At 45.4% G+C, this 72,089-nt stretch overlaps 1 protein-coding gene and 1 pseudogene across 1 annotated transcript; both read right to left on the bottom strand.

Annotated features, from left to right (window-relative positions):
* Positions 1-36,402: 36,402 nt before the first annotated feature.
* On the bottom strand, positions 36,403-40,355 carry LOC123168208 (lysosomal Pro-X carboxypeptidase-like; annotated as a pseudogene).
* Positions 40,356-43,758: 3,403 nt separating this feature from the next.
* LOC123163952 (lysosomal Pro-X carboxypeptidase) lies at positions 43,759-59,279 on the bottom strand. Its single transcript, XM_044581359.1, has 11 exons — positions 58,760-59,279; positions 51,395-51,947; positions 48,880-49,060; positions 46,869-47,002; positions 45,692-45,804; positions 45,177-45,300; positions 44,857-45,012; positions 44,596-44,748; positions 44,412-44,491; positions 44,245-44,294; positions 43,759-44,167 (listed from the first exon to the last, which is right to left on the bottom strand). Exons 2-11 carry the CDS (start codon positions 51,824-51,826, stop codon positions 44,037-44,039), a joined length of 1,554 nt encoding a protein of 517 aa, XP_044437294.1. The 5' UTR covers positions 51,827-51,947; positions 58,760-59,279; the 3' UTR covers positions 43,759-44,036.
* Positions 59,280-72,089: the final 12,810 nt, after the last annotated feature.

Raw genomic sequence — 72,089 nt, 5'->3', positions numbered from 1 at the left:
CCCGACCACTGCAAAAGATAGAGAGAAGATGAAAGATGTTCCCTATGCTTCAGCCATAGGCTCTATCATGTATGCAATGCTGTGTACCAGACCTGATGTGTGCCTTGCTATAAGTTTAGCAGGGAGGTACCAAAGTAATCCAGGAGTGGATCACTGGACAGCGGTCAAGAACATCCTGAAATACCTAAAAAGGACTAAGGATATGTTTCTCGTTTATGGAGGTGACAAAGAGCTCATCGTAAATGGTTACGTTGATGCAAGCTTTGACACTGATCCGGACGATTCTAAATCGCAAACCAGATACGTGTTTACATTGAACGGTGGAGCTGTCAGTTGGTGCAGTTCTAAACAAAGCGTCGTGGCGGGATCTACGTGTGAAGTGGAGTACATAGCTGCTTCAGAAGCAGCAAATGAAGGAGTCTAGATGAAGGAGTTCATATCCGATCTAGGTGTCATACCTAGTGCATCGGGTCCAATGAAAATCTTTTGTCACAATACTGGTGCAATTGCCTTGGCGAAGGGATCCAGATTTCACAAGAGAACCAAGCACATCAAGAGACGCTTCAATTCCATCCGGGATCTAGTCCAGGTGGGAGACATAGAAATTTGCAAGATACATACGGATCTGAATGTTGCAGACCCGTTGACTAAGCCTCTTCCACGAGCAAAACATGATCAACACCAAGACTCCATGGGTTTTAGAATCATTACTGTGTAATCTAGATTATTGACTCTAGTGCAAGTGGGATACTGAAGGAAATATGCCCTACAGGCAATAATAAAGTTATTATTTATTTCCTTATATCATGATAAATATTTATTGTTCATGCTAGAATTGTATTAACCGGAAACATAATACTTGTGTGAATACATAGACAAACAGAGTGTCACTAGTATGCCTCTACTTGACTAGCTCGTTGATCAAAGATGGTTATGTTTCCTAACCATTGACATGAGTTGTCATCTGATTAACGGGATCACATCATTAGGAGAATGATGTGATTGACTTGACCCATTCCGTTAGCTTAGCACACGATCGTTTAGTATTCTGCTATTGCTTTCTTCATGACTTATACATGTTCCTATGACTATGATATTATGCAACTCCCATTTACCGGAGGAACACTTTGTGTGCTACCAAACGTCACAACGTAACTGGGTGATTATAAAGGTGCTCTACATGTATCTCCGAAGGTACTTGTTGGGTTGGCGTATTTCGATATTAGGATTTGTCACTCCGATTGTCGGAGAGGTATCTCTGGGCCCACTCGGTAATGCACATCACTTAAGCCTTGCAAGCATTGCAACTAATGAGTTAGTTGCGGGATGATGTATTACAGAATGAGTAAAGAGACTTGCCGGTAACGAGATTGAACTAGGTATTGAGATACCGACGATCGAATCTCGGGCAAGTAACATACCGATGACAAAGGGAACAACGTATGTTGTTATGCGGTCTCACCGATAATGATCTTCGTAGAATATGTGAGAGCCAATATGAGCATCCAGGTTCCGCTACTGGTTATTGACCGGAGACGTGTCTCGGTCATGTCTATATAGTTCTCAAATCCGTAGGGTCCGCATGCTTAAAGTTTCGATGACAGTTATATTATGAGTTTATATGTTTTGATGTACCTAAGGTTGTTCGGAGTCCCGGATGTGATCACGGACATGACGAGGAGTCTCGAAATGGTCGAGACATGAAGATTGATATATTGAACGACTATATTCGGACACCGGAATGGTTCCGGGGATTATCGGATATATACCGGAGTACAGGGGGTTACCGGAACCCCCCCCCCCCCCGGGGGATTAATGGGCCTACATGGGCCTTAGTGGAGAAGAGGAGGGGCGGCCAGGTCAGGCCGCGCGCCCCCTCCCCCTCAGTCCGAATTGGACAAGGAGGGGGGCGGCGCCCCCCTTTCCTTCTTCTCCTCCTCCTCTTTCCCCCTTCTCCTAATCCAACAAGGAAGGGAGGGAGTCCTACTCCCGGTGGCACCCTCTCCTCTTCTGGCCGGCCTCCTCTCCCCCCTTGCTCCTTTATATACGGGGGCAGGGGGCACCCCATAGACACAACAATTGATCATTGATCTTTTAGCCGTGTGCGGTGCCCCCCTCCACCATAGTCCACCTCGATAATATCGTAGCGGTGCTTAGGCGAAGCCCTGCGTCGGTAGAACATCATCATCGTCACGACGCCATCGTGCTAACGAAACTCTCCCTCAACACTCGGCTGGATCGGAGTTCGAGGGACGTCATCGGGCTGAACGTGTGCTGAACTCGGAGGTGTCGTGCATTCGGTACTTGATCGGTCGGATCGTGAAGACGTACGACTACATCAACCGCGTTGTGCTAACGCTTCCGCTTTCGGTCTACGAGGGTACGTGGACACACTCTCCCCTCTCGTTGCTATGCATCACCATGATCTTGCGTGTGCGTAGGAAATTTTTTGAAATTACTATGTTCCCCAACAGTGTTTCCATTGACTGTTATGACACCGCGTGGTCCGGGCATCTTGAGTTTGAGATAAGCATAGTGTGGCACCACATTGAGTCGAGCAAATGCAGTTCGTCCGAGCAGTGCGTGATAGCCACTGCGGAAGGGGACGATATTGAAGATCAAGTCTTCGCTTTGGAAGTTGTCCGGGGATCCGAAGAAGACTTCCAATGTGATTGAGCCCGTGCAGCGGGCCTCTACACCTGGTATAACTCCTTTAAAGGTAGTTTTTGTGGGCTTGATCCTTGATGGATCGATGCCCATCTTGCGGATTGTAACCTGATAGAGCAGGTTGAGGCTGCTGCCACCATCCATGAGGACTCGCGTGAGGTGGAATCCATCAATGATTGGGTCGAGGACCAGTGCGGCTGAACCGCCATGACGGATACTGGTCGGATGGTCCCTGCGATTGAAGGTGATCGGGCAGGACGACCAAGGGTTAAATTTTGGGGCGTCTGGCTCTATCGCGTAGACGTCCCTAAGCGCGCGTTTGCGCTCCCTCTTGGGTATATGGGTAACGTATATCATGCTCACCGTTTTAACCTCGGGGGAAACTTCTTCTGTCCTCCTGTGTTCGGCGGACGGGGCTCTTCGTCATCGTCCTCACTTTGCGACCCCTTCTCCTTGTTCTCAGTATTTAACTTGCCGGCCTGTTTAAAGACCCAATAGCTTCTGTTGGTATGATTGGCTGGTTTGTCGGGGGTGTCGTGGATCTGACATGGGCGATCGAGTATGCGGTCCAAACTGGATGGGCCCAGATTGTTTCTTTTAAATGGCTTCTTCCGCTGGCCGGACTTGGAGCCACTGCATCCGGCGTTGACCGCCATGTCATCGGTATTGTCACCGTTGCTTCGACGCTTGTGCCTGTTGCGTCTGGGCTTGCCGTTCCTATTTCTGGCTTCAGAGGTGCCAGGTTCGCTTGCATTATTATTGCTACCGGCTAGCCAGCTATCTTCGCCCGCGCAAAAGCAGGTTATAAGTGCCGTAAGGGCTGCGATGGACTTCAGATTTTCTTGGCCGAGGTGTCGGACGAGCCATTCGTCGCGGATGCTATGCTTAAAGGCCACTAGGGCTTCGGCATCCGGACAGTCGGCGATCTGGTTCTTTTTAGTTAGGAACCTAGTCCAGAATTTCTTGGCTGACTCTTCGGGCTGTTGAACTATGTGACTTAAGTCATCGGCATTCGGAGGTCGGACGTATGTACCTTGGAAGTTGTCGCGGAAGGCGCCTTCCAAGTCCTCCCAGCTGCCAATAGAGTTTTCTGGCAGGCTGTTTAACCAGTGACGAGCTGGTCCCTTGACTTTTAGCGGGAGGTATTTGATGGCATGAAGATCATCGCCGCGGGCCATATGAATATGGAGAAGAAAGTCCTCAATCCATACCGCGGGATCTGTTGTTCCATCCTATGATTCGATATTCACGGGTTTAAACCCTTCTGGGAATTCGTGCTCCATTACTTCATTAGTGAACTAGAGGGGGTGTGCGGCGCCTCTATATCGGGCCAGGTCGCGTCGTAGCTCGAATGGAGTCCGTCTGCGGTTTTCGGCCCGGACGTGGTTATACTTCTCACGTCCGGCTAGATATCCGTCGTTGCACGTCAGGGCACACCCCCGCGATCCGTAGATCGATCTGGTCTGACCTGCTCTATTTTCCAGGTCCTGCCGTAGGTCATATGTATATCCCCGAGTTGTTATGTCTCTACCTTTACGGCGAGGTGGCATGGGCTGGTGTTCGGCTTGAGTTGTCGTTTTATCCCGGCCACGTGGTGGCCGGTTAGCCACGTTACGCACTGATGGTACGGCCTCCATTGCCTCGTCATCGAATTGAGGTAGCAGTTTACGCTTCGGGTAACTTTTGGTTGGGCGCTCGAGGCCCTATTCCTCGGCTGCCAGAACATTAGTCCACCTGTCGTTGAGTAGATCTTGATCAGCTTGAAGTTGCTACTACTTCTTTTTCAGGCTCCTTGCAGTGGCTATTAGGCGGCGCTTAAAGCGCTCCTGCTCGAGAGGTTCCTCAGGCACGATAAAGTCTTCGTCGCCGAGGCTCACCTCATCCTCGGAGAGTGGAAGATAATTGCTGTCCTCTGAGTCTTCGTTTACGGCCTGTTCATCATGGCTAACCTACCCATCTTCCCGATCGTCCTGTTTGGAGGTTGGCTCGACGGGTTCTTCTTGGTCTTCGGCATCGTCCGGAGTATTGTTGTCTCTCGTGCCGGTATTGCTGTCTTTTCCACGGCGTGATTTAGAGCGGCGCCGCTGACGTCGGCGCTTTGGTTGTATTTCAGGAGGTTTATCCTCGACTGCATTCTTCTCGTTATCGCTGTTACCCTCTTTGGGTGTATCCACCATGTACACGTCATACGAAGAGGTGGCCGTCCAGCGTCCGGTAAACGGCGGGTTTTGGGCCTGCTCTTCTCCGGCATCGTCGTCCATACTGTCGATGTCTTCGGAGCCGTAATCGAGCATGTCAGTTAAGTCCTCGACAGTGGCTATGAAGTGGGTGGTGGGTGGGACGTAAAATTCCCTGCTCTCAGCCCCTAGTCCGGGCTGGGCGTAGTTCGGACGTTGCTCCTCTGTAATGACGAGGGATCGCATCAAGTCCAGAGCCTCGCTTAAAGGCGAGGTTTGGCCAGGGAGAAGAGAGTCCGTGGAGTACGGCGGGAAGGAGACTTCTTGGCCGAGCTCACACGATGCTGACTCCGAGGGTTCGGAGCCAGTGTCCAGAGAAGAGTCCGGCTTCCTGATGGTGCCAGCGACACTACTTCCTCCGGCTCTCCCGTACTGGGCCTAGTGGCCGCAGATAGTCCGGCGGGCTCAGGAATCCCGTCTTCGGACCTGGCAATGCGCTCCGGATCTAAGGCCAGAGCGGAGTTTGGGATCGTGGACCCTTGGAAGATCAAGTCTCCTCGGATATCAGCGACATAGTCCAGATTTCCAAAACTAATCTGGTGACCTGGGGCGTAGCTGTCGATCTGCTCTAGATGGCCAAGAGAGTTGGCCCGCAGTGCGAAGCCGCCGAATACGAAGATCTGGCCGGGGAGAAAAACCTCCCTTAGGGCAGCATCATTGTAGATGATTTACGAAGCCATCGAACCTTCTGATGACGACACAGCGGAACTCTCAATGAAAGCACCAATGTCCGTGTCAAAACCGGCGGATCTCGGGTAGGGGGTCCCAAACTATGCGTCTAAGGTCGATGGTAACATGAGACGGGGGACACGATGTTTACCCAGGTTCGGGCCCTCTTGATGGAGGTAATACCCTACTTCCTGCTTGATTGATCTTGATGAATATGAGGATTACAAGAGTTGATCTACCACGAGATCATAATGGCTAAACCCTAGAAGTCTAGCCTGTATGATTATGATTGCCTCTACGAACTAAAACCTCCGGTTTATATAGACACTGGAGGGGCCTAGGGTTGTACAGAGTCGGTTTACAGAGGAAGGAATCTTCATATCCGAACGCCAAGCTTGCCATCCACGCAAAGGAGAGTCCCATCCGTACACGGGAGGAAGTCTTCTATCTTGTATCTTCATGGCCCATCAGTCCGGCCCACGTCACATAGCCCGGACGTCCGAGGACCCCTTAATCCAGGACTCCCTCAGCGGGCGGCAGCGCATGGTTGATTTCCGACAACAGAGAGCCGGCGCCGGTGGCCGGTGGGGTGAGGGAAGGGCCCGAGCTATCCATTCCGGCTAGAGGGATGGTCATCGGTGGCGGCGACCAGGGGGTGGGGGTGGTGGCTGTGGCGGCGGGAGACAGGGCGGCGCGGGCGTGGGAGAAAGAGATGCGTCAGTTTTACTCGGCCGCGGCGGGAGTGAGCATATTTAGAGAGATTTAGCTAGATATTGGGGTGTGGAGGATAATTCTTACTCTCCATTGCACCGGATAGGGGTGCGCCGTAAGGGAGGATAACCAAATTTATCCTCCCTTACGGCCTTATTTGGGAACTGTTAGAAGTGCCCTTACGTAACTCAACGTGAAGGATTGTGATTGGGGTTAGAGGGAGGAACAGGCCCACCCCACTGAAATTCAAGGGACGGGTGAATTAGTTGAAAGTGTGTGGCTAAATCTCAGTCGATTGAGACTTAACCAAATCTCAATCAAGTCACCGAACATATAAAAAAGAAGAAAGACCAAGTTTAAAAGAAAATTTTGTATGGATCTTCACATAAAATCTCACGAATAAAGCATCGACTGAGACTTGGTTAAGTCTCAGTTGACTGAGATTTAGCAAATCCCAACGTTACGTAGTAGGCGTAGAATTGATTTACATAGGAGTATATCCAATGGACGGACCTAGATGATTTTGGAAAACATTTATTTTAAGTTGGATGAAAACAGCCAAGCGCAAGCCGCCTCCCTCGCACGACACGTGTCCGGCCCACCCACCACTTCCTTCCCTTATCACTAGTAGAAAACTGGGCTTTGGTCACAGGGCAATATTCACATTAGTCCCGGTTCAATCCAGAACCGGGACTAATGTGAGCACTGGTCCCGGTTTGTGAGTCCAGGGGCCTGCCGGGCCTCGTGGGGGCATTGGTCCCGGTTCCTCTGGCCCCTTTGGTCCCGGTTGGTGGGACGAACCGGGACCAATGGCCTCGCTCCTGGCCCACCACCATTGGTCCCGGTTGGTGGCTTGAACCGGGACCAGAGGCTCACCCTTTAGTCCCGGTTCATACCACAAACCGGGACTAAAGGGTTGGTCCTAGTAGCGGTCAGAGTTTAGTCCCACCTCGCCAACCAAAGGGCGCTCACACCGGTTTATAAGCCCGTCCCTCTCTGCCTTGTTGAGCTCCTCTCAAAGTGAAAATAGATGCCCTTATACAGGGAATTTGACCTAAATTCAGAGTAAATTTCTTTGAATTTCATAGAAATTTATTATGAATTTAGGTTGAATTTCCTCTATAGGCGCATCTATGTTCATTTTTTATAGTAAATAAAATAAATAAACCTTAATAAAATAAATAAAAATAAATAAACCTTAATAATATAAAATAAAATAAACTATAGTAAATAAAATAAATAAAATAAATAAACCTTAATAAAATAAATAAAAATAGCAGCAGTAAAATAAATAAAGTAAAATACATAAGTAATTAGAAACAAAATGGAATAAAATAAATAAGTTTTTTGTTGTAAGTAGAAACAAAACAAAATAAATAAAGCAAAAGAGAAAACAAAAAACAGGGAAAAAATTATGCCACCTACTGGGCCAACACGGCCTGAATACGACTTGAAACCCATCCATGGGCCAGGATTCAGGCCCGCAGAAGGCCCAGTAGGCCCCACAGGCAAAGAGAACGGTTAGGCCCGAAAGCCTGCAGTTGAGAGGAGCTCGAGAGGGTGGGCGCAGCAGCGCTTATAAACCACTCTCGAGCTCTCTCAACTAGCGAGGTGGGACTAAACTTTTGACGCAGGGTAGCACAAGGCCTTTGGTCCCGGTTGGTGCCACCAACCGGGACTAAAGGGGGCATTGGTCCCGGTTCGTGGCACCAACCGGGACCAAAGGCCTTGAGTCCCGGTTGGTGCCACGAACCGGGACCAATGAGTTGCCTATATATACCCCATTGCCACAACAAAGCACTCCACAGTGCTCTGTTTTTTCTGGCCGGCGAGGGGAGGGCATTTGGGTGCTCTAGCTCACCTCCTATGCACATGAGGTGTTCGATGAAATGTCTGAGCCACACTAGTTAATCTTTCTCCTCTCGAAACTCGACCTCCGAGCTCCATTTTCCCCGAGATTTGTCTAGGTTTAGCGGTCCGTCACGTCCCGTCCCCGTCTTCACCACCGTCGATCGCCCGCGCCGATCTCGTCGCCAGCACCACCGTGGTAAACCTCTTGTTCTTATCTTCTTTCTGAAAGAAAAAAATTCTTACTTTAGATAGATACTTGTCTAATTTTGTTACTTTTATTATTCCTTCTTATTACATAGTGCGATGGTTTTGGTATCCGCCCCCGTCGGCCCTCGTCCTGTCTATGATTCGGATGTGGTATATATTATCTTTTTATACCTATTTGGTTCATTTATTGTTTATGACAAATATGCCGACCAACGTGACATAGATTTTATTTATCTAGGAGGTGGTTGAACCGGAAATTCCAACCGACCCTATTGTCGAGAGGTTAAAATTTAGTTGAAGAAGAAAACAATTACTTGAAGGAAAAAATAAAAAATTGAGGAGGAGAAGATGATATTGGAGTTGCATGTTGTGGATGTCGTCGATGATCACAAGATCAAGATGGATGCAATGCGCTTGAAGATTAGAAAGATTAGAAAATATGCCATTCATACCGAGGCTTGGTATCATTATGCCGTTGGATCAATTGTTACCTTGGTTGCGATTATGATCGCATTTCTTTTCGCATTGAAATGTTTTACATAGTTTCAATGTATGGTTTAATTAATTAGATGCTCTGGAGAGCTATATATATGTTGTTAGATGAGAACTATGTATGTACTTTGGTTTTAATGTGATGATGAACTTCTATTAATTTGGTCACTTAATTATCTATTCATGATGTTCTGTAATGGTTTTTGACACACTTAATTATATATAATGCACGCAGATGAACCGGCAATGGATGTACGGTGGCAGACACACCTCCGAGTACATTAAGGGTGTGCATGATTTTCTCGAAGTGGCTGAGGCAAACAAGCAGAATGGTTTTATGTGTTGTCCATGCCCTACATGTGGGAATACAAAGTCTTACTCTGACCGGAAAATCCTTCACACCCACCTGCTTTACAAGGGTTTCATGCCACACTATAATGTTTGGACGAGGCACAGAGAAATAGGGGTTATGATGGAAGACGGCGAAGAAGAAGAGGACGATGACAACTATGTGCCCCCTGAATACGGTGATGCTGCAACGGGGGAAGCTGCTGAAGATCAAGAGGAACCAGACGATGTGCCCAATGATGCTGCAAGGGGGGAAGCTGCTGAAGATCAAGAGGAACCAGTACCCGATGATGATGATCTCCGTCGGGTCATTGTCGATGCAAGGACGCAATGCGAAAGTCAAAAGGAGAAGTTGAAGTTCGATCGCATGTTAGAGGATCACAAAAAAGGGTTGTACCCCAATTGCGAAGATGGCAACACAAAGCTCGGTAGCGTACTGGAATTGCTGCAGTGGAAGGCAGAGAATGCTGTGCCTGACAAAGGATTTGAGAAGCTATTGAAAATATTGAAGAAGAAGCTTCCAAAGGATAACGAATTGCCCGACAGTACATACGCAGCAAAGAAAGTCGTATGCCCTCTAGGATTGGAGGTGCAGAAGGTACATGCATGCCCTAATGACTGCATCCTCTACCGCGGTGCGTACAAGGATCTGAACGCATGCCCGGTATGCGGTGCATTGCGGTATAAGATCAGACAAGATGACCCTGGTGATGTTGACGGCGAGCCCCCCAGGAAGAGGGTTCCTGCGAAGGTGATGTGGTATGCTCCTATAATACCACGGTTGAAACGTCTGTTCAGAAACGAAGAGCATGCCAAGTTGATGCGATGGCACAGTGAGGACCGTAAGAAAGATGGGGAAGTTGAGAGCACCCGCTGACGGGTCGCAGTGGAGAAAAATCGAGAGAAAGTACTGGGCTGCGTTTGTAGCTGACCCAAGGAACGTATGGTTTGGTTTAAGCGCGGATGGCACTAATCCTTCCGGGGAGCAGAGCAGCAATCACAGCACCTGGCCCGTGACTCTATGTATGTATAACCATCCTCCTTGGATGTGCATGAAGCGAAAGTTCATTATGATGCCAGTTCTCATCCAAGGCCCTAAGCAACCCGGCAACGACATTGATGTGTACCTAAGGCCATTAGTTGAAGAACTTTTACAGCTGTGGAATGGAAACGGTGTACGTACGTGGGATGAGCACAAACAGGAGGAATTTAACCTGCACGCGTTGCTGTTTGTAACCATCAATGATTGGCCCGCTCTCAGTAACCTTTCAGGACAGACAAACAAGGGATACCACTCATGCACGCACTGTTTAGATGACACTGAAAGTATATACCTGGATAAATGCAGGAAGAATGTGTACCTGGGCCATCGTCGATTTCTTCCGAACAACCATCAATGTCGAAAGAAAGGCAAGCATTTCAAAGGCGAGGCAGATCACCAGAAGAAGCCCGCCATGCGTACCGGTGATCACGTACTTGCTATGGTCAATGATTTACACGTAATCTTTGGAAAGGGTCCCGGCGGACTAGCTGTTCCGAATGACGCTGAGGGACACGCACCCATGTGGAAGAAGAAATCTATATTTTGGGACCTACCCTACTGGAAAGAGCTAGAGGTCCGCTCTTCAATCGACGTGATGCACGTGACGAAGAACCTTTGCATGAACCTGCTAGGCTTCTTGGGCGTGTATGGGAAGACAAAAGATACACCTGAGGCACGGGAGGACCTGCAACGTTTGCACGAAAAAGACGGCATGCCTCCGAAGCAGTATGAAGGTCCTGCCAGCTACGCTCTTACGAAAGAAGAGAAAGAAATCTTCTTTGAATGCCTGCTCAGTATGAAGGTCCCGACTGGCTTCTCGTCGAATATAAAGGGAATAATAAATATGCCAGAGAAAAAGTTCCAGAACCTAAAGTCTCATGACTGCCACGTGATTATGACGCAACTGCTTCCGGTTGCATTGAGGGGGCTTCTACCGGAAAACGTCCGATTAGCCATTGTGAAGCTATGTGCATTCCTCAATGCAATCTCTTAGAAGGTGATCGATCCAGAAATCATACCAAGGCTAAGGAGTGATGTGGCGCAATGTCTTGTCAGTTTCGAGCTGGTGTTCCCACCATCCTTCTTCAATATCATGACGCACATCCTAGTTCATCTAGTCGACGAGATTATCATTCTGGGCCCGTATTTCTACACAATATGTTCCCCTTTGAGAGGTTCATGGGAGTCCTAAAGAAATATGTCCGTAACTGCGCTAGGCCAGAAGGAAGCATCTCCATGGGCCATCAAACAGAGGATGTCATTGGGTTTTGTGTTGACTTCATTCCTGGCCTTAAGAAGATAGGTCTCCCTAAATCGCGGTATGAGGGGAGACTGACTGGAAAAGGCACGCTTGGAGGGGACTCAATAATATGCAGGGACGGATATTCTTGGTCTCAAGCACACTACACAGTTCTACAGAACTCTACCTTGGTGACCTCGTATGTCGATGAACACAAGAACAGTCTGCGCTCCAAACACCCGGAGCAGTGTGACGACTGGATTACATGTGAACACATCAGGACTTTCAGCAGTTGGTTGGAAACACGTCTCAGAGGTGACACCACTGTTTGTGATGAGTTGTACTCGTTGTCCAGGGGACCATCTTCGACTGTATTGACTTACAAAGGATACGAGATAAATGGGAATACATTTTACACGATCGCCCAAGATCAAAAGAGCACCAACCAAAACAGCGGTGTCCGCTTTCATGCAGCAACCGAGAGGGGAAAGGACACATATTATGGTTACATAATGGACATATGGGAACTTGACTACGGACATGATTTTAAGGTCCCTTTGTTTAAGTGCAAATGGGTCAATCTGTCAGGAGGCGGGGTACAGGTAGACCCACAGTATGGAATGACAACAGTGGATCTGAACAATCTTGGGTAAACTAACGAACCGTTCGTCCTAGCCAATGATGTGGCATAGGTTATCTATGTGAAGGACATGTCTACCAAACCAAGAAAAAGAAAAGATAAGGAAGCGAATACATCATACGATGAGCCAAAGCGCCACATAGTTCTTTCAGGAAAAAGGGACATTGTGGGAGTGGAGGGCAAGACAGACATGTCTGAAGATTATGAAAAGTTTCATGAAATTCCTCCCTTCAAAGTCAAGGCTGACCCAAGCATCCTGATAAACGATGAAGATTATCCATGGTTACGGCGCAATAAGCAAATGACACAAGCGAAGAAAAAGTGAAGACTTTCTCCCGCAACTATTATGATGATACCATGCCAACTTTATAACAGACGAGTCTGATACCATTGTCCGTTTTGTACACGAAGTGCATCTAGTTTTTGCCGTAACCCTCTCAACTTTCTTGCACATGCTATGTGGATGAAATGATGATAACATGCCAACTTTCAACCTTTTCAGAGTTCATTTGAAATGCTTTTCAATTTTAGGGTCTTATAGCTCAAAATAATTAGTAAATGCCTGAAAAATAACAAATGAAGTCAGAAAGGGTTGAAAATTGATGATGTGGCTTTGAATGGTGCATTTTGAACACATAAAAAGTCAGGAGTTCAAATAAGTTTTAAAAAATGAAATCCCTTTGTAACAGACGAGTTTCCGTATGAAATCCTGATACTTCGAAAGAGATTGTCCGTTTTGTACACATCCAGTTTTTGCCGTAACCCTCTCAACTTTCTTGCACATGCTATGTGGATGAAATGATGATACCATGCCAACTTTCAACCTTTTCAGAGTTCATTTGAAATGCTTTTCAATTTTAGGGTCTTATAGTTCAAAATAATCAGTAAATGCATGAAAAATAACAAATAAAATAAATAACTAATTAGAAACAAAATAATATAAACTTTAATAAAATATATAAGTAGAAACAAAATAAAATAAACTTTAATAACATAAATAAAATTTATGAAACTAAAATTATCAAAGTATTTTCTGTTCAAAACATTATAAGCAACCTCTAGTATTATTGAAACTAAAATTATATAAAATTGATGCAACTAAAATTATCGAAGTATTTTCTGTTCAAAATCGTTGAAAGCAAAAATAATTTTCATAAAGAACTTTTTTGTTAGAAACTTTAATAGCAAAAAGAATTATCATAAAGTAAAATAAATAAGTAATTAGAAACAAAATAAAATAAAATAAATAAGTTTTTTGTTGTAAGCAGAAACAACACAAAATAAATAAAGCAAAAAAGAAAACAAAAAAGGCAAAAAATAAAAATTATGCCACCTACTGGGCCACCACGGCCTGAATACGACTAGAAACCCATCCATGGGCCAGGATTCAGGCCCGCAGAAGGCCCAGTAGGCCCACAGGCATGTACAGAGAGGTTAGGCCCGTAAGCCTGCTTTAGAGAGGAGCTCGACAGCTCAGGCGCACTGCACCTTATAAACAGGTGCGGCTCTCTCACAGCTAGCGAGGTGGGACTAAACTCCCACCACCACGCCGCTGTGCAAGGCCATTGGTCCCGGTTGGTGGCACGAACCGGGACCAATGCCACCCTTTGGTCCCGGTTCGTGGCACCAACCGGTACCAATGCCCCCCCTTTAGTCCCGGTTGGTGCCACCAACCGGGACCAAAGGCCGCCGCTTCCCGCCCTTTGGGCTGCTGAAAAGAGGCCATTGGTCCCGGTTGGTGGCACCAACCGGGACTAAAGGGGGCATTGGTCCCGGTTGGTGCCACGAACCGGGACCAATGCTCTCAGTATATAAGAAAGCACTTAGCGTTTTTCAGATTCATCTCTGCATCAGTTCCCCCGCTCCGACGACGCCGCCAGGCTGCCCGAGCTCGCCCCGTCGACGCCGTCGCCGCTCTCTACTGCCTCGTCGACGCGCAGCCGCCCCTTCCCCGAGCACGCCGCCGGCGGCCCGCCCCGACCACGCCGCGCGCCCCTGCCCCGACCACGTCGTCGTCGCCCCAGCTGCCCCGACCACGCCGCCGTTGCCTCTGCCTCGCCCTGCCCCGACCACGCCGCCGTCGCCTCTGCCCCTGCCCCGACCACGCCGACGTCGCCTCTGCCCCTGCCCCGACGCGCCGCCGTCGCCTTGGTCAGGGCCGGCACTGCCCCTTTCCTTCCGTTTTTTTCTCTGTGTATATATGTATGTATGTATGTATATATGTTCTCTGTGTATATATATGTTCATGTATATATGCAAAAGATAGATTTTTAGAAAAGTTAGGATTTTTTTCTGTTCATAGATTTTTTTGTGATATTAATTATTGTAGAATATGCAAATGTTTGTATATTCATATGAACAATGCATTAGGCAAAACCTTTACTTTTTTTTGAAATTTTATATTTGAACATTTTTTTATGAATGAGAGGAAAAAGGAAAATAAGAAGAGGAAGAAAGGAGAAGAAGAGGAGAGGAAGAAGAGGAGAAATAAATAAGAAGAGGAAAATTCTATTTTTTCTTCTTCTCTCCTCTATTCCTTTCTTCTTCTCCTCTTTTTTTCTTTTTTTTCTTCGATCTTCTCCTCTATTCCTTTCTTCTTCTCCTCTTTTTATTTCTTCTTCGTTTTCTTATGTTTTATCGGGTCTGTCGTCGTCGATATACCCCTCTCCCGATAACTTCAACACGAGGGGGGGCCGATATACCCCCTCCCCGATAATATTATTTTCCCATGTACGTATGTCGTCGTTGTCGATATAACCCCCTCCCGATAACTTCAACACGTGGGGGGGTCGATATACCCCCTCCCCGATAACATTATTTTCCCATGTATGTATGTCGTCGTTGTCGATATATATAACTCCCTCCCAGATAACTTCGACATGATGGACGGTCGATATCTATACCCCCTCTCGACCGTGATAACTTATACCACGGGAGCACCCCCCGGCCCTCTCGCTCGGCCAAAACTCTCGAGGACACCCAAACCCTAGAAAAAACGATGTCGGTCTCCTACCCCCTCCCGTCGCGCCCCTACCCTTGAAGCGTTGCCGAGGCCACCCCAAACCCGGAATAAGCTAGGTCTACGTTTACACTAATATATCCACCTGATGTCATGTTTGTGTAATAATTGCCATGTTGTAATATTTGCAGAAACAATGGAGCACGGACGAGACGAGCAAGCAGAAGAGGTGTTGGGGGACATAATCTTAGCCGGAGGTGATATCTTGTCGTATCTTAACGACAATGATGGTCTGGAAGAACAGGGTGAAGAAGCAGGCTACGGTGATCGAAGAGTGGAGGAGGAAAGACATGATTATGATGGCTCCGGTGACCCAATGATGGTGCAAGAAGGAGCCCGTGGTGACGGCTCCGGTGACCGAACAGAGTCCGGCCAGGTAAATATATTAGTTAAGCCTGTGCTGACTAGCTAATTGATGCATTCATTGTTTTGGTATGTACACATATTAATTAACACTCGTCTTTCTTCTTTTTTCTAGCCCTCCGGATCGAGCACAACTTCGGTAAAGAGACGAGGCCCGAAGAGAAAGTTGCGCTCGGATGAAAGGTTTGAGATCACAGCAATCGCGCGCGACGGCCAACCGATTGAACCCATCCGGACAAAGGATGCATTTGCTGCTCAGTGCGGGGTTCTAGTTAGGGACAAGATCCCGATCAGCATCCACCAATGGTATAAGCCTAAGAAGGAAGACCCTGAGGTGTCTTATGTCAATGATATGCAGAAAGATGATCTTTGGACTGAGCTGAAGGCAAATTTCACCCTACCGCCAGAGGAGGATCCGGAGAAGCCAGTTAAAGAGCAATTAATCAAGTCTCATGCTCTTAAGAAGATGGCAGACCTATTCAGGAGGTGGGAAGAATGAGCTGAAAACGGTTTGTCGACAAAGAAGAGACACCAGAATTCATCGGCCGGTATGAGAAGATCAGAGATCACTGGCCCGCATTTGTGGCCCACAAGACTCGGAAAAGAGTAAGAAGATGTCAGCGACAAACAAGAAGAATGCCTGCGAGAAGAAGCTTCACCATCGCATGGGGTCAGGTGGCTACCTCATTCGCTTCCTTAATCTTCTTTCTTTTTCTCGGCTTGGTAGAACAATAATCCTTCACATAGAAAACCTGTCGCCACACATCAATTAGCTTAGGACGAATGGTTCGTCTGCAATACGCAAGATTGTTGAGATCCACTGTTGACCATTTCCCAGTACTGCGGGATCTTACCGTTACCCCCGCCTCGTGTCATATTTGACCCCATTCACTACTGGAATCAGCTAATTTGCCATCTGCCAGCTCTTTGCCGTCTGCTAGCTGACGGCAAAGAAACTCTTTGCCATCAGCTACACATAAGCAGACGGCAAAGAAAAAGCTGACGGCAAAAGAAGCTCTTTGCCATCTGCCAGCTCTTTGCCGTCTGCCAGCAGACGGCAAAGAATCTTTGTCGTCCGCTGGCAGACGGCAAAGAGTGTGGTGGCCCCCATCCCCCGCTCGTTTGAAAAAATCTTAACGGCCCACCTCTGTCGTCCGCTAGCAGACGGCAAAGAGGGCAAAAAAGGCGGACGGCAAAGGCTGGCTGACGGCAAAGAGGGCACTTACCTAACGGCAGGTACCCCCCCCCCCGCCCGTTACTCACTTCGTCCCTCGCCCTTCTCCTCCCACCCCGCCGCCGCCCCGCCGCCCCCGTCGCCCCCGCCGCCCCGTCGCCCCGCCGCCCCACCGCCCCGTCGCCCCCCGCCCCGGCCCCCCGCCGCCCCGCCCCACCGCCGCCCCGGCCACAGCCGCCCCGGCCCCCGCCGCCCCGGCCCCCCGCCGCCCCGCGCCCCCGCCGCCTCCTCCACCGCCCCGCCCCGGCCCCCCGCCGCCCGCCCCCCCGCCGCCCCGCCTCCTCCACCGCCCCGCCCCGGCCCCCCGCCGGCCCCCGCCGGCCGGGCCCCCGCCGCCCCGCCTCCTCCACCGCCCCGCCCCGGCCCCCCGTCGCCGGCCCCTCCCCGACCCGTCGCCGCCCCCCACAGTGAGCCCCTCCCATTTTTTTCTGTTTTTTGTTTTTTTCTGTTTAGATAAGGTTTTTTAGTTTAAGTTTTTTCAGTTTAGAATTAATTAGTTTAGGTTATTTAGTTTAATTAGTTTAGGTTTAATTAGTTTAAATAGTTTAGTTTTAATTAGTTTAGGTTTTTAGTTTAGGTTTAGGTTAAGTAGAAGGGGAAGAAGAAGAAGAAGAAGAAGAGAAGAAGAAGAAGAAGAAGAAGAAGAAGAGAAGAAGAAGAGGAGGAGGAGGAGGAGGAGGAGGAGAAGAAGAAGAAGAAGAAGAAGAAGAGAAGAAGAAGAAGAAGAAGAGAAGAAGAAGAAGAAGAAGAAGAAGAAGAGAGAAGAAGAAGAAGAAGAGAAGAAGAAGAAGAAGAAGAAGAAGAAGAAGAAGAAGAAGAGGAGGAGGAGGAGGAGGAGAGGAGAGGAGGAGAAAAGAAGAAGAAGAGAGAAGAGAAGAAGAGAAGAAGAAGAAGAAGAGGGGGATGAGAAGAAGTAGAAGAATGAGAAGAAGTAGAAGTAGTAGAAGAATGAGAAGACCCCCTGACCCCCCAACCCCGACACCACACCCCGACACCCGACCCCGACTCCACCCCGACACCCGACCCCCTAACCCCCTGACCCCGACACGACACCCCGACCCCCTAACCCCTGACCCCGACACGACACCCGACCCCCCGACCCCGAAACAGCACCCCGACCCCGACACGGCACCCCGACACCGACACGACACCCCGACCCCGACACGACACCCCGACACCCCGACCCCGAGACCCCGACCCCGACCCCGACCCCGACACCCCGACCCCGAGCCTGACCCGACACCCCGACCCCGACCCCGACCCGGCACCCCGACCCGAGACCCCGACCCCGACACGGCACCCCGAGACCGACACGACACCCCGACCCCCGACACCTCCCGAAAAGGTGTTCTTTGGCCTTCCAGAAGCCGACGGGGTCATATATTTGTGAATTATTAGTTAGGTCATATATCTTTCGATTTTGTTATGAAAAACATCATATATAATTGTGTTGATCGGGTAGTTTTAAATGTGCAGTTGTTTCATCGCTGCGAGGTTTGGTGTTCGACGACCTCGCCGTGCGTTTGACGAGCTCTGCCCCTTCGTTCGTGGGTGAGCACAAATGACATGTCCTCCTCCCCCATTAATTATTTGATCTATTCCGATGAAACTTGATAGCTAGATATATATGTGTCTTGAATCATCAGTATGCGTAACCAATATGTGTCTCCCGTTCGAAAGCGTCATAGTTATAAATATGCATGCATTTGCATATTTATAACCTTGATTCTTTCGAATTGTCCAACGCTATCCATGGACAGCCCGAGTATGTTTAGATTGGGTTCGTTTTCCCATATGCTTTGCTCCGGATCCGACGCATAAATTTCGTCAGTGCCTCCCCTGTTGTTCTCCGGGTACACATCCTCTCTGTTTATTGCAGAGACGTGTATCAGGAGAACAGCGGGGAGGTGCTGCCGAAATTTTGCGTAGGATCCGGGGCATAGCATGGGAAAATGAACCCAATCTAAACATACTCGGGTGGGATTAGGACCTATCATTACCTATTAGAGTGTAGGTTGCATGGACGTAATAAAATTGACAAAGTAGATCAACTGATGAATACATACATGGTGAATTATATATATATATATATATTTGTTGTGTGTCTAGTAGCTCTGAAAGTCAAGATGAGTGATCGTGCGTGGATGTACACCGGTCACACTGGTCAGAACAAATGGAGCACTGAATGGTTCACAAAAACCAAGGGGTTTGTGCGAGCCGCATTTGCAAATGGCCAGAGGAAAACCTGGTGCCCCTGTTTACGGTGCGGCAATTGGGAAAAGAGGACAGAGGCTGAAATGGGCAAACACCTGCAGAAGAGTGGTTTTACGCCCGATTATACGGTGTGGACATTTCATGGTGAGTCTGCCCAACGTGACCGAGCTGAGGTGGATCGTCGTCGCACCGACGAGCATGGTACCGGGATGGAAAACATGGTGCAAGACTTTGATGATGCTCGGGATTCGGACGAGGAGATGGAGGAATCTGCAAAGGCCTTCAATGAAATGTTGGAGTCTTCAAAACGTCCGCTCCATGAGCACACTGAGCTTTGTCAGTTGGATGCCATCTCACAAGTAATGGCTCTGAAGGCTCAGTTCAACTTGGGCAGAGAATGCTACGATGCAATGATGACAGTATTTGGACGCTTTCTACCCAAAGGCCATGTAATGCCTGCAAACCTGTACCAGTCGGACAAAATCCTCCGTGCACTGAAGATGCCCTATGATAAGATACATGCCTGTGAGAAAGGATGTGTCTTGTTTAGGCTTGACTATGCGGACTTGAACTATTGTCCCATTTGCAAGTCTTCCAGGTATGTTGTGGTAGACAACGGTATGGGTGAGAAGACACAGACCAAAATCCCCGTTAGTGTTCTTCGGTATATGCCAATCGTACCAAGACTTCAACGTCTTTTCATGGTCGAAGAGACGGCCAGACAGATGACATGGCACAAAACGGGCAAAAGAACCGAACTAGATGCAGATGGGAATCTGATGATTGTACACACATCGGATGGTGTTGCGTGGAAAAAGTTTGATGAATTACATGGTGACAAAGCGGCAGATCCGAGGCATCCTCGAGTCGGCATCAGCACGGATGGGTTCAGTGTGTTTGGTATGACGGCAGCCCAATACAGTTGTTGGCCCGTATTTGTCTTTCCACTCAATCTCCCCCCCGGACAGATTATGCAAAGAAAGAACATTTTCCTGACGTTGATAATTCCAGGGCCCAACTATCCGGGGAAAAATATGAATGTGTACATGCAACCGCTTAAGGACGAATTGCAAGAAGCCTGGGATAATGGGTTCAAGACATACGATGCCTATAGCAAACGGAACTTCATAATGCGTGTCTGGTACATGTACTCGACGCATGACTTGCCGGCGTATGCGCTATTCGTTGGCTGGTGTGTGCATGGAAGGTTCCCGTGCCCCACATGCAAGGGAGCTCTTGAGTTTCGTTGGCTTCAGGCCGGTCGCAAGTTTTCTTGCTTCGACATGCATAGACAGTTCCTGAATCCTCGCCATAAGTTCAGGAAAGACAAGAAGAACTTCATCAGAGGTAGAGTTGTCAAAAACTCTGCACCACATGCATTGACAGGCCAACAGACCCTGGATCAGTTAAACGCTCTCGAGCCAGATCCAGAGCGTCCAGGGTACTTCAAGGGGTATAATTCTAAGCACGCCTGGACTCACAAAACATGCTTATGGGATCTGCCTTACTTCAAAGACCTCCTTTGCCCACACAACATCGACGTGATGCACACTGAGAAGAATATCGCCGAGGCACTTTTTGGTACATTGTTCGGCATAGATGGGAAGTCAAAGGATAATACTAAGGCTAGAGTCGATCTGGAGGCGCTATGTGATAGGCCGTTACAAAACATGAAAGAACCGAAAGGAAAGCAGAACTGGACGAAGCCAAAGGCATGGTTCAATCTTGGAAGGCCAGCTATGAGGGAAATTATCTTGTGGGTGAAAATGCAGTTGATGTTCCCCGATGGGTATGCAGCGAATCTACAGAGGGGAGCCAGTCTTGATAAATTGAAGATATTTGGTCTCAAGAGTCATGATTGGCACATATGGATTGAGCGGGTAATGCCGGTGATGTTGCGTGGCTTCATCCCTGAGGATGAATGGCTAGTACTGGCAGAACTCAGCTATTTCTTCCGTGTTCTTTGTGCGAAAGAACTATCGCCTGGCGTGCTAGAAGAAATGGAAGAGTTGGCGCCGGAGTTGATCTGCAAGTTAGAGAAGATCTTTCCACCGGGCTTCTTTAATCCAATGCAACATTTGATTTTGCATCTCCCGACCGAGGCAAGATTGGGGGGGCCCGTGCAAAATCGTTGGTGCTACCCAACTGAGAGGATGCAGAAGACGCTTCGACAAAAATGTAAAAATAAACGTAGAATTGAAGCATCGATGGCTGAGGCATTCATCACTGAGGAGGCGGCAAACTTCGTGACAGCACACTACGAAGCCAAAAATCGTCATTTGCATAATCCGAAGCCTCGGTACAATGCTGACGACCCTAAAAAGGGTGGATCCAACCTCAGCCTATTCAAAGGGAATCTCGCACCAGCCAGTGTTTCAAATCCAGTATCTTTGGATAACGAACAATGGCGGACCATTTCGTTGTATATCTTCAACAACCTGATAGAAGTGCGGCCGTACATCGAGTAAGTTCTCGGTACATAGTTTCGCAACTTCTATTTCCTTTGAACTGCTCTTATTCCTGGATATTTCATACAGTCGATACGTCGCCTTATTCTCGTATGGAGCGGTGATCCAAAAGGATTCTGTCGAAGAGTATGAGCTTCTCGCAAAGCAAGGAGGCGGCTATCCCGGTTTCATCTCTTGGTTCAAACAAACGGTAATTTCTATTAGACTTGTAGGCTAATTTGTAGGCGGCTATCCCGGTTTCATTCGCTAATTTGTGCGTAATGCAACAATCCTTTCATATTAAACTTGTAGGCTAATTCAGAGTCTATGGACGCCGAATTGAGACAAGTCGCTAATGGTTTTGACTATAAGGTCCGTTCATTTGACAAATACGACATCAACGGGTATCGCTTTCGTACCTATGGCAAAGAGCTATCTATGGCCGACCGAAAGTCTACAAATTGTTGTGTATCTGCTATCGGCGAAGGAGGTACCGAGTATTATGGGAGAGTTGAAGCAATTTATGAACTTCTATTCTATGGTGAAAACCCACCGAATGTCGTAGTCTTCAAATGTTATTGGTTTCAGCCGAAGGAGACTAGAAGGACTCATGAACATATAGGGCTAGTTGAAATCAACCAAAGCACCCATTTAGATGTTCCTGATGTCTATATTACGGCTCAACAGGCGACCCAAGTATTCTATCTACCGTGGGCCTGCCAAACTAATCCAAATCTGAAAGGTTGGGATGTCGTTTATGAAGTGCCGCCACGTGCTAGACTATCTCCCCCAAAGGAAGAGGATTATGAACCTCACATTAACCCAGACACATATGAAGGAGAATTCTTCCAAGAGACACGTCTTTCCAAAAAGCGTTTCAAGAACCGCTATACTTCACCCCAAAACATTGAAGTAGACAGCGACAGTGAATCCGACATCACCCCAGAGGAGGAACAAGAAGAGCCGGAACAAGAAGAGGTTACTGCTGCGGATGACCTGTCATTGCTTGACCGATTACGTCAAGGTGGCCTTGCACATGTTGATGCCACTGAACCCTATGAGCCCGTCATTGATTATAGTGATGATGATGATTATGCATTTATTGATGATACTGATCGAGATTATTAGTAGTGTCAGGTATTAAATTTTTTAATGTTGTACTTGATGATGATACACTTAAGTGATACACATATTATTATTCATGTCGGTCTTTTTTTTATGTTGTACTAATTTCGTTTACTGTTTGTCATGGCAGGTGTTGAAAGATGGTGGGCGCTGGTCGGGAGCGCGCCAAGGCCCCTTCTTCGTCGGCGCGTGGTCTGAGGTCTTCGATTCCAGACGTACCTCTCCGCCGAGCGTTGCTGGACAGTATGTCCACACCGCCGGGCCCTTCTTCGTCGACCGCGGTGCCCAGCAGGGGACGAGGTAGGAAGAGAGGAGGTGGGGCACGTGGTCGCGGGAGAGGAGGTAGGGTGACTGCTACGGCGCCTTCCTCGCCGCCACCCCCAGCTGTTTCACCCGAGCACGTGACTGCTAGGGTGGACTCGTCCGAGGAGGAGGCTACACGGACTCCGGTCCACGAGCCTCCGGTCCACGGGTCTTGGGCCCACGAGCCTCGGGTCGACTGGCCTTCGGCCGGCCCACGAGACCCCGGAGGAGCACACGTCCGGATGGGGTACCTGGCCGGATCAGCCCGAGGAGCCGAGTGGCCATGCTGATGATGGCGGGGAGCCGACTGATCTTGAGGAGGAGGGTGGCACCGTCTACCAGCGTGGTGCTACACGGCTCCCGTCCGTGCCGGCGACCCGCGAGCAGAGGTGGTTGATCTTCCCTGATGGGGAGAGGTACGTAAGTGCATTTAATATTTTTGTACCTTCTGCATTCACGTTTCTTCAAATAACTAATGCGTTGGCCTTGTCATGCTGCAGGGGTTGGGACCACCATCATAGTGTCCGCCGGCCCAACTCCGTCCTTGGAGTTCTTTGCCGGCAAAACTTCCCGGGGTTTGTCACGTTGCCTGGTGAGGGTCGGCTTCCAGAGCTTGGGTTGAGCTGGGAGCACTACGTGGCTGCCCCGGCCCCGCCGGATGTCATTATCGACGGTGTCGTGTGCGACACGAGGGCAGACATGGTGATCAGGACGTTCTGGGTAATTTCTCCTTTACACATTTCAAAATCTTCAACTAGCTAGTTATTAATTGTACTAATCAATATTGTCTCATTTGATTGCAGACATTCTACAGGTGTGAGGAGGGATACGAGGAGGACAGCGCAAATGTTATCCAGAACGTCTGCAAGCGCCTACTCCAGAACTTACGGCACGAGGCTCGGGTGCAGGCTGTTCGAGACTACTACGCCTTGCGTGGTATCAAGAAGACCAAGCCGGCGTGCCGCGATAAGTTCCTGAGTAAGGAGCAGTACATGAAGGTAATTCTTAAGGCCTTCTACTTAAGTTCCTTCATTTAGTAATTCTTAGCCGTAGCGCTCAAGTTTCTATTTGCTAACTTAGGCGCCTCCGAGATGGTGTGCGGATCGGATGGATTGTTGGGAGGTGTTGGTCGATGAGTGGTGCTCACAAGAATGGCTAGCCCTCCACAACCAGGCCAAGGACAAACGTGCCCAAATGGAAGGTGTGCCACACCATCAAGGCAGCTCCAACTTATATCAGTTCGGGCGCAACTGGGTATGTGGTTTGCTTCATGATTCATGCAATTCATTCATCATGCTAGCTTGAGCCCTTTAATTACTAATTTTCATTGTTTCTCTCTTTCAGGCACGCTACAATAAGGCGGATAAGGTGCCAGAGGTGTACGACCTATATGCCATGGCCCACACTGGCTCTTTCAAGAAAGTCAAGGCTTTCTCTCAGTCTGACCTCGATGATGCAAACAACTTCACCAACATCTCCTCCCACAACAAGCTCGTGAGATATAGAGATGAGGGGAAGGCGAGGAAAGGGGAGGACTTTAACCCGAGCCAGGGTCCCATTGATCCAGAGCTGGTGATGATATCTGGTGGCGGGAGGTCCCATGGCTCCATAGCCATTGGAGATGGACTTATCCGTTGTCCTAGCACTCTCCCGGAGATCAAGGCGCGCCAGTCGAGCTCCGCTCCTGAGATAAGGCCTCGTGAATGGCCAGTGCAACTCGCCATCAAGGTTAGTGATACGTACTCAGTTATCTTTCTCCATTACATTGTGTGCGCTTCCATCAATGATTACAAATGGTCATGTGAGTGGTGTTGCAGGCTGCTATACAGACTGAGAGAGATAGAACGGAGAAACTTCTGGCGGAGGCGGCGGAGAGGCAGCGGGAGATGGAGGAGAGGACGAGAAAGATGATGGAGGAGGAGAGGGCACGGAATGACATGCAGTCAAGGGCCATGTACGAGCTCCTTGTGGTAAGTTTCTTCTGCAGATTACTTGCTAGTCTTAACATTTGAGTCTCATTACTAACTAGTATGACTCTGTTCTGAAAACCAAATGTGCAGTCTGTGTGCGAGAAGTCCGGTCAGCCCGCTCCGCCGATGCCAGTGATTGCTCCTGGGAGCACGGTGAGTTTAGTTTGAATGGACATTACTTGGTAGTCTTAACATTTGAGTGTCGTAATACTAACGAGACATTGGAAATGATCTTTGGTGCAGCTTAACTCCAGAAACGCATTGCACAATCCTTCTCCAGGTAGCGGCACTAGCCACCCCGCTCCTACACCTCCCTGATCACGGTAAGTTTCTCTAGTGTTTTGCTTAACAAATGCATAAAGACCTAGACTTAGCTTTATTTCCTCCAATATGCTTACCATAATGACCTAGAGTTAGCTTATTTTCCTCCAAAATGACCCATTTTACCTAGGTTAGCTTATAAATGATGCAGTTCATCCAAGTTAGCTCAAAAATGACCCATTTTACCTACATTAGCTCCTAAATGATCCATTTTACCTACGTTAGCTTTAAAATGGCCCATTTCACCTAGGTTAGCTCCAAAATGACCCATTTCACCTAGGTTAGCTCCAAAATGACCCATTTCACCTTACTTAGCTCAAAAACGATGCCCTTCACCTTAGTTAGCTCATAAACGACCCATTTCAACTAAGTTAGCTCATAAATGATCCATTTCAACTAAGTTAGCTCATAAACAACCCATTTCAACTTAGTTAGCTCATATATGATCCATTTCACCTAAGTTAGCTCATAAATGACATATACTTCTTGTTCTAGTCTTCTTCTTGTTCTAGTCACCTATTTCTAACTTTCTTATTTACCATTTTGCAGATTTCATTCACTTCATGGAAGCTAGCTTGCTATGATGGAGTGCTTGCTTTTCCTTTGATGAAACTTTGCATTGTATCTAGCTTGCTATGATGGAACTTGCTATCTTCATGAAACATTGCATTGTAATATATATATGGATGGAACAATGTGTATGGATGGAACTTGCTTATGTATGAACAATGTGTATGGATGAAACTGATGTGATATGTGATATGAAACTTATGTGCTGGATATGTGCTGGATATGTGCTGGATATGTGATATGAAACTTATATATTTTCTGTGCAAATTGTGGGATTTAATAAAAAACAGAAAAAACAGACAATATGCAGGCTCTTTGCCGTCTGCCACCGACGGCAAAGAGTTCTTTGCCGTCTGCCGCGGACGGCAAAGAAGCCACGTGGCAGCCAACTGTGCTTCCTGGGAGCTGACCCATTTGGTCAGTTTGCCTACAGTGGCAGACGGCAAAGACTTTGCCGTCCGTGGCAAACGGCAAAGAACCTGCACTTTGCCATCAGTGGCAGACAGCAAAGAACCTGCCATCTAGTGACGTGTAGATGACATCATAAGGCGGACGGCAAAGACCAGAGAAATTTTGCCGTCTGCGGCGGACGGCAAAGGTCTGCCGTTAGCCACTTAACGGACTGACAGTGCAATTATTGCCGTCCGCCCTCTTTGCCGTCCGCCGCAGACGGCAAAGAGCCTTTGCCGTCCGCCGCCAGGAAGCAGACGGCAAAGCAGCTGTTTACCGTAGCCTTCTTTGCCGGAGCCTTTTGCCGTCCGCGGCTGACGGCAAAGGTCTTTGCCGTCCGCCTTTCGAGCCTTTGCCGTCCGCCGTGGCAGACGGCAAAGTAGCTGTTTCCTGTAGTGATTTGCACCGAAACAAAGGGACCTTCAAACCACGTCCATAGTCAAGTTCCCATATCTCCTCTATGTAACCATAATATGTTTCCTTTCCCGTATTGGTTGTTGCATCAAAGCGGACACCACTGTTTTGGTTGGTGCTCTTCTTATCTTGGGCGATCGTGTAAAATGTATTACCATTTATCTCGTACCCTTTGAAAGTCATTATATTCGAAGATGGTAACTGGGACAGCGAGTACAGGTCATCTTCAATAGAGGCGTCATGCATGGTACGTGTCTGCAACCACCCAGCGAAACTCCTGGTTTGTTCACGTGTAATCCAGTCATCAGACCGCTCCGGGTGTTTGGAGCGTAGAAAATTCTTGTGTTCGTCCATATACTGAGCCACCAAGGCGGAATTCTGTAGAACTGTGTAGTGTGCTTCAGTGAGAGAATGTCCGTCCATACATATTTTTTGATTCCCTCCTAGCGTGCCTTTTCCATCCAGTCTGCCCTTATGCCGCGATTCAGGAACACCAATCAGCTTAAGGTCAGGAATAAAGTCAATACAAAACTCAATGACCTCCTCATTTTCATGGCCCTTGGAGATGCTTCCTTCTGGCCTAGCACGGTTATGAACATATTTCTTTAAGACTCCCATGAACCTCTCAAAGGGGAACATATTGTGTAGAAATACAGGACCCAAAACGTTAATCTCTTCGCATAGGTGAACTAGGACGTGCGTCATGATGTTGAAGAAGGATGGTGGGAACACCAACTCGAAACTGACAAGACATTGCACCAAATCATTCTCTAACCTTGGTATGATTTCTGGATCGATTGCCTTCTGAGAGATTGCATTGAGGAATGCACATAGCTTCACAATGGCTAATCGAATGTTATCCGGTAGAAGCCCCCTCAATGCAACCGGAAGCAGATGCATCATAATCACGTGGCAGTCATGAGACTTTAGGTTCTGGAACTTTTTCTCTGCCATGTTTATTATTCCCTTTATATTCGACGAGAAGCCAGACGGTACCTTAATACTGAGCAGGCATTCAAAGAAGATTTCCTTCTCTTCTTTGGTAAGAGCGTAGCTGGCATGACCCTGATGTATGCCGTCTTCTCCATGCATACGTTGCTGGTCCTCCCGTGCCTCAGGTGTATCTTTTGTCTTCCCATACACGCCCAAGAAGCCAAGCAGGGTCACGCAAAGATTCTTCGTCACGTGCATCACGTCGATTGCGGAGTGGACCTCTAGGTCTTTCCAATAGGGCAGGTCCCAAAATATAGATTTCTTCTTCCACATGGGTGCGCGTCCGTTAGCATCATTCGGAACAGGTTGTCTGCCAGGACCCTTTCCAAAGGCTACCTTCAAATCCTTGACCATATCATGTACATCGGCACCAGTACGGTGGCGAGGCTTCGTCCGGTGATCCGCCTCACCTTTGAAATGCTTGCCTTTCTTTCTTACGGGATGTCTACTCGGAAGAAATCGACGATGTCCCAGGTACACATTCTTCCTACAATTGTCCAAATATATACTGTCGGTATCATCCAAACAGTGTGTGCATGCGCGGTATCCCTTATTTGTCTGTCCTGAAAGGTTACTGAGATCAGGCCAATCATTGATGGTCACGAACAGCAAGGCCTTTAGGTCAAATTCTTCCCCCATGTGCTCATCCCACGCACGTACACCTGTTCCATTCCACATCTGTAAGAGTTCTTCAACTAATGGCCTTAGGTACACATCAATGTCGTTGCCGGGTTGCTTAGGGCCTTGGATGAGCACTGGCATCATAATGAACTTCCGCTTCATGCACAACCAAGGAGGAAGGTTATACAAACATAGAGTCATAGGCCAGGTGCTATGGTTGCTGCTCTGCTCCCCAAAAGGATTGATGCCATCTGCGCTTAGATCAAACCATACGTTCCTTGCGTCATCTGCAAACTCCTTCCCGTACTTTCTCTCAATTTTTCTCCACTGTGACCCGTCAGCGGGTACTCTCAACTTTCCGTCTTTCTTACGGTCTTCTCTGTGCCATCGCATCGCCTTGTCATGCTCTTTGTTTTGGAACAAACGTTTCAACCGTGGTATTATAGGAGCATACCACATCACCTTGGCAGGAATCTTCTTCCTGGGGCGCTCGCCCTTGACATCACCAGGGTCATCGCGCCTGATCTTATAGCGCAATGCACCGCATACCGGGCAAGCGTTCAAATCCTCATACTCACCGCGGTAGAGGATGCAGGCATTAGGGCATGCATGTATCTTCTGCACCTCTAACCCTAGAGGGCAGACAACCTTCTTTTCTTCGTACGTACTCTCGGGCAATTTGTTGTCCTTTGGAAGCATATTATTTATCATTACCAGCAACTTTCCAAATCCCTTGTCAGATACACCATTCTCTGCCTTCCATTGCAGCAATTCCAGTGTGGTGCCCAACTTTTTCTTGTCAGCTTCGCAATTCGGGTGCAACAATTTCTTGTGATCCTCTAACATGCGCTGCAAGTTCTTCTTCTCCAAATCACTTGCGCAGTTTCTCTTTGCATCGGCAATGGCCCGACCTAGATCATCAACGGGCTCATCTGATGCCTCTTCTTCAGCTTCTTCCCGCATTGCCGGCTTAGCTTCTTCCCCCATTGTTGTATCATCGTATTCAGGGAACCCATGGCCAGGATAGCTGTCGTCGTCCTCTTCTTCTTCATTGTCTTCCATCATAACCCCTCTTTCTCCGTGCTTGGTCCAAACATTATTGTGGGGCATGAAACCGGACTTAAACAGGTGGACGTGAATGGTTCTTGACGTAGAGTAATTGTGATCATTCTTACATACTAAACATGGACAAGGCATAAAACCATCCGCCCGCTTGTTTGCCTCAGCCGCAAGCAGAAAAGTTTGCACGCCATTAATGAACTCGGGAGAGCATCGGTCATCGTACATCCATTGTCGGCTCATCTTCATTACACAACACCGAAAAGACCAAATTAATACAAGTTCATACATAAAGTTCATACAAGACTTAAATGCAACAAACAAATAACTCTCTAACTAAAGCATTTAAATGCAATAACAAATGCGATCAAGATCGCAACTAAGTTAACAATTGTCCAACAGCATAATGATACCAAGCCTCACTATCAATGGCATATTTTCTAATCTTTCTAATCTTCAAACGCATTTTCTCCATCTTGGTCTTGTGATCATCGACGACATCGGCAACATGCAACTCCAATTCCATCTTCTCCCCCTCAATTCTTTTCAATTTTTCTTTCAAATACTCGTTTTCTCTTTCAACTAAATTTAACCTCTCAACAATAGGGTCGGTTGGAATTTCCGGTTCACAAACCTCCTAGACAAAAATATCTATGTCAATTTGATGGGCATAATTTGTCATAAACACGAAATGCAACAACTAGTTTTAAAAGAGAATATACCACATCCGAATCATAACAAGGACGAGGGCCGACGGGGACGGATATCAAAACCATGGCACTATGTATAATAAACAACATACGATTAAGATAATTATACGAGTAACTATATATCCAAATCACACAAACATCAATTTGGTAATGTAAAACATTCATGAACAAGAGGCTCACCACAAGGTGGTGCCGGCGACGGAACGGTGCGGGCGATCGACTGTGGTTACGACGGAGATTTAGAAGGCACTAAGTAAACCACACCTACATATGCAAACTAAGTGTTATTTTTGACCTCAAATTGCATATAAATCAAATACTAGCACATATATTTCCTCCCAAATTACTAAACTCATAAATTAATCACTATACAAAAGCATTGCAAGAGCTAATCTAGCAATGAGAGATGAAAGGACAAAGTTGCTAACCTTTGTGATCATTTGAATGGATGGGGGCCTTCAAATCTTGACAAATTTTGGGCAAAATGTGTGATGAGCTCGAGAGGAAGAGGGGAAGAACAGAGAGGAGAGGGGAAAGGGGAAGAACAGAGCGAGCTCGGGTGGACGAAGGGTTTATGTAGGACGACCTTTAGCACCGGTTCGTGCCACGAACCGGTACTAAAGGTGCTGGAGGGGCCCCGGACTGACAACATCCTGCCACCACTCACTTTAGTACCGGTCCGTGGCACGAACCGGTGCTAAAGGTTAGCCCCGAACCGGTACTAATGAGAGCGGCCGGCTAGCCGTTGGAACCGGCACTAATGCACACATTAGTGTCGGCTCAAAATCAAACCGGCACTAATGTGATTGACATTTGACCCTTTTTCTACTAGTGCATGCTCATCTACACCCATGCATGAACAGTAAATTCAAAAGGATAGTAAAAATATATGAAATTTTTAGGCATCCAAGATGTTTCGAGGTGTTTCGACATCTAAGGAGCTCGTGCCAAAAAATTTCGTGGTGTTTCGACATCTAAGGAGCTCGTGCCAAAAAACAAATTTTAGGTGTCCGAGAAACTTTGAAAAAGAACAATAGAACCGGGTTTTTTTTTTGCCACGAGCTCCTCAGATGTCTAAACAATCTGAAATTGTGCGCTCACCATGTGTACATGAGCAACTTGGATGCCTAAAAAATTCAGATTTGTTTGTATTTTTTTAACGTACCGAGTGTAGATGAGCCTGAGCACCGGAGTATGAGCTATGACTGAGCTTCCATAATAGTCCTTCACATTTTTCTACTCGCGATCTACGCCGGTACCAATACACAAGGAGCAGTCATGAGATATGATGAGCTTTCATAATTCTCCATCACTTTTTTCGACTTTCAGCAAATGATTTCATCCCAAGATCCAAGTTGCACACTTGCAACAGTATATCCCCATCACCCCATGCATGCAATCTACTCGCACCTCATCATGTCCCCAACGAACGAGCACACCCGCACTGAACCAGCCTAGGCAAGACTACACGGGCGAGCAATGAGTCAGCTCCTACGTTAAAATGGGAAAAAGAATCTACATTTCCCCAGCAGAATCCAGCAGAGGTGGAATCTGCACTCGATGCAGGTTGATGGGGCTACCAGGGGAGCCCATCATTCGGCCTGTCAAAGGCTCATCAAAGCCATAGAGCAGGCCCACCGCCGGTCGGAATGACAAAAGCTTCTTCAAAAGACAAGCCATAGACTGTTTTCCCTAAAGAAAAAGCATAGACTGTTGAACAAAGATTCACGACTGGACAAGATAAATGCCAGCTCACATAAATCACAGTTGTACAAATGACCATAATGCACATTAACAAAATATTTTGTAACATTTCAGATTTGTGCTGAAGGAATATTTTTGTTAGAAGATGCTAGATTTTCTATGGAATATACTACAAATCAGAGAGATCGGCGGCCAACAGGGTGATTCATCATGCTTGCTGATCGACGATTCGTCATGGATTTCTAGTTTGTCGTTTGTTTTTGGCTCTTGAGTCGTTGGCCCTATAGGGTCTGTATCGAATCTTTCTGCTTATTTTATCACTAAGTTGTTGTAAACGTTTTAAGGGTTTCAGTTCACTAAAGCCGGGAAAGCGCCTCCGTTCTAGAAAAATGTACTACATGTAACGAATCAAACGACCAAGGTAGAAAAATAAATCCTAAGTATTATAAGGCCCTCCACTATGTATGCTCGGTGCCAAATTCACTTTCCCTTCGTTTCGCATCGATGCCCTCCATTGCCCAGCAAGTAGCTACTTTGATGCCAAATGCACAAAGTAGTAAGCAATTATCACCCCGGCCATTGAAAAAAGCAAACCGGACTGGAGAAGCTCACCAGTAAGCAGTTGATAGTTCTGTTGAGTTCTTCCATTCAGGTCCCGCTTTTTTAGGCTGTGAACATAGGTTGTGATACGATATCAAATTACACCTATATTTATATGAGGTCTCTGGGTACAAATTCCACCTATATGCTATTACCCTGTATTCCCTGACACCCTTCCGGTAACCCCAAAACGCTTCTGGCTTCTCTCGAAACTATTTTTTTATTTCCGAAACTTGTCTGATAATATTCTCTCATATTCCTAGCTCCTATAGAACTCAACTGGTCGTAATCCCTTAAGCGTGTGACCCTGCAGGTTTGATCCACTTGCAACTTTGCAAGATACGAGAAATAATAGGAATCCAGTGAGGTACATGCACATGGACACCTGCATACCCGGAGGCCAGAGACCGCGAACAACCACAATCGTAGTGGTGCCACTGCCACGAGCCTGCCCATCCCGATTGATGATGTGCAACAGTAGTAGCGCCAACAATAGGATAGGAACAAACATGTTGGGTTGCACCTGCAGCACGCACAATGCACCACAGAGCCACATGGCATAAGGATTGTGATTGTGGTCCAAGTGAGAGCATGGTTAATACTCCCTCCGTCTAGGTGTACAAGTCACCTTATGAAAACCAAATAATTTCAAAACACTTAGGCATGGTTCATTAACTCTCATCTCGTTTCTTGTTTCTTGACATAAATAAAGGAATCAACCAATAAGAGATGTGGGGCGTACATGCTTTTAATGACTTGAGACTACCAAACACGACATGCAGTGGTCAGTTCATTGCATGCAGTGCTATTAATTAGCAAATAAACATTAAGTCATCTCGTTTTTCCCTCCTCCTTAGTCATGGTGCACAACCTAAGATGACTTAGGCTGGTCGTAATGGGAGTATCATAGCTTGTATCATGCATGCCAACTAGGCAATTTTGATGAGGTGTCATAGAATTAAATGAAGAAAGAGAGAGTTGAGTATCATATCATGATACCGTATCATAATAAATGATATGCTGCTATGTGTCATGCATGACAATAAATAAAGTACTACATGATACTAATATATGATACTATGCATTAAGGAGGTAGTATCATACGCTAGTATCATATGCATGATACTAGTATATGATACTTCCCATTACAACCAGCCTTATGCACCTACACGGAGGGAATAGTATAGCCAACAACCGGCTATATGTAGTTGCCATATCACATATAGTCAACCTAATAGTAGTTATCATATATAGTAGTTAGTTGCTAAGTAGTACTAGTTTATTAATGCATGGCCCATCTTACACTTTCATAATGTTTCTTGGAGTCCATGTTGTAGCCGGCTATTAATCTATAGCCTGCTGACTGTACCTTATTACACTTGCTCTGACTTGAGTGACAACTTCTTTGCTTCCATTTATTGATGCACCTTATCTACTCATAAAACTATGAAGAACACACGCCAAGGATAAAGATAGGGACCACCAGTCCACCACAGACCATATTGTGTTCGTTGCAAGAGTCAACCCTTAGACTGCCAATAGTACTTTTTAAGGATATATAAGAGGCTATTGCACGGCCTTAGAATAAGGCCCTTACGGGTATCAAGGTTTACAAGTTTACAGAATAGTGCGGCTAGATAACTAGCAAAAGGCAAACAAAATATTAAACAAAGGGCAGCGAAGCAAATTCCCGGACGTCCTGAAGTTGTGTTCTTGCTTTGGCAAAACATATTGCCCCATAAGTTGTCAAGATTTTTGATCCAGCTTCTCACATAAATCCAATCATGGTGTTTTATCAAGTTTTTCACATAAACTGGTTCAATGTTTTTTTAATTGAGATCAGTATACAGGTGGGGTTCTCCCCATTCAAAAAAAAACAGTCCAGAAGTTGTATTGGATTCAATGCTTAAGCAAGTAATAGAGTTCTAACCAAAGATCATCCATTGCAAGAAAACACATGGTTGTCCACAATGCTACCGTACATAAATCTTCTACCACCCATGGGCTTACATTGTAAAGAGATTTTTTTCCGGGACTTTGTAGAGAGAATTGCCTACTTGACACTAACTGAAACGAGCTTCTGGCGATGTTGTCATATCTTCGTGGAATTTTATTGGGTTGTGCACCATTGTGGATGAAGCTAAGCTTTGGGCATGCCTCACCGGTCTTTACATCGGTATACGCTTCACATGCCAAGTATTTTGGAAATTGATTGTGCTTTTATGGCCTCTTTCCGTGCAAATGAAAATCTTGACAGGTCCCCTCTTATTGATATGAAGAAGGAAGCTCATAGCACCATTTAGTTTTTCAATAGCTTTAATATGTCTAAGGTAAAATTGCCAAGCCAGTTTCATTTTGATAATAGGTCTGATGGTATTCTTCTTAATAGTTGTCCGCCCTGCCTGGCATATGCTGTAAGAAGTGGTTGTAATACTTTTCTAAACAATTAATAAATGGGACGTGTTTTAAAAATAAAGTGTAAAACTACCTTTCTCTACTTGGACCTAAAAATGTTCTCCTTTCTGTTTGACATTGTGTCTATGTTTTACGTCTTTCGTGACACTTTCATCCACTCTACTACAACAATGTGTCATGTCAGATGTTAGATGCCAGGACAAAAATGCTTCTTAAGAGGCCAACTGGCGCCCGCGCGCACCTATTGGGCTGCCCCAGTTAGTTATGCCTGGTGGGTTGACAAGTGGACCTTTCATCGATTGCAAGGTGGTTGATTGGGTGCAGGCGAAACGTTTGACCGGTGACTTTTAATTTATTTAATTAAAAAACTAATTTTAAAAAAATCATGGGTTTCAAAATAGTTCTTAAATTTCAATAGAGTTCACATATATGAAAAAGCAAGATTTTTAAAAAAAAATGTAAAAAGTTCATGGATTTGAAAAAATCATGAATTTTGATTTTACTTTTTTTTTGCAAAAGTGGAAAAAAGTTCGCGGACTTGGAAATGGTCATGCATTTGAAAGATGTAAATGGATTCAAATAAAATTAACGGATTTCAAAAAGAATCCCAGGTTTTGAAAAGTTCCTAATTTGATAAATGTTTATGCATTTGAAAAATGTTCACAAAAAATTGAAAAACAGTTTGCAAAATTTGTTCAGGAAAATTGAAAAGAGTTCTGGAGTTGTAGAAAAGTTCTTGAAATTGAAAAAAGTTCACGCATTTGAAAAAAATAGAAAGGGAAAAAATGATGAACAAAATTGGGAAAGCTCAAAATTTTCATTTTTATGAATTTGAAAAAAAAGTCCGCAAATTTAAGAAATGTTCACGATTTTAAAAAAAATCATGAATTTTGAAAAAGAATTAAAAATGACAAAGGAAAAGAAATAAGAAAACCCTTACAAAGCCCATCCTTGAAAAAACCAGGAAACCCCGTTGAGAAAAAAAACTATCTAGACTGGTCGAACAGGAACTACACGCGAGACAAACGTTGCCAACCTGGAAAAAAAAAGAGTTACATGGGCCAAGCCCAAGGGTGATGGCGGGGTTCGCCGGATTACGTAATCACTTATAACCGGCGTATAAGGCGTTGAATAGGGTTTCGGATCAAGGCCTGGGCGGGAAAGGACACCTCCCAGGGCTTTGCATGGCATGTGCCCATTTATGTGTACATTCGGCCAGCAGGTGGGCTCAGCCCAAGCGTGAAAGATATTAAAAAGAAGTAAAAGAGCAAAATCACTAATTAAGAAGTACTCTTTGTAAAGATCACTCCCACCTTCTAATTGCAACAAAGCGACGCAGTGCAGATGCGTCATTTGTCGTAATATGGGAGTTTTTTTAGATTCGTTTATTCAAAACATTTTATTTTTTAAATCGTGCATCCAAATTCTGAACCGTTTTCATCGTTGGAATCCTCGCCCCGAGATCTTTTGACCAAGATCCATGTTGATATGTTTCAGTGAACTTTTGTTTCATCGATAAGAAGTTTCTGGGGTCATAAATTCAATGTTCAGCGCCAACAGTTCTAGAAGTAGAAAAAGAGAACCTCTGCATTCATGATCCGTTTATGACTGCTTAAGTTCAAAAATTTCTGGTGTCTTGTTTAATTTGAAGTTGCACTAATGCACTATCTTCAGTTTTTGTACTTATCGCCCTGTAGAACATAGCAAAGTCCTTACATTTTCCATGTAGCTACATTAATTTTCCTTGACTGTGAAAATCAATGGCGCCTTCTTACTGCTACATCTGCGCAATGTCCTTGTTATACTGATCTATCCATCCATGTATGATCCCAACTTCCTGTCTCCTTTGTTCTACAAGCCAGTCTGGATCATCCTTGGTTGCTGATCTGAGGTCCAAATGATGGGCCCCTGAACATCACCACCACAAAAGAAGTAGTCATGTTTAAGTAAGTTTCAGAATCCTTTTGACGTTGCATATTTGCTGCAATCATGTTTACCTTTCTCTGTGACAAGAGCAATGATGCTGGATGATATGTTCTTGAGCACCCTGATGATAGCAGTTTGACAGGAATACTATTAGTATTTTTTTACTGTGGTAAAATTGTTACCTGAATGGTCGAAATTATCATCATGCATGATTCATATGGTGAAATCTACTCCATGGGTCTCGCATCCCGTTGGAGAAGATGATGTTACTCCCAAACCTCTTGAGAACCTTGTCAATTTTCTGCAGTGGGTTGTACAATGCAGTACCAGATGAGCACATGCCATCTAAAGAGATGCTGCTACTGATATGTAAACACTGAGAATCTGAAACAAACACTTACATGGCCACCATATTCAGTAGTGATCCAGTGCATCCTTGGACGAACTCCGTAGACCAGGTGGCAGCCCTCCGACCTCTTCTCGTCACTGAAGCTGGACGGTGGGAACATGCTCTCGTTCGACACCGTCATCGGCATGACCATCTCTGTGCAGGCCTGCAAAAGAGTTTGTTTCAGAAAACACATATATGATCTTCTCAGGCTTCATTTGTTATCACTACACCACATTCACATGTATGTGAGTCAGGCTTGTACCTGCCAGCCCCAGCCATGGAGGCCATGAGGGTCATCGCCACCCTCCACCTCGAAGCATTTCTGGTCGCCTGTGTAATTGTAGTATAGGCTCGCCGCAGCGAAAGCTTTGCCGATGACGTCTGCTTCCGCGGGAAAAGAATCAATGATCTTGCACATCTGCAGAAATGTCAGGATAATTACATGCTCAGCAGAAAAGAATAAAAACAGGTCCTCAGACTCAGTTTTGGTAGAAACTCATGTTTCTCTCCTCATTCATGATACATTTGATGTAGTAATGCAGGCGAGAGTAAGGGTTGTAAATTAGGTTACAAGTGCCTAACCTCCTTCACAGGGTAAGCAGGCAGATTCATCATGAAATTGGCTGGAGTTGGATAGTCCACCATGGCTGTGGTGGTGAATGCTGCCCTTAGCCATAATGCCAGCGGATAAACGGAATGCACCGTCCTAAAATACAAGAGATAGAGCAATGTCACGAACCCGAGTCATCACTGTCGATTTGATCAAAGTATGATATGCTTCGTTGACAAGATGAGTTTTGCATGTCCATCAATCTACCAATTGCATTTAATGTGCATCTTTGGGGCTGCAAGTTATTTTCTCGCGTATTTCTTGGCTACAAGGTTTTACTATTTGTTTGATTTACTTGCACTTCACACAAAGAAAAGAATACTTGCAGTCATAATCTTTTGTTTTTCGCCCTACACTAGTAAATTTTATACCATGGAGACGGCGTCCTCTACAGTTATGAGTAAAGAAAAAAAATCATTTTCTCCCTGCATGATAAGATTGAGTAATTCTGTAATTGTGCTGGGCAAAGCTTACTTGCAGGCCCTAAAGGTTTTGCTGAGCTCCAAGAGCCCTGTGTCATTGGATCCCTTGTCCTCTAGCAGATCCCAGACCGCCTTGATGACACTGAAGCAATTCAGGCTCTCAGACTGCAAAATTAGTTGGATGTTACAAACTTATAATTGATCAGCTGATTAAACACTTTTTTTTTTTGGAAACATGACTTGGTACAGCTACTAATCAAGCATCAATCAGACAAAGATGTCACTAGCAAGTGACTCGTCATTCCCTTCCTTTTTTATATCTTGTCTCTACCGTATTAGTAAAAGCTGTGTCATCAGGCATCAATGATGAACAAAATATACATCAATTTGCATATCTTTGGACAAGTGAGGACCTTATTCATAACCGCCTATTGATAGCGTTTTGGCGAGGTTGCACGTCGCAATCAAACTAATCAAAAACTGAATCATTAGCCGTGTTGAACTCATTAAGGTAAGTCCTCACCTAGACATCCACATCATTAGCCATTTCAGTCACGCACTTAAATTCCATGTATTATTTCTTGAAAGATTCTAATCAAACACATCAATGGCAGTGTGCATCGCTCGATGCAGAGGCCGGGGGTAATCCTCCTTTTCGGAGAAAAAAAACATCTGTTACGCTCATGCTTTTGAAGAAAAACACCATCACCAATTCATAATTCATAACTGAAAACCACTAAGGTGCCGCTAGGTACTGATAACACGACAGCAAATGAAATTCAGTACTAATAGTAATTCAGGGCCAACACCGTGACCACAAGTGAAATTCAGTATCCAGAGCAGAGCATGCTGATCTGCCATGCGTTGTCATGACCAATAATTTGACCGGTGATACTTTGATGTTATGCAGTAGTATTGATTAATTCCCATTATTACCTTGAAGTCCTGCGAGATGGCGTCGTTGAAGCTAGACCACGGGGTGATGTCGTCGAACTGCAGTATCGGAGCAGAGGATGCCAGTGCTCCCATGGCGACATGGGGATACTTGAGCCTGAACCATGAAGCCAGCACTAGAAACAACAGGCATAAAATCATTTACTGTACTTTATTTTTGGAAGATGCATCCATACTGACTACATTATTATTGTAGATTAGCTCATCCTAATTTTCTCTCAAAAAAGATTGTCGCACACATGGATTTAATTGGCGATATGGGGAGACGCGTCGGTGATGGACATACTGCCGCCGTAGCAGCCGCCAAAGACAACGACGGGGGCGTCGACGGCAGAGAGGTTCTGCTTGAGGCTGGTGATGAGGATGGCGAAGTCGGCGAGCGCCTGCGTGGACGTCAGGTAGCCCACCGTGTCTGCCGACGTGTACGAGTCGTTTCCGAACGGCTTCGACTCCCCGTAGTACCGATGCTGCACACAAATTTCAAACAAGTTAGTACTATTATACTAGTTGAACAAGTGATTACAGTTAGTACTAATTAGTATTTTCTCTTTTTTCACGAATACATAAAGCTTGCGTATTTTTTCATTGTGAGAAGGAAAAGGAAAATAAAGTGTAATTACTATGGATGCTAATTAGCATGACAAGAAAAAAGTTTAAACAAGTGATTACTATGGAAGCTTAAACAACAGCAAAAATGGTGTCTTGTCTCGAGAGAATCAATAGGACAACCAAATTTTGGACCAGGGCGCGTGCGGTCACCGACGACATCAGCCATGGCAGAGGATGTGGCCAAAAGAGTACCTCGATGAAGACGAGGAGGGCGCCGAACTCGGGCGCGATGTCGAACATGAAGCCGGTGTTGGTGGCGAACCACTCGATGTCGCCCTCGTTGCCCGTGTACACGAACAGAGGGCCGACGCCGCCGGCGCCGGCGGTGGGTTTCCGCCAGAAGGTGTCGTTGAGGAGGTACTTCTGGGAAAAGACGCGGGAGGAGTTGGGCGTGAAGGTGAAGTGATCCAGCTCCTGCGGGAAGTAGTGCGCCGTGAACGGCTTCGCGGAGGCCGTGGCGGCGGTGGTGTACCTGCCGCTCGAGCTTGCCGCCCGGTGCTGCTGCAGAGGAGCGAGCCAAGCAGGGAAAGGAGGAGGCTGGCTGGGAAGCTTGGAGGAGGTCGCTGCTGCTGCCAGTGGTGTGGGCGCGAACGCTGTGAAGAAGAGGAGGAGGCCGCCATTTTTGCCCGTCGCTAGAGCTCTCACTGCAGGTTGCTCATGTCAGTGCTCGTGTCGTGTGGGGTTCATTCTTTGCGCTAACGCGTTAAGTATCCCGCCTGGGGAGTACGTTCGCAAGAATGAAACTCAAAGGAATTGACGGGGGCCCGCACAAGCGGTGGAGCATGTGGTTTAATTCGATGCAAAGCGAAGAACGAACTAGGGTTCAATGAATGGAGAAATTGATATTTCCTTTTTCCATGAAAAAAAGGGGCAGGGAGCAAGATCAAATACCGAGAAAAGAAGTTGACGACCCGTAGGCCTTCCACCTCCACGCGGCATTGCTCCGTCAGGCTTTTGTCCATTGCGGAAAATTCCCCACTGCTGCCTCATGAAGTGTTCTGTGGGGTTTAAGAACACGGACGAGACAAGATGGTCGTACAACACTAAGTTTTTTTTAGAGAAATGTCGGTTTTATTAATCAATCAACAACATTACACGGAGTTCCTGGGATATAAGAACCTTCATGAAGAGGTAGAGGCCCAACCCCCGAGTGGGCGACTCGGGGAAAACCCTAGCCGCCGCCGGCCCGGCCATCACCTCCCGCCCGCCCCCGCGTCGCTGTCGTCGGGGGGACGGCCGGTGAAGCCATGCCGGGCCCTAGGATGACGGCGGCGGGGCCGATTGTTATTGTATTAATCTTATTGTCATAATATGACATTGCTCCACTAATATCATTATAAGACGTCTCAAAGTAAAATTGTGTGGTTGGAAGATAACTACTACTCCCTCCCATCCATAATTAGTGTCACAATTTCGAATTAAGGTTAGTTCAACCTTAGTTCAAAACTAAGACACTTATTATGGATCGGAGCGAGTAACAAAGGGCTATGTGGTGACCGAGTTGCGCGACGTTGCAGCTTGTGTGCGAGCAGGACAAGTCGGAGCGGCGGCTCCAGATCCGGAAGTGTGTATTGGCTAAGACTATGGTCGTGTGCCGTGTGGTTGACAAGGCCTTGTTGCTCATGTGGTTTTTGGTATGTCTTTCTCATAAATAGGGTCGACCTGTTTAGGTTTTCCATTTGGTTTCCCTTCTCTCCGGATGAACCCTTTTTTTTAAACGAGATCATATTCAGGTGAAAAAAATCATGTGCTTCTTTATGATGATTTGACACTATCTCTAGACTTTTCAGACTTTGCATATAAATCTGCTGAGCTGGTCAGGTGTATCTAAATCAATCCTCTTCGCGATGCAGGATTTCACTCGAGATGATGCTTTCATGTATTTTGCGAGAGATGTTTCTGCATGTGTGTTCACAAACTGCTGATCTTGCATATTGTATATGTGAAATTCTGCAAATTTCAGTGGTCGAGTTAATTAGAAGCAGGTTTCGGGGCTTCCATCGACATAGCTTTAGCTTTTAATAAAATCCGTCTTATTTTCTGGGATCATAAACAGTGGTGTATACAAGAATAAACCGTGTTATGCTATGTTATGTCAGTTATAGCCAGTTTGGGTGTTCTTATTTTTAATGCAATGCCCCTGCAAATTAATAACATGGCCCATGTCTATTTTATTTATTTTTGTGAAATATGACCCATGTGTATAACATGTGGACTCAGACCCCACGCGTCATAGACATCGCATATGTCAAAACCATGCATTAAAATTTTCAGCAGGGACCTCCCGAGCCGGATTAACTTTTTTTAGCTTCGTTTGGGGTTTGTCCTGCTGTGCCCCCAGCATGACTTTATGACTTGTTCGTACTTTATACTGATGTGTTGGATGCTTGGTTCGTTGCTTTATAATATAAAGGAAAACACTTATTAGCAGACTTCTGGTAAAAGTCATTCGTCAGACTAGTCGCATGCCGTCGATTTGATTTAAATCTCACGGTCCAGAATGCTTCCGCAACGACGTGTTTTGAAAACAGCCCCTTCCGATTTTCTAGCCACATCCTCTGCTATAATCCATCCCGCATTAATATGACCTGCTATAAACGCATCCGACGCGCCCGTGCCGCCGATCTCGTCAATCCGCTCACCACCCTCACCTCTCCGTCATGAACCAGCCTCCCCCTCTGCCCGTGAGACACACCGCGCCGGTGCGACATGTGCCGTGGTGCACCCTCCCGTCATCAGGTGGCCATGCCGCCATTACCCGAGCGCGGTGCCTGCTTCCAAGCGGCGACTCCATGCTCGACGGAGAACCAGCACCCTCTTCCCTCCTCCACCAATCTGGTCCATCCTTGTGTGGTAACGTCTTATGGCTTGTGTGTTGCTCGCATGGCAGGCCAGGTAAGTTTGGCCAGATGACAACATGTGATGCCCTGAGCGAGGCGCCACCTTCACCCCACGTTGCTAATTCTGTATCAAGGTCTTGTATGGCATGATGCGAGTTTTCTTGTCATTTTCAGCATCTGCTCAATACGATCATACATGCCTCCATGGTGTGTCTCGTGCATGTGTTTATTGTACTAACACTTTGCTTCAAAGATTGGTGAACCATGATTCTTTGCTTCTTGGATATGTTTCTTGACCAGACGAGCAAACGCGCCCTGTCCACGACAATGTCCTCCAACACGCCCCTGGGCATGCTTGACGCATCGACGGTCGGTTCTTTTGCGGAAAGAAGTGATTATTGTGGAGACATGAATCCTGTAGCATCGGTTGAAAATATGATTGGTTGATGCTGCAACATACTACGAATCTGAAACTCTAACCAGCTATGTACAAAGGAAGTAGCGGAAAAAATGGAAGCATACAAAATTACTAATTGATGTGTATGTTGTTTGGGAAACAAACATCAGTGTAATACAGGGAGCATGCAACAATTAGTATTGTTCGAAGCATAGCTGTGGCAGTGGCAATATATAGTGGCATGAAACAAATTATAATATTCTACAAATAAGAAGCATGTAGCAATAATGTCAGAAACATAGGTAATTTGCTAGCATGACATACTACATGAGAATATGCCACATTACAATGTCGGAAGCATCGCAGCCTTTTTACATCATTTATTTGAGGAAAATATGCCACATTTGTAAGACGACGTTATGCTTAGTCGACATACCCCGCTCATCCGCTTCGACGACATTGGCATCATGCGCAACTTGGCAGCAACACAATAGTCCCTGCTGTGCCGACGCAAAGGGAATATGTCCCAACAGCTTGCGTATTTTGTATCGACGTAGTACATGGTTAGTGCTTCACATTCGCCGTGGAAAATATATACATTGTTTCATGGCATGAAGATGCACGTTATCTCCTTTTATATATGGTTAACGAATGATTTCCGGAAGCACAATTGTAGGAAGAGTTAGTAACAGTAATTGGTGGAAACTAGCTACGACCATGCCCATCGCGGCAAAACAAGGAACTGCTATCGGGCCTCAATCCAGAAATCACGCGCGGGAATAGACTAGCTGATCTGATCTGACTACCAGGATGCATCTGATCGGATGGCTGTGGACTGGTCTGATAGAAAGCGAGGCATCAGTAGTCTGATGCCTAGTGCTCCCCTAATATAAAGGGGGGGAAACCCTTTTTCTTAAATTTTCAGCAGGGTCAAATACAAGTCTGTTCCTAAATTCAATGTTCACTGCAACAGTTAAGAAAAGGAGAACCTCTGCATTCATGATTCACGTATATATGACTGCTTAAGTTCAAGAATTTCTGGTGTATAATTGAATTTGAAGTTGCACTAATGCATTATCTCTTTTTTTGTGCTTATCGCCCTGTAGAAGAAAGGAAAATCCTTACATTTTGTATGTAGCCATATTAATTTATTTATTTAGATAAAAAACGATTGCCCGACTTTAGATTAATAAAGCCACCAAGCCATATTTATTTTCCTTGACTCTGAAAATCAATGCCGCCTTCTTACTGCTACCCCTGTGCAGTGTCCTTGTTATACTGATCTATCCATCCATGTATGATCTCAACTTCCTGTCTCCTTTGTTCTACAACCCAGTCTGGATCATCCTTGGTTGCAGATCTCAAGTCCAAATGATGGGCCCCTGAACATCACCACAAGTAGCCACTCGTAAGTTCAGAATACTTTGACCTTACATATTTTCTACAACTTCAAGTTTACCTTTCTCCGTGACAAGAGCAATGATGCTGGATGATATGTTCTTGAGTACCCTGGTAGCAGTTCGGAAGGAAGACTATTACTATTGTTTACTATGGTAAAATTGCTACCTAAATGGTTGAAACTATCAACATGAATAGATCAGATGGTGAGAAATCTTTTACTCCTACCCGCCTCCACTCCATGGGTCTCGCATCCCGTTGGAGAAGATGATGTTGCTCCCAAACCTCTTGAGAACCTTGTCAATTTTCTGTAGTGGGTTGTGCAATGCAGTACTAGGTGAGCACATGCCACCCAAAGAAATGCTGCTGCTGACGGTCGTATGTAAACATGAAAATCTGAATAAAAACTTACATGGCCACCATATTCAGAAGTGATCCAGTGCATCCTCGGACGAACTCCGTAGCCCGCGAGGCAGTTCTCGGACATCTTCTCGTAACTGAAGCTGGATGGTCGGAACATGCTCTCGTTCGACACCGTCATTGGCATGACCATCTCTGTGCAGGCCTGCACAAGAGTTTGTTTCGTAAGACACATATATGATACTTCTCAGTCTTCATGTGTTATCAGTAGTTCAGTACACCACATACACATGTATGTGAGTCAGGCTTGTACCTGCCAGCCCCATCCTTTGAAGCCATGAGGGTCATCGCCACCCTCCACCTGGAAGCATTTCTGGTCGCCTGTGTAATTGTAGTACACGCTCGCCGCAGCGAAAGCCTTGTCGATGACGTCAGCTCCCGCAGGAAAAGAATCAATGATCTTGCACATCTGCAGAAATGTCAGGAGAATTACATGCAACGCAGAGGAGTAAAAAGAACAGGTCCTCTTTTTGCATGACTCAGTTTGGTAACTCTGAAACTCATGTTACTCTCATTCATTTGATGTAATGCAGGCGAGAATAATAGTTGTAAATTAGGTTACAAGTGGCTAACCTCCTTGACTGGGTAAGCAGGCAGATTCATCAAGAAATTTGCTGGGGTTGGATAGTCCATCATGGCTGTGTGGATGAACGCTGTCTGTAGCCAGCTGCTCAGCGGATAAATGAACTGCACGGTCCTAAGATTCAAGGATAAAGCAACGCCATGAACCGTGTCATTGTTGTCAATTCGCTCAAAGTATGAAATCCTTCATTAGTTCACACTCCAGTTAGCTTGGCAAGATTAGATTTACATGTCCATCGATTTATCATTGAACTTAATGTACCTTCTTTGGGGCTGCAAGTTCTTTTTTTCATGTATTTCCTGCTACAAGGTTTGACTATTTGTTTACTTTGCTTACACTTTACGGATAGAAAAGAATACTTGCAGTCTTAATCTCTTGTTTTTCTCCATATATCAAAGTTTTATACCATGCGGCCGGTGTCCTATACAGTTATGAGTAAAGGAGAGAAAAAAATCATTTTCTCCCTTCATGAAAAGATTGAGTAATTGTGTTAGGCAAAGCTTACTTGCAGGCCCTGAAGGTTTTGCTGAGCTCCAAGAGCCCTGTGTCATTGGATCCCCTGTTATCTAGCACATCCCAGACTGCCTTGATGACACTGAAGCAATTCAGGCTCTCGGACTGCAAAACTAGTTGGATGTGACGATCAGCTGATTAAACACCTAGGTTTTCATGGAAACTTCATCTTGGGAGAAGGACTAATCAAGCACCAGTCAGGCAAAGATGTCACTAGCAAGTTACTCATCATTCCATTTCCATGTTATATCCTGTCTCTACGTTATTAGCAACAGATGCGTCATCATCATCAGTAATGAACATTGAACAAAATGCATCAATTTGCGTATCTTTGGCCAAATGAGGACCTTACTCCCAACCGCCTATTGATAGTCCTTCGGTGCTATTTATTTAGTTCACGTGCAGTCATGGTTCGAAAAAATAGCCCCTTGATGCGGTTGAGCATCGCAATCAAGCTAGTCAACAACTGAATAGCCATGATGAACTCATAAGCAAGACCTCACCTAGAACTAGACATCTACATCATTGGCTGGAAGGTAACATTCGATCAAATAAATTTAAGCTGAATGCCCATGGAAAGTGCAAGGGCTAGCCGCCATCACCATTTACCAATTCATAATCCAAAACTGAAAACCATTATGATAGTATTGATAACACCAGAGGATGAGAGGAAGAGAGACATGCTACCGGACGACAAGTGACAACAAGTGCAATCAGTAGCAGTACTAATAATTTCCAGAGCTGACACCATCGATCAGTTTGCAGAAGATGTTCATGTCGACCTGCCGTGCGTTCTCAAGACTAATAATTAGGCCAACTTATTTCTTTTTCTTGTTACTATGGAGTGGTAATTAATTATACTAGATGACACCCCGCGCGTTGCCGCAGGAATTGGTTGCAATATATTTCCATGTGATTTTATTGTATCAATATGAGTATTTTAATTATAATATTGTATATCTTGATCGCATCATATGTGCACTCACTTACGAGTAGGGAATTCAGAAGAAGAAAAACCCCGCATAAATGTGGGGAAGAAAACTTGGTGCGAAGGACACATGCATGCAATTAATTTCTAGAACTTATTAGGATAATGAGGTAGCAATAGCATAGCTGCATGTTTTTTAAAATAGTTAGTGACAGCTAGTTATTTAGATATAGAAAATTACCTTGAAGTCCTGTGAGACGGTATCATGGAAGCTTGACCACGGGGTGATGTCGTCGAAGTGCAGGATGGGTGCAGAGGACGCCAGGGCTCCGATGGCGACATGGGGATACTTTAACCTGAACCATGAAGCCAACACTAGAACCAACAGCCAAAGCCACAGGCCATAAGACATCATTAGTTTATTTTGTAATACATTAGTGTATATTAGCTCATCTTGATCTCCACAAAACTACCAATCCCAGCACCCTGGCTCCATCGGTCACGTCTCGACCATTCTTCCTATCTAACCTAGACATCAGGGCAGATTCGACATTGTTCCTGTCATGCCATCTCCTTGGAGTGGCGAGGTTAGGTTTCTCGCCTCACATTCTTTACAACGACATATGGTGTCAAGCGCTTCGGACCGATTCATGGGTTCAACGACAACGACTGCAGGTCCAGGATGCTGGTACTTAGGACACATGCACGAAGACTTCCCAACTGTCATCGACAAGGTCAGGCCGACACCGGTAGAGGAAGAGCGACAGCAGCGCGTGGACGGCTTGTTCTGCTGGCGGTAGTGGTCCAAGGACCTCAATGTCATTTTTACTATGTAGGGAGTGCTTTGTACTACTGGTGAAGTTTATAATATATAGGGACCCTTCTTCACAAAAAAATAAAGCTACCACAACTGCAACAACTCTCTTTTGTTTGAGAAACAACTTCACCACTTCTGTTTGGCTTACAGCAACCCCTAGCCACCACATTCCCAGCCTCCACACCACATTCCCAGCCTCCACACCCACTTTATATATAAAGCAACAACCAGAGATACACATCCGGATACAACAAGCCACCAACACACACACCACACTCAACCAAGGCAAGATACAAGGGTGCCGACGCACCGCCACACTACCCAATCAACCACCAAGCACTACAGATGAGCCAAAAAAACCACTTGTAGCCAACGAGGACCTCTCGAGAACTAGCCACCGAAAAGAAGTGAAGCAGGACACTGACGGAGGATGGACTCCAAGGCGGTGCCTTCAAGAAGGGCATGACATCGGATTGTCGCCACCGCCCGACCCCGAAGATCGAGTTTTCACCCAGAGCAACGTGAAGGAAAGGGAACACCACAACAGAGCCTTCATGAAGGAAACAACGCCCGCGGCCGCCGCCACCGTCGACCGGAAAAAACCAACATCCTACTCCATGAGACCATGCAAGATGGATTGCATGCGAATCTACGAAATGGTCTTGCCAATGTTGCTTCGAATTGCCCGTTTTGTCTTTGTTACTCCAATGACTTCTCCCACCGGTGTTGTCTACAACCTTCTCAATCATGAGTATAGGGATACGATCACACTGATCTCATATGGCTCTTCTGCGACCCCAACAAGATCAAGGTCTTCGGCTAGCTACTCTTTGTTGTGGATGTCTGGATACCAGAGGAAATCTATTCCACAAACATCTCCAGCGGTTGCTACCCTCAATGCACATTTGTAGGACGCCCACCACATCCTCATCAACTCTCTGAGCTCCATGCGGATTTGGAGTCACCTCGGCATCACCCCTAACATGTGGTGTAGGATCTTTGGTGCTCCCTTATGCTCACCTAGATAATGACATCTGGGCAGAAATCCTGTTGTCGCATTATAAACATGATCTCCTTGGTGTGTAGTTACCATTATAAACATCTTTTGGACTTCAAACATTTGATCTCAGCGGTTTAAGGAGCCGGTTGGTAATGTTGTCGCATTGTCTTGGTGAGACTACCTCTCTTCACGCATCATCCTGACCCTGTAATTCTTGCCCTGTATATATATATATATATATATATATATATATATATATATATATATATACATGTGGGATCTTCCCCCCTCCCCACCCCAACCCCGGTGATTCCTAAAAACAAAACGAGCCGAGAGGCGGCAAGCGCCCTCCTAAAAATAATAATAAACTTAAGGAGATTCAGACTAATGCATGAACGGATATAATATAAGGAAACACGTTAGTGATAGACTTACTGCCGCCATAAGAGCCGCCGAAGACGACGACGGGGGCATCAACAATGGACATGTTCTGCTTAAGGCTCGTGATGAGGATGGCAAAGTCGGCGAGCGCCTGTGTGGACGTCAGGTAGCCCAACATGTCAACTGACTTGTACGAGTCATTGCCGAACGGCTTTGACTCCCCGTAGAACCGATGCTGCACTCCGACACACAAATTTCAAACAAGTTGCAATTTGAACAAGTGAATATTGATAGTATTTAGTACCGTTAACGAAGCTTAAGTGCCAACTAGCGGAATGACCCATGCATTTGCGTGGGTAGATTTGTCGCCCGTTGTTAAATTTTGGTAATAGCATGTTTGTTTATTTCTTCTCAATCTGGTTCATTGACCTTGAGAAATTAGACACCAAAAATTAACACCACATTATGATGCTTCTTTATCTTGAAGAGGAGCTTTAAATAAGAAATAATCGAAACATAATATCGTTGGGCCTTTTTTCTTCCCTTTCTCATCGTTAGTGGTATTGCAGTTAGGTTCAATTAGGGATATGACATGCATCGACATGCTTCCACACATGCGTGCCTTACTCTAATTTCCTTTGTTGCATGCCTACTAATGTAATGTGTTCATATTTAACTATAATCGTGAAAACATTATCTGTATTTATCTTTCTAGCTACCAACTCTTGCATACCTTGTAGACATGAACATTACCTTGCCTTTCTAAGAGCAACTCTAGCAGACCCTGCATCCCGCCCCGATCCGCAAAATAACCGCTAAAGTGCGGGTCGGGGCGGGTAAACTGTGCTATGTTTGAATTTGAACTTATGTGTGGGCATCTATGTCAAATTTGAGAATTAGGCGTTTTCTGTTTGCGGGTCGACGCGGCGGTGCCCGAGCAGACCGTAAAAAAGTATATTCCGCGAATATCCTTTTATACGGGTCTGTTTGGGGAGTCTGCATCTGCGGCCGTCCAAGCCAGCCCGCAAAGGCCGTTTTCCACAAATCTGCTAGAGTTGATCTAATTGTATCCATGGTATATGAGTCATAACTTAGCTTTTGCTGATTGTGCCAACGTTGGTTGCACCAAATTCTACTATTTAACACGACTATCTCTCTCTCTCTCTCTCTCTCTCTCTCTCTCTCTTTCTCTCTCTCTCTCTCATCGACCATGTCGTGTAAGTATGTCTCATGTTTCTATGATGACCAAAATAACTTATTGCATAGTCCCTCCGTAACAAATGCAAGGCACACATTTTTTTTAATTTTAAACTATATAATCAATATTTCATTTGTAGTTAAGATAAAAATAATCAAATGATAAGTGAAGAAAAGAGATATATATTACAAATCCAATCATATTAGTTTGATTTCTATAACATAATCCGCATGTTATTATCTTATATGTTATCAAAGCCTGAATTGGGCTAGTTAATGTCCTACTCCCTTCGTTCCTAAATATAAGTCCCTTCAGAGATTTCAATATGAACTACATAAGAAGTAAAATGAGCAAATCTACACTCTAAATATGTCTATATACATCCGTATGTAGCGGAAATTCACTTTGATTCATAGGTGTATTGCACCCATTGTCTAAATACACATTTTAAAAAAGTTCAAAAAATTCGAGAAAAAATCCCGCATGTACATCCGGACATTACATGTTCACGCACAAAGTTTCGATGAAAAAGGACATTTTTTGTGGCTTGTGTAAAAAAGACAATTTTCGGTGCTTCATTACAACTATTCATGAGACATTTTTTTATCCTTTTATACATGCCACAAAAAATTTATATATATTTGCGAAATTTTGTGTGCGAACATAGAATGTCCGGATGTACACGCGAAATTATTGTTCAGAATATATTAACATTTTGAAATGTGTTTTTATATATATTTACTCTTTATATAGAATTATTTACATCTATGAACTATGTGGAGTACGGATGGAAAATATTTAGTTGATACATTTGCTATTGATTTTTCTTTTGCAGGAATTTTTGCTCTTGATCCAACTAACAGAAAATAATTGTATGTGTCTCAATCGATCTAGTCATATTCTTGTACGGTGAAATCCATCAAGTGTTGTGGCAATGAAATTCCAGTCAACCTAGCTAGCACACGTGAAATAAAGCAACTTGGTTAATTGCCTGAGTGCTGACATCGGCAGTGATGCCATCAGGATTGCTCTCTTTGTTTCAATCGAACTGCACCCGACCCGGAGCGCCGCTCCATCACGAGTGGCTGTGATGCACATATATTATTATTATTATTATATTATTTTTTATTTTGATCATTAAAATTAGATTCTAATGTATAATCAAGGTAACAGATTATTCAGTCTATATAGATGCATTCGTTAGTCCGTTTAGGCATTCACCTTTTAATAATTATATTATTAATATGCTTAATTACAAATAAAATGGTGTGCAGCACAACAACCAAAATTTGGACTAAGGCGTGGCAACCGATGATATGATGATTAGCTGAAAGTATCAGCCATGGCGGAGGATGTGGCAAAGAAGAGTACCTCGATGAAGACGATGAGAGCCCCGAACTCTGGCGCGATGTCGAACATGAAGCCGGTGGTGGTGGCCAACCACTCGATGTCAGCCTCGCCGCCCATGTACACGAACAGCGGCCCGGTGGGTTTCCGCCAGAAGGTGTCGTTGAGGAGGTACTTCTGGGAGAAGACGCGAGAGGAGTTGGGCGTGAAGGTGAAGTGGTCCAGCTCCTGGGGGAAGTAGTGCGCCGTGAACGGCTTCACCGCCTCCGTGGCGAGCCTGCCGCTCGAGCTTGCAGCCCGCCGCCGCAGGGTAGAGATTCCTGCGGGGAAAGAGGGAGGCTGATGGATGGGGCGCTTGGAGGGGCTCGCTGCTGCTGCTGGTGCGGGCGTGAATGCCACGAGGAGGAGAAGCAGCTGCAGCGCCAGGATGGCGGCGAGGAGGGAGGAGGCCGCCATTTCTGCCCGTCACTCCCTGCAGCTCGCCGGAGTCACTGCCCATGTGGTGTGGGATTTAAGAAGGCGCGGGTGTGCGAGAACGTACACACTCCCAGCCACCGCAGCCAGCCTACATGCAGCCCTGCACACGTACAACCAAAAGTGTATAATTTTCAAACCAGGTCCAAGAGATTGAGACAAAACGGTTTGAGAAAACAAGAACATGCTGAATGATGCCTATTAACATTGAAGAAACCTGTCACGGGGTAACACGACAAAACCGCAGCACTTGGAACAGACCGTAGGCGTCGAACACCCAAACGGGCACTCGAGGCAACAGTAACGGCAGTCAAAATATCACCACACTGGCTCAGCTAAACCCAGCAACTCAATCATTCACAGCAGTCAAAAAATTGCTTATGGCTACAGACAGCAAACATGCACCGTACTCGTTCTCTGTCGCATGTAAGAACAAACTGCTGCAGCTGGCAATTTGCTGGGAGAAAACAATGCTGGTATGACAACCATTTAAAAACAAGCCAGCAAGTCTACCTTGGTATAACAGAGTGCAACCACTCTAGAACCCAACTTAGGAGACGCAAAAATATGTTCCACAGGCAGCTATATCTACAAGATCACAGCTAGAGCCAATAAGATCAACATGAAACTTGGTTGGGAGACCCTTCCTCTTTTGGCACCAAACCAAATGGATGAGGTCACTGATGAACCAGGCGAGAATATGGTAGGCATCTCTTGAGAGCAGCAAAATGATCAGAAACAAATAAAGAACAAGTAGACGTAGGAGAGAAGAAAAAGATCAAATGAGCAAACAACATATCCTGCGTGCATTCTAGCTGAAATCTAAAGCGCCAAAATTACTGTCAAGCATAACCAAATAGTGCCTCAAAATTAGGAGGAACCAGAAATCTTGTGCAATAGCAATATAATAAAAAAAATTGCATTAAACAGAGCACATTGTTTGGCATACAGAACCCGTAATAATTTGTGGTCACCAATAGCTTGCAAAATTATGTGGCAAGCGAGGATATTGGGCTATGTAATCCTCCTGATGCCTACTAGTAGAAAGGAAACTCTACTTTAGAATCAAGATGAAATTGCACACATCATCGCAGTTGAAAGGAAGAAACTGCTCAAATACAAACTATTAGTACAAGGGCTTCTCAGGCTTGCTCAGCAAGACCACATTCATGAAGAGTCAAAATGGTAGACCGGTATACAAACTCTCATGGGAAATTCAATAGAACTAAAAAACTCTGTAAAACAAATTTGTTTGATATAGAAATTTTTTACTGAACATCATCATCTTGTTAACCAACACCCAACACATACATGGCGAGAGAACAACATATTATACATAAGCCAATCAAGGGCTCACATATCAAAATTACTGACCAGGCACACAAGCTTTGATTCACAGCATTTAATGTGCATATGCACTCTCAATTGTATCCAAAAGGTATGCGACAAGCATGTTGCCCTGATTATCTGATTGACCATACGAATTACAGCACCACCAACACTGGCTTATGACTTGAACTTGCTTCTGTGGAGAAGGGCTGGCGCTCAGGCATGCTTATTAAAATAGTACATGATAGAGCATTATAAGACCACAGCAGTTTTGGAGTATTTTGCTGTGCGTGTGTGCAACCACAAAATATAGTGTGCTGGGGGCCACAGGAATCCATTTAAGTTGAAAACTGAATGTGTAGCATCAAAGTACAAATTTTTCTTGGCTGATACTTGATGTACTATAGTGCAGACAGATGCAAGAACGGAAAAAAAAAGGGCAAGAACAACTTACGCAATAAAGGTATGAGAGGGAAGAAATATGTACACAGGACAGCTATAAACACAGTTGCATAAATAAGCGACACCTTCCAAACACAGATAAAAAAAGAGAAACAGTGTAGCACATTATGCCGAAAGAGCACTAGAATTGCATTTGAGGGGGGCTCAGATTCGCCTTTGCTCGATCATGTAACCTACCCCCATCATCTCTTATCACCAGATCAACCCGTTTATAGTGTGGAGCTGCCCTGGTTATCACTCGTCAAGATGACCTTCCAAGGACAGAGCCACCAAAAATATAGCAAATCTGCTAGAGTTGCTCTTAGTACTCCCTCCGTTCCATAATTCTTGTCATGGTTGAAACGGCTCCAAGAGACGAAGGAGGATCCAGCTGAATATGCACAGCTTACTCGATTGCTCGAGAGCATGCTTATATCAGCATTGGTCAATCATCATTGCCCCAAATCAGAATCCTATTTCAAAAAACATAGCAGACAAAATACCTTCCTGGACCATGTTTTGTCAACTAAAAAACTTCTGGTGGTGACCAAATGGTAGCAAATTTTGATTATTCAAATAGTTACTATGTCTAATGGACAAAGGTCTCTGTTATAAGCATGCCAGGAAGAGTGCAAAGCAAAGCGATGCAAAACTATATGTAAAAAGAAGGCAGCAACAACACAGAATTACCCGAAAGGCTTGCTTAGCAAGGAAAAGGAAGTTAAGAAGCTAACAAAACAAACATCCTTCGAATGACCAAAGAATAAAGAATATGCTATCTACTGAGAGCAGCAAAATGATCATGGATTACAAGACTGAAGAAGCAACCGAGAAGAAGCTATCTCCTGAAAGCAACAAAATCCAAAACAATAAAGAACAAGTACAACTAAAAGAAGAGCAAAATCAAATGACCAAACAATAAAGAACAACCACTGCCTGCATTTTAACTTAAATGCAAACCACCAAAACGAATGTCAAGCAAAACCAAATAGTGCCTACAAACAATATACTTTGCATTAAACAGAGAGCATTGTTTAGCATACAGCACCCATAATTATTCGTGGTCACCAATAGCTTGCAAAATTATGTAACAAGGGAGGATATTGGGCTATGCAATCCTCCTGATGCCTAGTGACCTCCATCTAACTTCAAGTAGAAAGGAAAGATGTACTTTAGAATCAAGATGAAAATGCACACATTATCGCAGTTGAAAGGAAATACACAAACTATTACAAAGGCTTCTCAGGCTTGCTCAGCAGTACCACATTCATGAAGAGACACAATGGTAGACCGGTATACAAACTATTATGGGAAATCCAATAGAACTAAAAAAAATCTGTACAAAGAATTCGTTTGATATTAAAGAATTTCACTTAACATTAGCATTTTGTTAACCAACACTGAACACATACATGGCAAAAGAACATTATATTATACATAGCCAATGGAGGCCTCACATATTAAAATTACTGGCCAAGCACACAACCTTTTATTCACAGCATCTAATGTGCATCTGCACTCTCAGTTGCATCCAAACATATGATGAGCATGTTGCACTGATTATCTGATTGACCATATGAATTACAGCATCACCAAGCTTATGACTTGAACATGCTTCTGTGGAGAAGGGTGGTGATATAGAAGCTTGCCCCAAGGCATGCTTTTAAAATACATGATAGAGCATCATTAGACCACATCAGATTTGGAGTATTTTGCCATGCATGTGTGCAACCACAAAGTATAGTGTGCTGGGGGGCCATGACAATCCATTTAAGCTGTACAGTGGGAACAAAATTAACTGAATATGTAGCATCAAAGACCAAATTTTATTTTGGCTGATACTTGACGTATAGTGCAGAATAGATGTAAGAACGAAACAAAAAAGAGCAAGAACATCTTCACAATAAAGGTACGAGGGAAGAAATATATACACAGGACAGCTATAAAAATAAGCGACACCTTCAAATACAGATAAAAAAAGAGAAAGAACGTAGCATATTATGCTGAAGGAGCACTAGAATTGCATTTGAGGGGGCTCAGATTCGCCTTTGCTCGATCATATAACCTACCCCCCCCCCCCCCCCCCCCCTCATCTCTTATAACCAGATCAGCCCGTTTATACTGTGGAGCTGCCCTGGTTATCACTCATCAAAATGACCTTCCAAGGACAGCCACAAAAAAATATATACTCCCTCCGTCCCATAATTCTTGTCGTGGTTGAAACGGCTCCAAGAGACAAGGGAGGATTCAACTTATACCACAGCTTACTCGATTGCTCGAGCATGCTTATATCAGCAATGGTCAATCATCACTGCCCCGAATCAGAATTCTATTTCAAAAAACATAGCAGACAAAATGCCTTCCTGGACCATGTTTTGTCAAGACAAACATCTGGTGGTAACCAAATGGTAGCGAATTTTGATAATTCAAATAGTTGCTATGACTAAATGGACAAAGTCATCACTGTTATAAGCTTGCCAGGAAGAGTGCATGACAAAGCAATGTAAAAGACCAAAACTATATCTACAAAGAGGGCAACAAAACTGAATAACCCCGAAGGTTTACTTAGCAAGGAAACAAGTTAAGAAGCTAACAAAACACACATCCTTCGAAGTTCACCGACATTTAGTCTGGTGCATGATCCAAAAAATGCAGTGGTGATAGACAGAATTGGGGAAAGCTTCTGAACAAAGTAAAGAAAACAAAAGGGAATGTCCGCTCAATGGCCCAGATTAGCCCAGCAACTAAATCACAGCAGTTGAAAAATTGCTTATGGATACAGACAGTAACATGTGACGTGCCGCCTCGGTCACTCTTTACATGAACAGTCCAGCATTCTCTCCAAAAAAATCCAGTTGCATTATTATTTGAAGCATTGTAAGAACAAATAGCTGCAACTGGTAACTTGCGGAAAAATAGAAGTCTCCCTAATATAACAAAGTGAAACTTACTCTTAACCAGATTAAATTAAGGAGCAACAGCGAACGATAAAAGATCAAGCATAACTTATGCAATGAAGGTATAAGAGAAGAAATCTTTACACAAGACAAATATAAACATTGGAGCTTATATTGCATAGTGGGCTCAGATTCGCCTTTGCTCGATCATATAACCTACCCACATCATCTGCTATCACCAGATCAACCAGTTTATACTGTGGAGCTGCCCTGGTTATCACTCAAGAAGAATGACCGTCCAAGGACAGAGCAATCAGTATCACAGGATCAAAGGATTCTAGAGACAAGAGGGAGGATCCAACTTGATACCCACAGGTGCCTCGATTGCTCAAAGGCACACTATTTCAGCCATGGTCAATCATCATCGCCCTAGCAAGAATGGCCTAGGCCCGGCCGGCTGTCCGCAGACATTTGCGGACGGAACCTTGGGGGTCTGCGGTGGAGATGCCCTAACAATGCAATCCTGCATTTTTTTTTCTTCAGTGTGTTCTTAAAATCCTGCAAACCAAGGAGGTGCTAAATACAAATACAGAATGGCAACATAGCACATTGTGCTTGAGACCAGAACTGCATTTGAATGGGCTCACCGGCTCAGATTCGCCTTTGCTCGATCATATGACCCTTTCCCTAGTGTCTCCATCACCGGATCAATTTGTTCTTACAATGGTGAAACTGCCCTGGTTATCACTCATCAGAAATGACCATCCAAGGACAGAGCCACTAAAATAAGCACATGATCAAAACGGCTCAAAGAAACAAGGGGGGATCCAACTTAATACCCGCAAGTGCCTCAATTGCTCGAGAGTGTGCTTATATCAGCCATAATCAATCATCATAGCCCCGCACCAGCTAAGAGCAACTCGAGCGGACTCGCCAAAATGGAAATTCCATTCAGCATGGCACAGTTCAGCAACCACAAACTGGTTAATCATAAAGCCATGCATCATTCACAAACAAAAGGTGCGACAGCCTTAGGGCCTCTTTGATCCAAAGGAAGTTCATATGAACTTTGCAATAGCTTGCACCACCAACAACAGCAGCAGCAACAAGTTGGGGGCCTCTTTGATTCAAAGGAATTCTTTAGGACAATCACATATTCCTGCCATTCTTTTCTAGAATCCTGTGAACCAAAGAGGACCAAGCTGATTGTGACAGCAAGGGAGATGATGATGATGATTGTGAGGAGATTTTAGAGATTTCAACAAGGACTACATACAGGATGATGATGATCTGCATTTTAGAATGTAGATTCACCCATTTTGCTCCATATGTAGTCTGTATTGTAATCTCTAAAAAGACTTATATTTAGGAACGGAGGGAGTATACGATGTTTTGGATATACCAATATCCAGACTCCAGGGTATTTGCAAAGATTCTGACAATGCCACTGCTCCATTCCTCGCATCGCTGGGTCCGTCCCTAACCCCTAAGGGTTCCCAGCACCCAACTGACCAACTGGTCGGAGGAGGCGGCCCCCGTGGAGGTGGGATCTGGAACCAGCGACCGATCAAACCCTCGGTCTGTAGGAAGATGATGATTCTGACGAGCTTCCAATATTTGTTTGTAAAGCTCCGCCACTGACAGTGGTGATGGTGATGACCCCGGGCGTACAAAACCAAAATTTCCGTCGATCACCACCTGGTCACCAGAGTATTTGCAAAGACTCTGCAGCACCACCGCTCAGTTCCTCGCATCGCTGGGTCCATCCCTACCCCCTAAGGGTTCCCAGCGCCCAACGGACCAACTGGTCGGAGGAGGCGGCTCCCGTGGAGGTGGAATCTGGAACCAGCGACCGAACAAACCCTCGGTCTGTACCAAGATGATGATGCTGACGAGCTTCCAATATTTGTTGGTAATAAAGCTCCGCCACTGACGGTGGTGAACCCGGCGTGCAAAACCAAAATTCCACAACCAAAACATCCGTGGATCACCACCTGGTCACCGGGGTATTTGCAAAGATTCTGCACTGCCACCGCTCGGTTCGTAGCATAGCTGGGTCCGTCCCTACCCCCTAAGGTTTCCCGGCGCCCAACGGACCAACTGCTCGGAGGAGGAGGCCCCCGTAGAGGTGAGATCTGGAACCAGCGACCGACCAAACCGAGCACTGCACTTACACACACACACACACACACACACGCTCGCACGGCGAGCGGGCGAGAGGGAGGGAGGTGGTGAGGGGTGGAGGTACCAGATCGAAACATGGAGGAAACGAAGCGGAGACGGCGGCTCAGATCTACAGCTTGGCGTCGCCGGAACCCACGGCCGGAAGCCGCGACGGTCCCCCGCCATGCGGTCCCCAGAGGCCCCGCCACAGCAGCCGGCGCCAACGACGCCGCGGCGGCTGCCCGAGCACGGGCCTCCAAGCCGGCGGCATCGCGGCGCGGCGCGGACGGGAGGGCTGGCCCCGCGAGGCGGAGGGGTCCGACGCTGCCGCCGCTCGGGAGCGCGGGTCTGCCCCAAGGGCCGGGCCTCTTCATCGCCGCCGTTTTGTTCGGTTGGCCGCGGTCTCAGGCGGTGCGGTCATCGGCAGCGGCGAGCGGGACGGGCGGAGCGGCGGGGTGAGCGGCCGCCTCCGCCGCCGGCGCACGCGGCGGCCTCACACTTAAACTAATGGTGAGTGAGCCCGTGAGTGTGCGGCGGCGAGGGTTTGTCGAGCGGGTTGGGACGCGGTACCCTGCCGTGCGTGCCTTGGGCAGATCCAACGGCCAGCGTCGATCCTCTATGTTGGGTTATGTGTTGCTCCGTTCTCTAACCAGACAGGCTCGGCCCAACTGACAATACCCACCTGTATGTGGTTCCAAATGCGGCCCATAAACAATAGTATGAGCCAAGGTGTGACTACTTGTGATCCTCAAAAAATAAAAGGTGTGACTACTTGTTACAAAAAAAAGTGTGACTATTCTGTCAAAAAAAAAGTGTGACTACTTCCTACCCCTCCTCGGCGGCAAACCCAATGCTTCCCCTTTCCTCCATCTGCCACTCACACAAGAAGGGCTTGTTTGGATGAGAGGGTCGACTTTCCAGGGTAGAAAAACCATGACAGGGATTTTTTTTTACGCATCGAAATCAACTTGGGTATCCCCTCCAGTCATTTTGCACTTTTGGCAAGTGGGCTTACTGGGATGCCCCTTCCATAGTTTGTGATTTCCTTGAACAGAAAACAAAACAGGGACTCGTCTTGACCACCGGTGTTGATTGGCCACGCAATCGACAGGGATGGTGCGAATTTTTCCTCTCCCCCGATCTGACCAAATGCACCCACGCATGCCGTGGGTGGGAGCTACCCAGGGACCACCCCCCTTTCCATGCGAACCAAACAAGCCTGGAAGGTGTAGAAGGAGCCCGATGATTTGCTTGTACGGTAGTTTGAAATACGTTAGTGCTTCCTTGGGGGTGGGGGTGGGGGGGCAACACGGCGGGCACGATGATTTGTGGAAAAAAAAAGAAGACTGCTCTACAAAGCTTTCTTTCAGCATTGAATTTTGCCCCCTCTCTCTCTCCACTAGTAGAAAAAGGGCCTATTGTCCCGGTTCGTGAGGGTCTTCTGTCCCGGTTTGTGAACCGGGACTAAAAGGTCGTTACTAATGCCCTTGGCCTTTAGTTCCAGTTCTTACATGAACCGGGACAAAAGGTCCTCTACGTGGCCGATGCGGCCAGCCCAGGACGGGGGGCCTTTGGTCCCGGTTGGTGACACCAACCGGGACCAATAGGCATCCACGCGTCAGCATCTGGCTAGAGCTGAGGGTTTTTTTGAAAGGGGTTGATTTAGGGGTTTTGGGGGTTAATTTAGGTTGTTATTAGGTAGCTATTAGAGAGAAGTGTCCCCTCTTATATCTCCGTGCTTGGTTTACCAACGCTACGTACTGCTATGCCTAAACATGGCTTAGATTGAAGTGAAGGCAACATGTGGTGCATGTCGAAAGTAATACTAATCCTAACTTGATCAAGTTTGGATTGTACTACTTTCGACATGCACCACATGCATGTTGCCTTCACTTCAATCCAATCCATGTTCATTTCACCCGCTGATATATAATAACTCTTCATGCGCGCATCATGCATCATCATATATAATAACAAGTCATACTAATCATCATCATACAACTTCTACTCGTTATTAATAACAAGTCATACGATCATCATCCTCATAGTCATCGAACCAACCCTACTTAATTGTTCTTAGCACATGATCATCAGTATTAGGTAGGACCGAAATACCCTCTTTAAGGTAAAATAGCATAAAACAATATAGACCCTGACTCTCCATTATGGAGAATGGAGATCATCCTGTCTCCAATTCTTGCGCTTCGCTTCCTTTTGCTTCCAAGAACCTCCTTGCGACTGTCCATACATTTTTTCCATTCTTTGATTTGCATGTCTCCACTTCTTTTAGAAATCCGGTATGGACAGTTGAGATTCGTAGGATGACCTAGTTGTATGTTCAAAACATCAAGCCTACCATTCTGATACATCAAATGAGGCACACAATCCTCTGGGATTATCTGTTGAAAAACATAGTAATAACTTCATAGTTAGCAATGATGTACTAGTTTTAGAAGTATGCAAAATATGCACGGATGTCGTAATAGTAAGAAATCTTACCAGGGTATCTCCATAGTAGTTACCGTAGTTCAACAGGTGCACTAGTGGCACGTATTGACCATAATGTGGAGGAGTTTTACAATAGATATTGTAATTCTCAAGATCAGTACAAAATCCGACCAGATGAGTTTTCTCCTTATAAGTTAACTCAGAGCCATCGGTGTAGTAGGTTCTGTCTACCATGTTTCGCACATTGTTTGAACAATCAAAATAAAATGTCAATGAAAATAAGCTGTCAACTATTTTGAAATGAACAATATAAATTAGCTAATAACTATGTTTGAGAAACTCACATAGCGGTAGAATTGGAGGCGTATCAACAAGGACCCAAATGTCCATATTGTCTTGCTCGATGTCAGGATCACCAAGATCCATGGTGACAAGCATACCCTCATCAAAACCATACATCTTGCAAAATGCTTCCCAATTTTTGCAACCAAAATGGGTTACGCTCTCAGAATTATACAGATTTATTTCAAAATCTATATCATGATGGGTCCTTAGGTGAATTTTCTTTGTTTCCATACTTTCATGGTCTTCAAAACCCATCCTCTCCAAGACGTAGCTGTTGGGGAACGTAGCAGAAATTCAAAATTTTCCTACGTGTCACCAAGATCAATCTAGGAGATGCTAGCAACGAGAGGGGAGGAGTGCATCTACATACCCTTGTAGATCGCGAGCGGAAGCGTTCAAGAGAACGGGGTTGATGGAGTCGTACTCGTCGTGATCCAAATCACCGATGATCCTAGCGCCGAACGGACAGCACCTCCGCGTTCAACACACGTACGGAGCGTGGACGTCTCCTCCTTCTTGATCCAGCAAGGGGGGAGGAGAAGTTGATGGAGATCCAGCAGCACGACGGCGTGGTGGTGGAAGTAGCGGGATCCCGGCAGGGCTTCGCCAAGCGCAAGCGGGGAGGAAGAGGTGTCACGGGAGGGAGGGAGGCGCCAGGGCTTGGGGTGCTGCTCCGATGCGCCTGTTGGGGAACGTAGTAATTTCAAAAAAATTCCTACGCACACGCAAGATCATGGTGATGCATAGCAACGAGAGGGGAGAGTGTTGTCCACGTACCCTCGTAAACCGACAACGGAAGCGTTATCACAACGCGTTTGATGTAGTCGTACGTCTTCACGATCCGACCGGTCAAGTACCGAACGCACGGCACCTCCGAGTTCTACACACGTTCAGCTCGATGACGTCCCTCGAACTCCGATCCAGCCGAGTGTTGAGGGAGAGTTTCGTCAGCACGACGGCGTGGTGACGATGATGATGTTCCACCGACGCAGGGCTTCGCCTAAGCTCCGCAACGGTATTATCGAGGTGTAATATGGTGGAGGGGGGCACCGCACACGGCTAAGAGATCTCAAAGATCAATTGTTGTGTCTATGGGGTGCCCCCTGCCCCCGTATATAAAGAATGGAGGAGGGGAGGCCGGCCAGCCCCTGGGGCGCGCCAGAAGGTTGGAGTCCTACTAGGACTCCCTAGTCCTAGTAGGATTCCTCCTCCCACATGGAATAGGAAAAGGGGAAGGGAAAAAGAGAAGGAAGGAAGGAGGCGCCCCCCTTCCCTAGTCCAATTTGGACCAGACCAAGGGGAGGGGCGCAGCCACCTTTTGAGGCCTTCCTCTCCTTTCCCGTATGGCCCATTAAGGCCCAATACGAATTCCCGTAACTCTCCGGTACTTCAAAAAATACCCGAATCACTCGGAACCTTTCCGAAGTCCGAATATAGTCGTCCAATATATCGATCTTTACGTCTCGACCATTTCGAGACTCCTCGTCATGTCCCCGATCTCATCCGGGACTCCGAACTCCTTCGGTACATCAACATACATAAACTCATAATAAAACTGTCATCGTAACTTTAAGCGTGCGGACCCTACGGGTTCGAGAACTATGTAGACATGACCGAGACACGTCTCCGGTCAATAACCAATAGCGGGACCTGGATGCCCATATTGGCTCCCACATATTCTACGAAGATCTTTATCGGTCAGACCGCATAACAACATACGTTGTTCCCTTTGTCACCGGTATGTTACTTGCCCGAGATTTGATCGTCGGTATCTCGATACCTAGTTCAATCTCGTTACCGGCAAGTCTCTTTACTCGTTCCGTAACACATCATCCCGCAACTAACTCATTAGTCACAATGCTTGCAAGGCTTATAGTGATGTGCATTACCGAGTGGGCCCAGAGATACCTCTCCGACAATCGGAGTGACAAATCCTAATCTCGAAATACGCCAACCCAACAAGTACCTTTGGAGACACCTGTAGAGCACCTTTATAATCACCCATTTACGTTGTGACGTTTGGTAGCACACAAAGTGTTCCTCCGGTAAACGGGAGTTGCATAATCTCATAGTCAGAGGAACATGTATAAGTCATGAAGAAAGCAATAGCAACATACTAAACGATCGGGTGCTAAGCTAACGGAATGGGTCAAGTCAATCACGTCATTCTCCTAATGAGGTGATCTCGTTAATCAAATGACAACTCATGTCTATGGCTAGGAAACATAACCATCTTTGATTAACGAGCTAGTCAAGTAGAGGCATACTAGTGACACTCTGTTTGTCTATGTATTCACACATGTATTATGTTTCCGGTTAATACAATTCTAGCATGAATAATAAACATTTATCATGATATAAGGAAATAAATAATACTTTATTATTGCCTCTAGGGCATATTTCCTTCAGTCTCCCACTTGCACTAGAGTCAATAATCTAGTTCACATCGCCATGTGATTTAACATCAATAATTCACATCACCATGTGATTAACACCCATAGTTCACATCTCTATGTGACCAACACTCAAAGGGTTTACTAGAGTCAATAATCTAGTTCACATCGCTATGTGATTAACACCCAAAGAGTACTAAGGTGTGATCATGTTTTGATTGTGAGATAATTTTAGTCAACGGGTCTGTCACATTCAGATCCGTAAGTATTTTGCAAATTTCTATGTCTACAATGCTCTGCACGGAGCTACTCTAGCTAATTGCTCCCACTTTCAATATGTATCTAGACCGAGACTTAGAGTCATCTAGATTTAGTGTCAAAACTTGCATCGACGTAACCCTTTACGACGAGCCTTTTGTCACTTCCATAATCGGGAAACATATCCTTATTCCAGTAAGGATAATTTTGACCGTTGTCCAGTGATCTACTCCTAGATCACTATTGTACTCCCTTGCCTAAATCAGTGTAGGGTATACAATAGATCTGGTACACAGCATGGCATACTTTATAGAACCTATGGCCAAGGCATAGGGAATGACTTTCATTCTCTTTCTATCTTCTGCCGTGGTCGGGCTTTGAGTCTTACTCAATTTCACACCTTGTAACACAGGCAAGAACTCTTTCTTTGACTGTTCTATTTTGAACTACTTCAAAATCTTGTTAATGTATGTACTCATTGAAAAAACTTATCAAGCGTCTTGATCTATCTCTATAGATCTTGATGCTCAATATGTAAGCAGCTTCACCGAGGTCTTTCTTTGAAAAACTCCTTTCAAACACTCCTTTATGCTTTGCAGAATAATTCTACATTATTTCCGATCAACAATATGTCATTCACATATACTTATCAGAAATGCTGTAGTGCTCCCACTCACTTTCTTGTAAATACAGGCTTCACCACAAGTCTGTATAAAACTATATCCTTTGATCAACTTATCAAAGTGTATATTCCAACTCCGAGATGCTTGCACCAGTCCATAGATGGATCGCTGGAGCTTGCATATTTTGTTAGCACCTTTAGGATTGACAAAACCTCCTGGTTGCATCATATACAACTCTTCTTTAATAAATCCATTAAGGAATGCAGTTTTGTTTATCCATTTGCCATATTTCATAAAATGCGGCAATTGCTAACATGATTTAGACAGACTGTGAGAAACTCTCATCGTAGTCAACATCTTGAACTTGTCGAAAACCTTTTTGCGACAATTCTAGCTTTGTAGATAGTGATACTACTATCAGCGTCCGTCTTCCTCTTGATGATCCATTTATTCTCAATTGCTTGCCGATCATCGGGCAAGTCAACCAAAGTCCACACTTTGTTCTCATACATGGATCTCATCTCAGATTTCATGGCCTCAAGCCATTTTGCGGAATCTGGGCTCACCATCGCTTCTTCATAGTTCGTAGGTTTGTCATGGTCTAGTAACATAACCTCCAGAACAGGATTACCGTACCACTCTGGTGCGGATCTTACTCTGGTTTACCTACGAGGTTTGGTAGTAACTTGATCTGAAGTTACATGATCATCATCATTAACTTACTCACTAATTGGTGTAGAAGTCACAGGAACAGATTTCTGTGATCCAATAAGGGAGCAGGTACAGTTACCTCATCAAGTTCTACTTTCCTCCCACTCACATTTTTCGAGAGAAACTCCTTCTCTAGAAAGGATCCATACTTAGCAACGAATGTCTTGCCTTCGGATCTGTGATAGAAGGTGTACCCAACTGTCTCCTTTGGGTATCCTATGAAGACACATTTCTCCGATTTGGGTTTGAGCTTATCAGGATGAAACTTTTTCACATAAGCATCGCAACCCCAAAATTTTAAGAAACGACAACTTTGGTTTCTTGCCAAACCACAGTTCATAAGGCGTCGTCTCAACGGATTTTGATGGTGCCCTATTTAACGTGAATGCAGCTGTCTCTAATGCATAACCCCCAAAACGATTAGTGGTAAATTGGTAAGAGACATCATAGATTGCACTATATCCAATAAAGTACGGTTATGACGTTCGGACACACCATTATGCTGTGGTGTTCCAGGTGGCATGAATTTGTGAAACTATTCCACATTGTTTTAACTGAAGGCCAAACTCGTAACTTAAATACTCTTCTCCACGATCAGATCGTAGAAACTTTATTTTCTTGTTACGATGATTTTCTGCTTCACTCTGAAATTATATGAACTTTTCAAATGTTTCAGACTCTTGTTTCATTAAGTAGATATACCCATATCTGCTCAAATCATCTGTGAAGGTCAGAAAATAATGATACCTGCTACGAGCCTCAATATTCATCGGACCACATACATCTGTATGTATGATTTCCAACAAATCTGTTGCTCTCTCCATAGTTCCGGAGAACGGCGTTTTAGTCATCTTGCCCATGAGGCACGGTTCGCAAGCATCAAGTGATTCATAATCAAGTGATTCCAAAATCATCAGTATGGAGTTTCTTCATGCGCTTTACACCAATATGACCTAAACGGCAGTGCCACAAATAAGTTGCACTATCATTATTAACTTTGCATCTTTTGGCTTCAATATTATGAATATGTGTATCACTACGATCGAGATCCAACAAACCATTTTCGTTGGTGTGTATGACCATAGAAGGTTTTATTCATGTAAACAGAACAACAATTGTTCTCTAATTTAAATGAATAACCGTATTGCAATAAACATGATCAAATCATATTCATGCTCAACGCAAACACCAAATAACACTTATTTAGTTTCAACACTAATCCCGAAAGTACAGGGAGTGTGCGATGATGATCATATCAATCTTGGAACTACTTCCAACACACATCGTTACCTCGCCTTTTACTAGTCTCTGTTTATTCTGCAACTCCCGTTTTCGAGTTACTACTCTTTAGCAACTGAACCAGTATCAATTACCGAGGGGTTGCTATAAACACTAGTAAAGTACACATCAATAATCTGTATATCAAATATACCTTTGTTCACTTTTACTAGTCTCTGTTTATTCTGCAACTCCCGTTTCGAGTTACTACTCTTAGCAACTGAACCAGTATCAATTACCGAGGGGTTGCTATAAACACTAGTAAAGTACACATCAATAATCTGTATATCAAATATACCTTTGTTCACTTTGCCATCCTTCTTATCCACCAAATAGTTGGGGTAGTTCCGCTTCTAGTGACCAGTCCCTTTGCAGTAGAAGCACTTAGTCTCAGGCTTAGGACCAGACTTAGGCTTCTTCACTTGAGCAGCAACTTGCTTGCCGTTCTTCTTGAAGTTCCCCTTCTTCCCTTTGCCCTTTTCTTGAAACTAGTGGTCTCGTCAACCATCAACACTTGATGTTTTTCTTGATTTCTACCTTCGTCGATTTCAGCATCACGAAGAGCTCGGGAATTACTTTCGTCATCCCTTGCATACTATAGTTCATCACGACGTTCTACTAACTTGGTGATGGTGACTAGAGAATTCTGTCAATCACTATTTTATCTGGAAGATTAACTCCCACTTGATTCAAGCGATTGTAGTACCCAGACAATCTGAGCACATGCTCACTAGTTGAGCGATTCTCCTCCATCTTTTAGCTATAGAACTTGTTGGAGACTTCATATCTCTCAACTCGGGTATTTGCTTGAAATATTAACTTCAACTCCTGGAACATCTCATATGGTCCATGACGTTCAAAACGTCTTTGAAGTCCCGATTCTAAGCCGTTAAGCATGGTGCACTAAACTATCAAGTAGTCATCATATTGAGCTAGCCAAACGTTCATAACGTCTGCATCTGCTCCTGCAATAGGTCTGTCACCTAGCGGTGCATCAAGGACATAATTTTTCTGTGCAGCAATGAGGATAATCCTCAGATCACGGATCCAATCCGCATCTTTGCTACTAACATCTTTCAACATAATTTTCTCTAGGAACATATCAAAAATAAAACAGGGAAGCAACAACGCGAGCTATTGATCTACAACATAATTTGCAAAATACTATCAGGACTAAGTTCATGATAAATTTAAGTTCAATTAATCATATTACTTAAGAACTCCCACTTAGATAGATATCCCTCTCATCATCTAAGTGATTACGTGATCCAAAGCAACTAAACCATGTCCGATTAACACGTGAGATGGAGTAGTTTCAATGGTGAACATCACTATGTTGATCATATCTACTATATGATTCACGCTCGACCTTTCGGTCTCTGTGTTCCGAGGCCATATCTGTATATGCTAGGCTCGTCAAGTTTAACCTGAGTATTCCGCGTGTGCAACTGTTTTGCACCCGTTGTATTTGAACGTAGAGCCTATCACACCCGATTAACACGTGGTGTCTCAGCACGAAGAACTTTTGCAACGGTGCATACTCAGGGAGAACACTTTTATCTTGAAATTTTAGTGAGAGATCATCTTATAATGCTACCGTCAATCAAAGCAAGATAAGATGCATAAAGGATTAACATCACATGCAATCAATATAAGTGATATGATATGGCCATCATCATCTTGTGCTTGTGATCTCCATCTCCGAAGCACCGTGCTCGTGATCTCCATCTCCGAAGCACCGTCATGATCACCATCGTCACCGGCGCGACACCTTGATCTCCATCGTAGTATCGTTGTCGTCTCGCCAACTTATTGCTTTTACGACTATCGCTACCGCTTAGTGATAAAGTAAAACTATTACATGGCGATTGCATCTCATACAATAAAGCGACAACCATATGGCTCCTGCCAGTTGCCGATAACTCGGTTACAAAACATGATCATCTCATACAACACATTATATCACATCATGTCTTGACCATATCACATCACAACATGCCCTGCAAAAACAAGTTAGACGTCCTCTACTTTGTTGTTGCAAGTTTTACGTGGCTGCTACGGGCTTAGCAAGAACCGTTCTTACCTACGCATCAAAACCACAACGATAGTTTGTCAAGTTGGTGCTGTTTTAACCTTCGCAAGGACCGGGCGTAGCCATAGTCGGTTCAACTAAAGTGAGAGAGACAGACACCCGCCAGTCACCTTTAAGCAACGAGTGCTTCGAACGGTGAAACCAGTCTCGCGTAAGCGTACGCGTAATGTCGGTCCGGGCCGCTTCATCTCACAATACCGCTGAACCAAAGTATGACATGCTGGTAAGCAGTATGACTTATATCGCCCACAACTCACTTGTGTTCTACTCGTGCATAGCATCAACGCATAAAAACAGGCTCGGATGCCACTGTTGGGGAACGTAGTAATTTTAAAAAATTTCCTACGCACACGCAAGATCATGGTGATGCATAGCAACAAGAGGGGAGAGTGTTGTCCACGTACCCTCGTAGACCGACAACGGAAGCGTTATGACAACGCGGTTGATGTAGTCGTACGTCTTCACGATCCGACCGATCAAGTACCGAACGCACGGCACCTCCGAGTTCTACACACGTTCAGCTCGATGACGTCCCTCGAACTCCGATCCAGCCGAGTGTTGAGGGAGAGTTTCGTCAGCACGACGGCGTGGTGACGATGATGATGTTCCACCGACGCAGGGCTTCGCCTAAGCTCCGCAACGGTATTATCGAGGTGTAATATGGTGGAGGGGGGCACCGCACACGGCTAAGAGATCTCAAGGATCAATTGTTGTGTCTATGGGGTGCCCCCTGCCCCCGTATATAAAGGATGGAGGAGGGGAGGCCGGCCAGCCCCTGGGGCGCGCCAGAAGGTTGGAGTCCTACTAGGACTCCCTAGTCCTAGTAGGATTCCTCCTCCCACATGGAATAGGAAAAGGGGAAGGGAAAAAGAGAAGGAAGGAAGGAGGCGCCCCCCTTCCCTAGTCCAATTTGGACCAGACCAAGGGGAGGGGCGCAGCCACCTTTTGAGGCCTTCCTCTCCTGTCCCGTATGGCCCATTAAGGCCCAATACGAATTCCCGTAACTCTCCGGTACTTCGAAAAATACCCGAATCACTCGGAACCTTTCCGAAGTCCGAATATAGTCGTCCAATATATCGATCTTTACGTCTCGACCATTTCGAGACTCCTCGTCATGTCCCCGATCTCATCCGGGACTCCGAACTCCTTCGGTACATCAACATACATAAACTCATAATAAAACTGTCATCGTAACTTTAAGCGTGCGGACCCTACGGGTTCGAGAACTATGTAGACATGACCGAGACACGTCTCCGGTCAATAACCAATAGCGGGACCTGGATGCCCATATTGGCTCCCACATATTCTACGAAGATCTTTATCGGTTAGACCGCATAACAACATACGTTGTTCCCTTTGTCACCGGTATGTTACTTGCCCGAGATTTGATCGTCGGTATCTCGATACCTAGTTCAATCTCGTTACCGGCAAGTCTCTTTACTCGTTCCGTAACACATCATCCCGCAACTAACTCATTAGTCACAATGCTTGCAAGGCTTATAGTGATGTGCATTACCGAGTGGGCCCAGAGATACCTCTCCGACAATCGGAGTGACAAATCCTAATCTCGAAATACGCCAACCCAACAAGTACCTTTGGAGACACCTGTAGAGCACCTTTATAATCACCCATTTACGTTGTGACGTTTGGTAGCACACAAAGTGTTCCTCCGGTAAACGGGAGTTGCATAATCTCATAGTCAGAGGAACATGTATAAGTCATGAAGAAAGCAATAGCAACATACTAAACGATCAGGTGCTAAGCTAACGGAATGGGTCAAGTCAATCACGTCATTCTCCTAATGCGGTGATCTCGTTAATCAAATGACAACTCATGTCTATGGCTAGGAAACATAACCATCTTTGATTAACGAGCTAGTCAAGTAGAGGCATACTAGTGACACTCTGTTTGTCTATGTATTCACACATGTATTATGTTTCCGGTTAATACAATTCTAGCATGAATAATAAGCATTTATCATGATATAAGGAAATAAATAATACTTTATTATTGCCTCTAGGGCATATTTCCTTCAGCGCCTCCCCACTATATATAGGGGTGGAGGGGGCTGGTTTCTTGCCCTCCAAGTCTATTGGGGCGTTGGCAAAGGTGGGGGAAAGAAATCCCATCATTTCCCTTCCCCACCGATTGTTATCCCCCCTTTTTAGGGATCTTGATCTTATCCCTTCGGGATATGATCTTATTTCTTCTAAGGTGGGATCTTGGTGCGCCTTGACCAGGGGTGTGGGGCCTTGCCCCCACTACCCACGTTCATGTGGGTCCCCCCATGCAGGTGGGCCCCACTTCGGAACCTTCTAGAACCTTCCCGGTACAATACCGAAAAATCCCGAACATTTTCCGGTGGCCAAAATAGGACTTCCCATATATAAATCTTTACCTCCGGACCATTCCGGAACTCCTCGTGACGTCCGGGATCTCATCCGGGACTCCTAACAACTTTCGGTTAACCGCATACTAATATCTCTACAACTCTAGCGTCACCGAACCTTAAGTGTGTAGACCCTACGGGTTCGGGAGACATGCAGACATGACCAAGACGACTCTCCGGTCAATAACCAACAGCGGGATCTGGATACCCATGTTGGCTCCCACATGTTCCACGATGATCTCATCGGATGAACCACGATGTCGAGGATTCAATCAATCCCGTATACAATTCCCTTTGTCAATCGGTACGTTACTTGCCCGAGATTCGATCGTCGGTATCTCAATACTTTGTTCAATCTCGTTACCGGCAAGTCACTTTACTCGTACCGTAACGCATGATCCCGTGGCTAACTCCTTAGTCACATTGAGCTCATTATGATAATGCATTACCGAGTGGGCCCAGAGATACCTCTCCGTCATACGGAGTGACAAATCCCAGTCTCGATTCGTGCCAACCCAACAGACACTTTCGGAGATACCTATAGTGTTGGAAATATGCCCTAGAGGCAATAATAAATTGGTTATTATTATATTTCCTTGTTCATGATAATCGTTTATTATCCATGCTAAAATTGTATTGATAGGAAACTCAGATACATGCGTGGATACATAGACAACACCATGTCCCTAGTAAGCCTCTAGTTGACTAGCTCGTTGATCAATAGATGGTTACGGTTTCCTGACCATGGACATTGGATGTCGTTGATAACGGGATCACATCATTAGGAGAATGATGTGATGGACAAGACCCAATCCTAAGCCTAGCACAAGATCGTGTAGTTCGTTTGCTAAGAGCTTTTCTAATGTCAAGTATCACTT

This window comes from Triticum aestivum, chromosome 7D (genome assembly GCF_018294505.1).
Source record: "Triticum aestivum cultivar Chinese Spring chromosome 7D, IWGSC CS RefSeq v2.1, whole genome shotgun sequence".
Taxonomy (NCBI): Eukaryota; Viridiplantae; Streptophyta; class Magnoliopsida; order Poales; family Poaceae; genus Triticum; species Triticum aestivum.
Note: the sequence above shows the minus strand (reverse complement) of the source record. Positions and strands in the feature narration are given on the sequence as shown.

What these genes read in the sequence shown, in the direction of transcription:
- LOC123163952 (XM_044581359.1), bottom strand. Translation starts at nt 51,826, where the DNA reads ATGGCGGCCTCCTCCCTCCTCGCCGCCATCCTGGCGCTGCAGCTGCTT. An exon ending in CGGCGGCTCTTATGGCGGCA is followed by an intron (nt 47,003 to 48,879) that starts GTAAGTCTATCA and finishes TGTTGGTTCTAG; the next exon opens with TGTTGGCTTCATGGTTCAGG. An exon ending in AAAACCTTCAGGGCCTGCAA is followed by an intron (nt 45,301 to 45,691) that starts GTAAGCTTTGCC and finishes CTTGAATCTTAG; the next exon opens with GACCGTGCAGTTCATTTATC.